This window comes from Prionailurus bengalensis, chromosome D4 (assembly GCF_016509475.1).
Source record: "Prionailurus bengalensis isolate Pbe53 chromosome D4, Fcat_Pben_1.1_paternal_pri, whole genome shotgun sequence".
Taxonomy (NCBI): domain Eukaryota; kingdom Metazoa; phylum Chordata; class Mammalia; order Carnivora; family Felidae; genus Prionailurus; species Prionailurus bengalensis.
This window is the reverse complement of record NC_057359.1, coordinates 2,113,720-2,174,875: the sequence shown is the minus strand read 5'-3', so window position 1 is coordinate 2,174,875 and position 61,156 is coordinate 2,113,720. Positions and strand designations below refer to the sequence as shown.

The window sequence follows — 61,156 nt, the reverse complement described above, 5'->3', positions numbered from 1 at the left end:
TATTTAATTTTTTAAATGTTTATTTACTTTTGAGAGAGAGACAGAGACAGAGACAAAGAGACAGAGCACGAGTGGGGTAGGGGCAGAAAGATGGAGACACAGAATCCCAAGCAGACTCCAGGTTCTGAGCTGTCAGCACAGAGCCCAACCCGGGGCCGAACCCACGAACCGCGAGATCATGGCCTGAGCCGAAGTCAGACACCTAACCGACTGAACCACCCAGGTGCCCCTGACTAATGGCCTTTTAGATCTGGGATCTTTAGCCATTTGATAGGTGGAAAATTGCAGATTATTTCGCATTTATTTTATCGTGGTGAGATCGCGCATCTTTTCCGAAGTTTAACTTCGCAACTTGTGTTTTTTGTCAAAATCCTTTGTATACACTTCTTTAAAATCGCTCACTGCAATTTCCTCCTAATGTTTCCTCATGAGAAGCCTTAGACTTGGGCTTCCTGGTCAGAGTTCGAACTTTTTAAAAGGTCCCAGCTGACCGTCCAGAAGGGAGGCCCCGTTGATGCTCCTTCCACAACTTGGTCCTGAACCGGGCTCCCTTCCTTACTGACTCCTGAGTAAGCTTGAAGCTGGCATCTCCAGCTACAGATGGGGAACCCTGGACGGCTGGGAGGAGTTGGCCCCGCCCAGTCACCAGGAGTCCCCGCCCCCGACGCGTAGCCCCGCCCCGGCCCCGCCCCCTCTGCGTCCCTGGCGTCGCACGTCACGTGACGTCCAGAAGCTGCGGGCAGGGGAAGCTGTCCGCCATTGTTTCCCCGTCCCGGCGCTGGCGCCCTCCGCGCACAATGGCTTCCCCCGAATGAAGCGCGCTGCGGCCGGACCGCGGGGAACCGGCGAAGGCGCAGACGACGCCCGGACACCGTCCCCAGCTCCGGTCGGCCGCCCGGCCCGGCTCCCGGAAGCAGCCCGTTGCTAGGCAACCGCGTCACTCCAGCGGGGAGGGGCGGGGCGTGCGGAGGGTCTGCATGGACCAGTACTGCATCCTGGGCCGCATCGGGGAGGGCGCGCACGGCATCGTCTTCAAGGCCAAGCACGTGGAGGTGAGCGGGGCCGTGGGATCTCCGCCTGCAGCCGTTCCTGGCCGAGGGACGCTCCCCCCCACCCCCCGCCACCGTTTCCCCTGCCCGCGTGTGCACCGCTGCGCCTGTCTCCTCGCCCCGCTTCGTGGTGTGCGCCCACCACTTTGGCCCCCATCAGTGGGGGCTGTCCGGGTTGCAAGCTTCCCACCCACCCGCGAGGCCACAGCAGCTATGCCTAGAGTGCCCGAGGAGCGTGGCCTGAAAGCCTCTTAGCTGTTTGCGCGGCGCTGGGACAGCTGGTCCCGGGCTGTACCTGATTTCCCTCCCTTCCCACCCCACGAGGCCCCTGGGCCTCTGCGTCCCACCCAGGTGGCGCCTTTCCTGTCCCCGCGGCCCCTTTCCCACCTGGGCTGGGATGGGTGGCAGTGTCTGCGTTCTGTTCTGCACAGACTGGGGAGATCGTGGCCCTCAAGAAAGTGGCCCTGCGGCGTCTGGAGGATGGCATCCCCAACCAGGCCTTGCGGGAGATCAAAGCCCTGCAGGAGATCGAGGACAATCAGCACGTGAGTGGGGCTGGGGTTGGAGGGCCTCTCCTTCCCTTGTCCACCTCATCCACCCATCAACTTCACTCCTCACTCATCCCTCTTACCCACTGATTTTCTTCCCTTACTCATTCTCTTCTTCACTGACTTCTTTCCATAAAGCATTTAGTGATTTTTAATGATAATGATCACTGCCACCCATTGAGCTTCTGTTCTGGTCACAGGCTGGGTTAACTGTTTCAGGTATTTGTCATTCTGAGTTCTCCGCTGCTCAGCCAGGCCCATTTCAGGATCTCCCCTCTGCCAGCTTGTGGGCGCTCGGCTGGTCCCGGGAGGCTTTGGTCAGGGTCTGATCGAGGACGTTCTAACCTTGGGTCCTCTCATGGGCCCTACCCTGTGCTGGGCGTTGGCCCCGAGTGGACTTCTGATGATTTAAGTGCTGCAGGGGAGATGGACAGAGGCTGCAGGGCCCACGTGGCTTGCTCCATGGGGCTGGGAGGCGCTGTGGGCACGCGAGGAGGGGCACTTCCCCCCAGCCCCGTTGCTCTTCACGGTGCTCTCTCTCATCCCTGGCAGGTGACTGGTGTATCCTGTCCTGCTCTGACTTGCTTGTTATCCTCTGGAGATGTCCATGACATGTTGGTTATGTAACAGAAGCACTTTGTAAACTGCTTGTAAAACACATAAACTCTGCGCCCTAGTTTTGTACAAACATGTGTACCTATATGTGAGTGTGGGATTGTACGTACCCTGTCTGTTGTAAAGTCGGCTAGAATGTGCTGTAAGTTTGATTGTAGGTGATAGGGTTTTTCTTCTGTTGTTTTTTCTTTATAATTCTGTGTGTTTGAGTATATGTGTGTGACCTGGGGAATGATTGGGTGCTATCTTCAAATTCTGAAAACCAGCAACAAAAGTCCACGGGCTCAGGGCACCTGGGTGGCTCAGTCGGTTGAGTGTCTGACTTCGCTCAGGTTGTGATCTCACGGTTTGTGAGTTCAAGCCCCACGTACGGGCTTGCTGCTCTCAGCTTAGAGCCTACTTCAGACCCTCTGTCTCCATCTCTCTGCTCCTCCCCCTCCCCTCAAAAGTAAACAAACATTAAGAAAATTAAACAAAAAAAAGGTCCACGGGCTTGCACACACAGCCCATACATGGGAGGGTGACACGGGCCCTCCATCTGTGAGTCAGCAGCCCTGGAGGTCCCACCTTCAGATGCCCCAGCGTGGAGCCCAGGCTGCCCTCATCTCCGACCCGAATGACCGCGCCGTTTCCTTGCTGGTGCTCCCCCCCCACCGTCCAAAAGTGTGGATGAAACCCTTCACTTCCCAGCTTGAAAAGCCCACTGGCTTTTCTTCACACCGAGAGCTGCAGCCCCTCTTCATCCTACATGACCTCTGAAGCGTCCCCTGTGACGGGTACCGTCCGGGCCTCAGCACAGGGCCAACGTCCTTCCCGTAAAGGACCCTACATGCCCGTGTCCCTCCTGCCGCCTCACTGTCCCCTCTGCCCCCAGGGCTTTGTGCTTGGTGCTCCTCTGTCTGTGCTCCTTCCCGCATCCCTGCCTTACCGACTCCCCTCGCCCTATTTACTCTGTCTGTCCTCGTCAGAACCGGGACACCCCAGCCGTTGGCTCGCTCAATTGTCTGTCTCCCTGTGCCGTGAGCACAGCACAGGCCCTGCCAGGCCTTGCTCCTGCTCCGTGTTGTGCAGCCTGGCCCCTCTGACCCGTGGTCCCTTAGGAAGTGTATGTGACGTGTGTCCAGCTCTCCTGGTGCTGGGGTTTCATGGCCCTAGAGGAGCCCAGAGGAGACCTGTGCGCTGTGTGTATTGTGTGTGTGAGTGTGAGTGAGGGGCGGGGGGTGGGAGGGGGGGACACTGCAGGTGGTTTTCCAGTTCCTGGGCTGGGGGGATGCCCAGTCACTGCCCTGGGTGACCTTCCCACCTCCTCTTCCGTGAGTGAGTGAGTGGAGTGTTAGATGGGGACCATCTTCTCTCTGGAGAGGGGAACAACTGGGGGTTCCACATCCCTGGTTCTGAGCTCAGGTCTCACATCACCCACCCGCCTGGTCCTCTGTCTGGGGCGGGGCTGGGGTCCCCCAGCGGGTCTGAGTGATGTGGGTCCCAGGGCTGACGGGATGCCTGCCCGCAGGTGGTGCAGCTGAAGGCCGTGTTCCCGCACGGCGCAGGCTTTGTGCTGGCCTTCGAGTTCATGCTGTCGGATCTGGCCGAGGTGGTGCGCCACGCCCAGAGGCCCCTGGGCCAGGCACAGGTCAAGAGCTACCTGCAGATGCTGCTCAAGGGTGTGGCATTCTGCCACGCCAACAACATCGTGCATCGGGTCAGTGTCAGCACGGGCTGCCGCGGGACCTGCGGGCCAGCCCTTGAAGAGGGGTCAGAGGGGCAGGACCCGTGGTGTGGCCACACCACAGACTCAGTGGCCCTGGAGAGGGTGGGGCCTGGGCTGACCCGGGTGCTTAGCCTGCCACATCCTCCTGCCCCAAGGTCCTCCAGGGGTGTGGAGGAACTGATGCCCCCTTTGGTGTCTTCAGGACCTGAAACCGGCCAACCTGCTCATCAGTGCCTCAGGCCAGCTCAAGATAGCAGACTTTGGCCTGGCCCGGGTCTTCTCCCCAGATGGCAGCCGCCTCTACACACACCAGGTGGCCACCAGGTAGGGAGGGCCAGTTCCCAGGCAGGAGTTGGCAGAGGACAGGCCCCAACCTTCTCACCGGGATGAGATGCTTCTGGACCTTCTGTTCAGACATTGCTTGTGGGGCTGATGTGGGGCGGGGGTGACCTTTCTGGGCAGCCTCCGTCAGACGAGCGAGCTGGCTGTACCCACCCCCTCCTCCCAGGTGGTATCGAGCCCCGGAGCTCCTGTATGGTGCCCGCCAGTATGACCAGGGCGTCGACCTGTGGTGAGACTTCTGTGGGCTGGGCACGGGGGAATGTGGGGTTGCTAAGCCATTTGGGGGCGTCTTCGTGCTGTGAGCTCTAGGTTGCCTTGGGGGTGTGTTCCCTCGTTGGGGAGTCTCTGAGGAGTTTGGGGTCAGTTTTCACTTGGGTGGGGGTCAGGTGTGATGGGAGCGGGAAGCATCTGGGCTGGAGTCAGGGAGGTAGTTGAGGCTCAAGGCATGGATCCTCTAATCTGGTAGGCAGGGGGTGGTTATATGCCTGGGTGTGAAGGCTCTGAGCCTTTATTTGGGTAGGATGGTTTGTCCATGCCTAGGCACTTGAGATTTAGGGGCTATTTTGGAGGTCTGTCCCAGAAAGTGAGGAGTGGGAGACGGTGGCTGCGTGTCCCAGAAACTGAGGCTCTGAGAAGTCTCAGAACCACTGAGGGGGTTGCTATGTTTTCTAGGGTTGAGGCCAGTGTTGGCGAGGGGGACGTGGTCTGTGTTCTAGGCTTGTGGGTTTTGTGTACGAGTCTGTAGCCTCAGGTACGCAGCCGCTGTGCTATTCTGTGGTTCCTTGGCCCTAGTATGGGGTGTGGGTGCAGTGTGGGGAGATCTGTGTCATAGCGTGAGGCGATCGAACTGGTGTGGGATCTCTGAGCTGTCTGGGTCTGTGTCTGCAGGGCTGTGGGCTGCATCCTGGGGGAATTGTTGAACGGATCCCCTCTCTTCCCTGGGGAGAATGACATCGAGCAGCTTTGCTGTGTGCTTCGAATCCTGGGCACCCCCAGTCCTCAAGTCTGGCCGGTTTGCAGGGGTTCCCAGCGGGGAACGGGTGGGGGCAGGTGTCTTTCCTTCCCCCCAACAGCTAGGACCACCCTCTGTGCCTTTTCCCTTGTGGCTCCACACCTCCCTGGCCCCCTCCCCTCCCCCCAGACCACTGTTCTGGCCTCTCTTGGCGGCTCCTCCCATCCTGCCCTGCTGGATGCAGGAAGCCGGGTCCTGTCCCTCCCCTCCTGCCGGCACACTGGCACTTTGTGCACATGCCTGAGACGTGGGGGGGTGGGGGGTGGGATGACCGGTGAGCAGGTGGGCCACGGCCGCACGGACTGATGACCATGGTCCTAGGAGATCACGGAGCTGCCCGACTACAACAAGATCTCCTTCAAGGAGCAGGCGCCTGTGCCCCTGGAGGAGGTGCTGCCCGACGCGTCTCCCCAGGCCCTGGACCTGCTGGGGCTGTTCCTCCTCTACCCTCCGCGCCAGCGCATCTCAGCCTCCCAGGTAGGGTGACCCCGTTTCCCTGACCCTCCTCACTCGGGGCCCTGTGACAGGCTGGCATCAGAACCCGGGGGGCCACGGGCAGGCGGGGACCCCAGTAGAAGGCATGGCCACCTTGCCGGAGAGCGCGCCTGGGTTGTGGGTGACCGGCTGCCTCATCCCTCCAGTGGATATTTACTCTGCGTCTGCACACGCCTGGCATCTTCCTGGGCCCTGGGGGTGGGCAGGTGGGACTGACTCTGGCGGGGGGGGGGTGCCAGTTTAAGCTTGGGGAGGCATTTTGCAGGGAGAAATGGTGAGCAGAGGTCTGGCGAGGGGGACCTGGAAGGGGGTTGTGTGGCTGGGAAGGAGAGGCAGGACCAAGGGGGTTGTGTGGCTGGGAAGGAGAGGCAGGACGTGGGAGCCTCTCTCGGGTGTACCCGTGGCCGCAGCCTCACCGTCCCCGTGCCCTGCCCGCCCCAGTACTAGCAGGCCCCTGGTGAGCCGTCTCAGCGGACCAAGGCTGCTGGACCAAGGCCACCTGCCCGCCTCCCTGTCTACACCACTGCCTCTCAGATCCTGCTTGTGTCTCTTCGGGGCACCCTCCCCTGGCAGGCCAGCTCAGACCCCAGCAGGGCTCTCCTGTGGCTCCCTCTCCGAGCAATCACATGCTGGGGGACATCACCTCTGTGACCCTCCTGGCCACTCTCCCCCCGCCCCCGGGCCCCGGGCCTGCTGTGTGTCCTCAGGCCTTAACTGTGCGCCTCTGGGATCTCTGCTCCAGCACCCCTCCCTGGAGCTCGCCCGCACTGCTCTGCAGGCCCGCAGCCTCTCTGGTCCCCTCAATCTCCGCTGTCGCTCTGACACAGCACTAGTCATCTGACGCTCCCTGTCCCTTTCTCCTCTGTCTTGTCTGTCACCCATACCCCTGACTTGGGGAAGACTCACGGGGAGGCTCTGTGTTCTGCCCCCTGCTGGCTCCCGAGAACCTGTAACGGTGTTCAGGTGCTGAGCACGTGGAGATGCTGTGGAGCAGGTGTGGGAACGAGCCTTGGCAGGGCAGTGCTCCATCCTCCCTCAGAGGCAGGTGAGCTGAGGTTGGGACGGGGAGGTGACTCATTGCCTTCTGTCCCCTGCTTGCCGCCCGCAGGCCCTCCTGCATCAGTACTTCTTCACGGCTCCCCTGCCTGCCCACCCCTCGGAGCTGCCGATTCCCCAGCGCCCAGGGGGACCCACCCCCAAGGCCCACCCGGGCCCTCCCCACGTCCATGACTTCCACGTGGACCGGCCTCTCGAAGAGTCACTGTTGAACCCGGAGCTGATTCGGCCCTTCATCCCGGAGGGCTGACGCTGGGCCCGCCCTGCCGTCCTGTCCCCCAGAGCCCCCTCGGCTTCTTGTTTCTCTGCTGAGCCTGACCCGACCTCCTGTGGCCTCCACACGGCCTCACTAGGTCCACCCCTCACCTGGTCTGCTCCCAGGCTGGGGATGAGGACATCCGGCTCCAGCAGAGGGGACCTACAGCCGGTGCCATTGGCCTCCCATGTGCGTGCTGCCAACTGACCCATCAGAGGGAGACCGTGAGCTCCGTGGCTGTGGCTGCCGTGGTGCTGGTTGCAGGCCCTGCCTTCCCGGTCAGGGATGGCCCTGGTGGAGCCATCTAGGGGAGCAGAGAGTGTAAGGTGTCCTCACGTGGGAACACGAGTGGGAGGGCAAACTGATTTTGTTTTCAGAGGCATTGAAAGCTAGTTCACTTTGGAGGTTTATTGTAAAAAGCCCAGGTAGTTCTGCCTGGTGTCAGCCCCCCTCCATTCCTACCGAGGGAAGTGGCCAAGGTGGCAGGCATCGTTTCCTGGCCCTTGTTTCTCTGTGGCCACCAGGAATGCGGCTCCACTCACGGCTCCTCCGGTCCTGGGGGCTTCACGCAGTGGGGCTCCCATTTGGAGGTGCCGTGGCAGAATTCAAGCCCCAGGACCGATCGGGGTCAAGCCACTTACCAGCATTTCTACCCTGAGGACAAGGGTGAGCCAGGACCAGACGTGCCACCTCCTTACTCAGGTACAGAGCAAGTGAGGAGATAGGCATTCTTGGAAGTCATTTGTTAATTCAGTAAATCCGAATACTTAAGCCCAGTTGGCTCTTGTTTGCTTGCTTAATAAATTTTGATCAGCTGATTCTATAATCTACACAGAAATGAAAGGGTTAAGAGAAGGCAGAAGAGAAAAACCAGGGAAGGACTCACTGTTAGACCTAAGACTTTTCATAGGGCCTGTTGAGACAGTGCAGTCCTGGTTCAGGAAGAGTTAAAAACGGACCAGAGAGACAAACATATCCTTAGCAATCTCTTACTCTTAAAATGTGCATTTTGTTCTTCATGTGGCTAAACCCGTGTCAGCCCTGAGCACAGGTGACACTGCCAGGCATTGCCTCCAAGCTTCTGGGGAAATACAAAACAATAGACACAGCGTTGCTTTCAGGGAGAGGTCTGATGTTTTAGGGATCTGTCCTCTGCCTGTTTGTCCAGCCACATCTTCTGTCGATGCCAAGCTCCAGTCTAGCTAATTTCTGGGAGCTCTCAGCTCCGTTTAAATTTGAGCCTGTACCCACGTCTGGATCACTGACCCTCCACAAACTCCATCCACAGGATACTCTAAACTTGCCCTTGAACCTGACCTCACCTTGAATGTCAAGGTCAGAGTGAGGCTGAGGGTCACTGTGAAAGCAAAGGTGAGGCCAGGGTGAAGATCCCAGTGATGGTCACAGTGAGTGTCAGGGTCGAGGGTAGGGATTCAGGATAGCGTGGATGGCAAGGTTGAGGGTTGTGAGCAGGGCGAGGTTGGAGGAGGGTCAGGGTCAAGGGTGAGTGCCAGGACCAGGGGCAGGCCCGAATCTGGTAAATGAGTGGCCCATGTCAAAGGCCAGGTTGAGAGCGGCAAGGGTCCGAAATGGAGGACAGGTCAAAAGTGAAGTCAAAGGCCAGAGCAAGGGCTTGGGAGGGGCTGGGTTCAAGACCACCACAATGTCCAACGTGAGGGTCAGTGCAGGGGTGAAGGTCAGAGCGAGAGCCAAGGGTGGTCAGAGGCAAGTGGAAGGTCAGGGAGGAGCGGGGCCGACTGGCTCCAGCTTAAGGCGGAGGGCTGGCGGGCTGGCGGGCTGGCAGGCTGGCAGAGGATTGACCCAACAGAACGGAAGCATTGAGCACTGGGTGGGTGTAGTCTGCGGGGCGGAAGTGGGGTGGGATGGGCGGGGTTTGGCCGTCCTGAGCGGAAGGAAGCATCTTGGCGTGCTCCTCGGCCTGCGGGCCAGAAGCACGGCGTGATGGGCGGGGTTTGGCCCTCGGGGCGGAAGCGTGGAGGGATGGGCGGGGTTTGGCCGGAAGGCCAGAAGCGCGTGGAAGGCGTGGCCGGAGGGCGGAGGCTGGGCGGTGCGGGCGAGATGGAGCCGAAACTTGGGTTCCATGAGCTCCTGCACGTTTTCTCCTTCCTGGAGGCCCGAGACCTGCTCTGCGCCGCCCAGGTGGACAAGGTAGCGCGCCCTGTCCGGGAGGCAGGGCTGGCTTTATGGTTCCTGCGTGTCCAAGGCTGGCCCTTTTCTGGGCCTCAGTTTCCCCGTTTGGGGGGCGGCGTCCGGCGGCCAATTCCGTGGTGGGCCGAGCGCGCTGAGGCCGCGGTGGTGACCCGGAGGCTTGTGTGGGTGCTGTGAACCGCCGCCCCGGGGACCCCCAGAGCCCTGTTCGCTGGTCTGCTGCGGCCCCCCTGCCATCAGCTTTCACTGCCTGGATGGGCTTGGGGGGCCTGTTTCCTTGCCCCTCCCACCTCTTCTGGAACATTCTATAATTTCCCTCTGGGTCTTGTCTGGGAAGCCAAGAGTTTCCTGTGAGTGGTGAGTCCCCTGGGGTCAGGGCGCCCGCACCCCTGGGTCCTGGCTGTCATCTGCCCCGTGTGCACCTGCGCCGGCTCCTCCTAGGGCTCCGCACAGCTTAACTGCTGGTATAGTGTATGTAGTTCATGTCCGCTTTCCCCCCGCTGGATTCGTGCCTGACAGCCAGCATCCTGTCTCTGGCACCCAGCGTGCCCTTTGTAAATACTTGTCGAGTCAGGGAATTTCATAAAGGAACCTAAAATACATTTGTTAACGTTAGATAGAAAACTGCCAGTTATCTTACCGGCAAAAATGGGTTTGTTTGGGAATAACGGAGAATTGCAATTTAAGACCATCGGGGCCTGGCAAAACAATAGTCCAGAGAAGAAAGCTGAAGAGGCTCTTTTACAGAGGAAGGCGAGGCTGGGAGGGCTGTTGTGAACTAAAAGTCCATTGCAGTCAACTGGGGACTGGAAGTGTGGTGGCTTCTCCCTGGCTGGGCTGTGACAGTCTCCTTTGCTGGGCTGTTGGGAGGTGGGGTGGGGAGAAATCTTACTCCCTCTGAGGCAGTGAAGGAGTAGCTAAACTAGCATTGGTTTGCAAGGGGCCGGGTCTGCAACTGACCAGGGCTGTGCCCTGAGAGCCCCCCTGCTGGCCTCCAGAGGATTTTCTTTTTCTTTTTTCGTTTTTAAGGTTTATGTATATTTTGAGAGAGAGCGTGAGGGGGAAGGGGCAGACAGAGACGGAAAGGATCTGAAGCGGGCTCTGTGCTGACAGTAGAGTGCCCGGTGTGGGGTTGAACTCCCAAACCATGAGATCATGACCTGAGCCCGAGGCAGACATTTAACTGCCTGAGCCACCGAGGCGGCCCTCCTGAAGATTTTCCTTATTAATTGTCGCACATTATCATATCGTTTTACAGAAAGATCAATAGACAGATTCGTGTTTGAATTCCATAACTATATTTAAAATGTGTCAGGTAAAATACCGGGTTTTCATCCCCCTTTTTTTTTTTTTACCAATAAAGAGACAGTCCCACCCAGCTAGTCCCATACAGGGCTGGGACTGGAACCCTGCAGCAGGCGAGGGATGGCGCAGGGGCAGAGTTAGGAAGGAGGGCGACTTGTACCCTTGGGCAGCACAGGCTTCTCTGGGACATGGTTTCCCTGCCGGGTAAGATGAAGTCAGTTATCCTTGCGTCACTGTGTTGTCGTGAAGGCCAGCATCTAACAGAGGGGTCCTCTGGGTGGGTAGTATTCATTTTTCAGATTATATTGCACATCATACTCTGTGTTTGGGAACTAAGGTCTCAATTAGGCTTTGAACTGGGAACTCCATAAAAGGAAAATGCGTAAATCCTCTTGACTGTCTTGGCTTGATTTCTGCAAATTATAAACTTTACATTCCTGCCAAAAAGACCGAGGCACTTTGATCCGGCAGGTGAGCAAGGGCTGTGTGAGCGGGGGCCCGGGCTGCGAGGATGGTGTTTGCTTCTGCCAGGGACTGGCCAGCCAGGTTCTGGGATGGGGCCTTCAGTGCGTCTGGACCACACGCAACTCTCCAGAGTGGTTCCCTCGGAATCTGTGTGGGCTCCGGGATCCAGGCTGGCCTGGCTGGAGAGGCCAGGGCGTCCCAGGACGCAGCTGTGGGTCGGGGTGAGGGCAGGCATGACACTCTGGTTCCCTCAGATCAGGACTGACTGATCCCGAGCCTCTCTCAAATACTTCTGCAGGGGGCGGTTTATGGGAGCAGGGCTGACCGTCTCCCAAGACGGCTGTTCTACCATCTTGGCGTCTCTGGGACACCCTCCAGGCCAGTGCCTCTAGTTACTCCGCTGCGGCAGCCTTTCTGGAGCCTGTTGCCCTGCCCGCATTTCCAATTCTTCCTTCTCGAAGGAGCCAGTGATCTAACTGAACAGGCTACCCCGCCACTCCTCATTCACAATTGCCAAGTGGCTTCTCACTGGTTTTGCCATTACGACTTTGCGAATTGGCTCTAAGCAGATTTCCAGCTCCTTTCCCCAGAACCCTTTACTCCACTTAAGGCAGAATGCTCACTGGTTTCTTCTCACTTCACAGTCTTTGCTCCAGTAGTTTTCTCTCTCCCTGGAATGCTTCAGCTATTGGGGATTTTGTCAGTAATCACTTCTGAGCCCCTCAGCCCCACCGACATTGTTATACTCTCCTTTCTCACTCTTGATTGTTTTTATTGGGTCGTCCACATATGTCTGATTCCCCAGGGTGAGTTTTCTTGCCCACAGGCACTGAGTCTGATCTAGCTCTCTGTCCCGTCTACGGTGCCTGGCAGGTTAGGTGCCAACTGCATACAGACTGACCAGACTTCTCTGTCCTCTTGTTCTAGGTCTGGAATGAGGTTTCAGGGACCAAGGAACTGTGGAGGTAAGTGAAGGAAGAGCCAAACGTGGGCAGGAGAGGGTCCTGCGAAGGTGAGGGGTGTAGCGTGTAAGTGTTTTGAGCACCGTGTGTCTGGCTCTACTGAGTACATCAGAAAGGACAATCCGTAGCACCTGTCAGTGGGGAACTACTCCTGTCATGCATGTAGTGAATACTTTTTTTTTTATAGTATATTGAAATATAAGAGATTTTATTAATTGAATGGGAGATTGACATGCATCAGGAGTACCAAACTTGGGCAGATATGTACAGCAGATGCATGTGGCCAGCTGATAGAAGACAAATCAACAAACCACTTTTATTTTTTTATTTTTAAATTTTCTTAAATGTTTGTTTATTTTTGAGAGAGACACACACAGAGTGTGAGCAGGGGAGGGGCGGAGAGAGAGGGAGACACAGAATATGAAGCACGCTCCAGGCTCCAAGCTGTCAGCACAGAGCCCGATGCGGGGCTCGAACTCAGGAACTGTGAGATCATGACCTGAGCCAAAGTCAGACGCTCAACCGACTGAGGCACCCAGGCGCCTCCACATCACTTTTATTTTACCTCATCTTTGGTGTAACAACATAGCTGTGTATGAACGCATATGGTATTAGAATTTTTCAAAATTTAAAAAATTAAAGTTGAAAATAAAAAATATCTTAATCATTAATTAAGTTTTTTTCTTATTCTTTTTTCCTTTGGAACCTGACTCCTTTTGGCCCAAGAGAGGAGTCTTACATCTTCTCTCTCTTGCTGAACATAAGACAGGCTGTGACCTTGGCCGTCCACTAGGAGCTGTGTTTAGTTTTAGCCACTTATGATGGGAAACAGCTGTTCACACACAAAGAATCTTCCACGCTTGGATGGAATCTCTGCTTGATGGGTTTTGCTTTCAGGGTAATGTTGCAGTTGTGGTCCTTGAGGATTCTGGATGCCAGGCCTGCCACTGCCGTGTTCGGTGTTCTGTGGCATCTGTTGCTTCTCGTCCACTTCTTATTGCTAATATTTGTTAGAAAAATGATGCTGATCTCTTCAGTTAGTCTTGAAGAGAGCTTTTATCGGATTCCAGTCTTCATCTCTGCACTTTGGGGAATGTCTCTGGAGAGAACATTCAGTTCTGGACGATGATTTCTCTGTAGGGGAGTGGACAAGATTTTTTGTCTTCCCAAATGTGATTCTCAATGACATTGGGAAATAAATGGATTGACTCCTGAGAAGCCAGGAAGGAATTTGAGTGACGGGAGTGAGTTCCTTCCCACAGCTCAGAAACTGTCTTCTGTGGCTTGTCACCTGACCTCTGCGCGTACGTGTGTGTTACCGCGTTGTGCCTCCAGGTGCTTTGGGTAGATGGTTTGGCGTTTGCAAACCAAGTCACAGAGTGGTTTCAGTTCATCACTGTTTCATAATTGGTGCTGAACTTTTAGCATAAAGTCATTCCTCAAGATTGTATCCTTGGACTGCGTTCTAAAAACCCTGGGTTTAGGGGCATCTGCGTGGCTCAGTCGATTAAGCATCTGACTCTTGGTTTTGGCTGAGGTCATGATCTCACAGTTCTTGAATTCAAGCTCCACATCAGGCTTCGGATTCTCTCACTCTGCACCTCCCCTACTCATGTGCGCGCTCTCTCTCTCTCTCTCTCTCTCTCTCTCTCAAACTTAAACACACACACACACACACACACACACACAAAACAAAAAACACTGAGTTTATGTTTCTGGAGCTGGATCAACAGCATTTCAGGAGCATTGTCATCTGTGGTCACATGCATGTCATTTCTGATGCTGTGTCTTATCATGAGGACCGGGCCCCAAAGTTCTCCAGGCCTGTTAGAAATTCTCATGGACACAGTAAATTAATGTAGTTAACTGGTCATGTATTTTTAATATGTATTGTATAATTTTATTTTGTTTCTTTTATTTTTTAATTTTTTAAAGTTTATTTATTTTGTGAGTGAGAGAACAAGACTGCGAGCTAGGGAGCGGCAGAGAGAGGGAGGGAGAGAATCCCAAGCAGGCTCCGTGCTGTCGGCACAGGGTCCACGTGGGGCTCGATCTCATGAGCCATGAGAACATGACCTGAGCTGAAATTAAGAGTTGGCCCCTTAACCAACTGAGCCACCCAGATGCCCCTGTATTGTGTAATTTTAGTTGGAAATGCTGCAAGGTCCTTTTTTTAATGCCTCAGGACCTTTTAAATTCTGTTTCTTCAATACAGTAAGCGTTATGTTTTGGTTCGAAATAAAATCGCAAATATTTGCTTTTGTTTAAGGTACGTAATTTCTATTGTGTACAATAGATTATTTTGTCATTAGTTGCTATCTGAAAAGTTTTGGTATCAGTATTTTTTTCACTTGATATATTGCAGTTCAGAAGCATATCACATAATTTATTCATCTTCATACTTCAACCTTTTTGATGGTCTGCCTTCATTTTTGTCAAATCACTTTTTCATTTCTCAGTATTGCTCATAGGTCCTACTTAAGTTTTGAGTGTGTAATATGTAGAAATAGACTTAACTTCCACAAAGAAATGTGCCTTCTCCTCTTTTGCTTAAGCCACATTATTTTCTTGGTCTAGCTTTTGTTTTCCCACTCTTCAGATTGAGGTGCGGGTGCAAGAAATTTCCCTGTCTTCTTATTTCAACTCAAAGCCAACAACAGGGGTGGTGGTTTGAGGTGTCTCGGTCTCACCACCCAGAAGAGAAAAGAGACGGTGAAGCCGAGGGCTCGTTCTTGTGTGAAGGGCTCAGCTTCATGTGGCTCCAGATCCCTTTTGTCCGATGGGAATTTAGGTTCAGCATAACCAGACCCCCTGCCTTTTCCTGATTTTTATGTGAAAACTCAAGAGTTTTAAGTGTCGGCAGCTAGTTCACTGGGCTAATCCTGTCAAGCCAAACAGAATAATCTGGGGGGCCATTCTGCCCACAGGCTGCCAATATGGTGCTTCTGATAGAAGGACTAGAGTTCCAGCAAACACAGTAAAACCCGTTTGGAGCACGGGTGGTGGATCCTTCTCCGTGTGTTAGAAGGTCCCTAGTGCCTAGCACAGGCCTTGCGTGGAGGTACTCAGTGAGTGGAGACGCCATGAGGACTGGGTGTGGTACTTGTTGAGGCCACGGACCGTGAGCCCCGCGTTTCCCACCTGACCTTGTGTTCTCCGTGAGGTAGGAGTGCTGGGCTGGAGCCACATGATGCCACCTCAGCTGTGGGGACTGTAAATGCTGGAAGCCTCTGCCCGCGAAGCCTCCCCAGCCCCCTCCCGGCCGGACATCCGCTCTTGGTGCTCAGTTCCCATAGCTCCACATGTTGCCCCTCCTGAAACGCCACATTTCTCCCCCGCACTTTTGTTCTGCTCATCCTCCTCCCAATCACTGGCTGAGAGTGCCCTCGGCAGAAGCCATGTCTCACTTGCTCTGGTGCCCACAGACCGGGTGGGGATTCTATAGTTCTCTACAGTGTGGCTGAGCTAACATTTCTCTCCTGAAAAGTCTCATGAGAGAGGTGCTGTCAGAGAATTGACAGTAGTCGCACGGAAGCGCAGAATGCAGGCTCTTGGGAAATGGTGGATTTGAAGTTTTTCTCCTCCCTAAAAGCAACGAGGAAACTGGCACAGATTGTCAAAATCAACTTTTTCAGGGCTCTGGAAATTAACAAGAGACTTGTAGTAGCTTAGGAAGTGTTTGTTCAAGAAGAAATATTTGAATCTTAGAACACCAGGTTTTCTTGCCCTGTTCCCATAAAGCCCTCCAGTTCTGTGTTAGCCTTGAATGTCATCAGCGCACAACCACAGTGAGACCAGGAGCCTGGCAGTCACTGGAGGGAGAAGGATGGGATTGGATTTTCGTTCCTGGAAAATTGTCATTATTTGACCTGTCTGGTATTTCTTGGAAGACCCCATGGGCAGACTGTTTTTATTTGGTCTGACTTCGAGTTCACACAGTATGAAAAGCCTTTTCTTTGGGACCTTTGTCCAAATAATAACAGACAATTGACGAGCTTTGTGATTGTCAGAGCTGATGGACAGCAATTGAGTAAACAAGTAGGCTAACCAAAAAGCTTAAAAGGAAAAGCCGAGGACGTGACATCTTTAGGGACTTGGACCTTGAAAAGCTGTCACATTCCTAAAAAGCCCAGGCACGTGTAACAGGGTTGTGCACAAACTCAGGGAAGACCTAAGAAGGCTCTACACTCACATGTTTGGCTAACCCTGAGGTTCTGTGCAAGTAGGAAGTTAAGTCTAGGGCAGAGTGGCCAGCTACCTTACTGGGTGTTGAGTGCATGCCCCAACATGCACAGAAGCCCTTTGGTGATGACTGGGAGAGTTGGTGGTTCTAGGTGTTTGGGAAATCCCTGTCCAATCATTAGTGAGCACTAATTTAACTGGGCGAGAGCTCAGTGGCCACAGGTAACAAAGAATGCAGGCTTTTCAGAATCTATTCAGAAACATCACTAAACAAACAATAATAACAGTGAGGAGGTAGAACAACAAATTTAGGGGTGGGGTCAGATTTCCAGAGTTCCACATTATTTAAAATGTTCAGTTTTCAACAAAAGTAATGAGTCATGCAAAGTAACAAGGTGTAGCTTCTACACAGGAAACAAAGCAAACAACAGAAACTGTCTTTGAGAAAGACCAGGCCTTGGACCTACTAGATGAAGACTTTAAATCAGCTATTTTCATTATGTTCAAAGAACTAGAAGAAACCATGTACAAAGAACTACAAGTAGGACAACGTCTCATCCAATAGAGCATATCAGTGAAGAATCATTATAAAAATAACTAAATAGAAATTATAGAGTAGAAAAGTATGCTGTTGACCTTTTTAAGTTTTTTAAGTGTTGTATTTATTTTTGAGATAGAGACAGAGTATGAGCAGGGGAGGGACAGAGAGAGGGAGACACAGAATCCAAAGCAGGCTCCAGGCTTTGAGCTGTCAGCACAGAGCCCGATGCAAGGCCTGAACTTGTGAACCACGAGATCATGACCTGAGCTGAAGTTGGACTCCTAACCAACTGAGCCACCCAGACACCCCAACCTTTTTAATTTTAAAAACTCAGGATTTGAGCCGATAGAAGATAGAATCAGTGAATTTGAAGATAGGTCGGTGGAGATTATCTGAAGAATAGAATGAGTATGAAGAAGGAAGAAAAGTCACCAGTGCCTAAGAAACCTGTGGGCCACCATCAAGCATGCCAACATTGTATAACAAGAGTCCCAGAATGAGAGGAGAAAGGGAGAAGGAATAAAATATTTAAAGAAATAAGGTGTGGAAACTTCCCAAATTTGATGAAAAATGTTAATTTATACATGCAAAAGCTCAATTAGCTGCAAGTAGGATAAACTCAAAGAGTTACACATCAAGACACATTTGAGGGACATCTAGATGGCTCGATCAGTAGAGCGTGCAACTCTTGATCTTGGAGTGATGAGTTCAAGCCCCACATTTGGTGTACAGATTGCTTTTAAAAATAAAATATTTAAAAGGAGCCATTATAATCAAAGGAGAGCTGAAGACCTAGAATCTTGAAAGCAGCAAGAGAGAGGCAACTCCTCATGTAGAAGGGAACCCCAATGAGATGACCAGTTAAAAACCATGAAGCCCGGAAGGTAATGGGATGACATATTGAAGGTGTAGGAAGAAAAGCTTGTTACTAAGAATTGTATGTCTAGAAAAATGAAGGAGAAAATGAGGACCTTTTCAGATTAGCAAAAAGCTCAGAGGGTTTGTTGCTATATGCTTGTCCTACAAGAAATCCTAAAGGGAATCTTTCATATTGAAATGAAAGAACATTAGGCAGGAAGTTGAATCCACATTAAAAAATAAAGAAACACTAGTGAAGTAACTCTATAGGTATATAGAAAAAGCAGTATAAATATATTTCTTATTTGTAAGTCTTTTTTTTTCCTGTATTATTTAAAAGACAACTGCATAAAACAACTGTAAGTCTCTATTCATGTATATTTAACATGTAAAATGTAATTTGTAGATGTAGTGGCACAGTTGAGAGGAGCAGGAAATGACGCTACAAAAGAGCAAAGTTTTTGAATAATGTTGAAATTAAGTTGCTGTTGGGGCACCTGGGTGGTTCAGTAGGTTAAGCATCTGACTCCTGATTTCAGCTCAGGTCATGATCTCATGACTTGTGGGTTCAAGCCCAGTGTTGGGCTCTGCACTGACATCATGGAGCCTGCCTGCTTGGGATTCCTCTCTGCCCCTCCCCTGCTCGGGAAAAAAAAAAAAAAAAAGAAAAAAATTAAATCGATATTAATTAAAACTAGATTAGTCCTCAAGGCAACCACTAAGAACTCAAAAAACATGATAGAAGAAATGACAAGGGAATTAAAATAGTATATCAGAAAATATTTAAGGGGTGCCTGGGTGGCTCAGTTGGTTAAGCATCGGACTCTCAATGTCAGCTCAGGTCATGATCTCACAGTCCTGAGATTGAGCCCTGCATCAGGCTCTGGGCTAAGTGTGGAGCCTGCTTGGGATTCTGTTCCTCCCTTTCCCCACCTCTCTCACTTGTACCTGTTCTCTCACTCTTTCACAAAAATAAAAATAATTAAAAAAGAAAATATTTAACACAAAAGACTAAGGCAATAATAGAGAAAATGCATCAAACTTACAGAAATAAGTAGCCAAATAACACATAAATTGTGTCTTATCATTGATTACATTAAGTGTATTTAATGTACACTCCAATAGAAAGAGGTTGTTAGAAAGGATAAACAATATTCAACTTTATGCTGTCTACAAGAGACATACTTCAGATTCAAGGACATAGATAAATTGAAATTAAAAGAATGGAAACAGATATGCCATGCAACAGTAACCAAGGGAAAGCTGGAATGGCCATGCTAATATCAGACAAAATAGACTTTAAGACAAAAAAGCATTACTAGAGAAAGAATGCCATTTCATGATAAGTCTATCCACGAAGATCAAAAAATTATAAACATATACGCACCTAATAACAGCAACAAAATACACGAAGGGCTGACAGAACTGAGAGGAGAAATAGGCAATTCAGCAGTAAGAGTTGGAGACTTCAAGAAATACTCTTGAATGGCAGTTGCATGACCAAAGCTGCATGCCCTTGGCCTTGGGTCAATTGTTAAAGTTCCCTGTCATGTACAAGGGGATCAGGTAGACTTCATGGGGGTGTCAGGAAAACTGGCTAATACACAAGAAACACTGACACCTGATGGTGGCGAGCGCTTACTCATTGTCACTTCCTTGCTTTCCCCATTTTACGGTGGGGACAGTTAAGGCATAGGTAGGCAGAGTGAGTTGTCTAAGCTACTAGATGGTGAAGCCAGGAATCAAAGCTAGACCTGTCGACACCACAGTACCTTCTTCTAACGTGTGTCATGTCCTGCCTGGGATCATGGGTCTGTTTTCCAGGCAGCTGTGTCTGAGACGCTGGTCATCATGTAAAACCTCCCAGATGACCTTGGGCACACAAACATGGAAAGAGTACTATCTCTGCCGATCCGAGCTGGAGTTCCGAATGGAATGTGGGCGGCCAGAGAAGGACTTCATCTGCAAAGCCATTGCCGGGCACACAGGTATGGTGGGGAATGTAGTCCTGTGTGCTTTCCCACTGCTCACTCCTCCTGGTCGAGTGTCGTGGGACTTGGTGTTCAGCCATTGAGCAGGAAGGCGACACTTGATGAGTACGTGCCCTGCTGCGTTCTGTATTTGCGTCGTGTCACTTGGTGCCTGCGGTAATCCTGTGAAGAAGGAATTGTTACATTTATTTCAGAGTAGAAAGAAAGAAAGTCAGATATTAGGCACTTGTTTGTGTCTTTGTGGGTGGTGGACAGGGGCAGTCCAGGGTGTGAAGCCCTAGTTCTTTCTGTCCACTGCTCACCCCTAACGAGCACCTGTGTGCTTCTGAGAATGCAAGAGGAAGGTGTGTCCTGCCTGTCTTTCCCCAGTCTGAGTGTCCATATCCCAGGCATCTGTGTATGCATTCAAGGCCAGTCTGTGTTCTCTTCCAGGAGAGATAGACGAGCTGGCTTACATCTCAACCAAGGAGTGCCGGTTTGATGGGCAAGAGAAGTCCATGGTGTGCACCGTGTCCTCGGACAGCACCGTCCGTGCCTGGGATGTGCAGGAGGTGAGCCTGCGGAGGGGCCAGGGTGTGACCCGCTGGGTCTTTGTGAGGTCTTTCCCTTTTGCCAGCTATTTAAGCCTCCTGGCCAGCTTGGAGGTGGTGGGATCCCCGTGGTACGGACGAGAACTCTGAGCTGCAGGAGACCTGGTCACACTCGGAACTCAGGTCTGATCGCAGATGGAGCCTGATCTGCCTTTGACTCTGTGCTGCCTGCCTCGGAGAGGTGGCCACCTGCCTCAGTGCCAGTCCCGGACCTGCGGCGTCTACTTTGGAGCCAGTGCCCAATCTGGGTGGTTTTTCCCAGACAATTGGCCACTTTTAGTTACCCTCGTATACCAATTAAGTGTTGAGACCTTGATAACACGATCGGTGTTTTCACGCTTGGTTGTCACAGTTAAAAAGCTTCCTGGTCTTATTTTCTCACGTGGTTCTCACAGCAGCGAAGCAATATGTGCATTGTTATCATCATGATTTTATCGACCGTCAGTCCGAGACCAAGAGGGAAGGTGTCTCAGAGTCTTGAATCATGTGGTTCCCTGTAAATCCATGGGTTCTGTGCATGTAGACAGAACCCAACCTCCTATAAAGGACTTTTTCCTGGATAACTACAGATCAACTCAAGATTTTCCAGGTCCTTGCTACACTAGGTAGGGAGCCTGCTCGTGTCCCCGTCGGTCAGGTCTGCTGGAAGTGCCCGGTCCTGCTCATGGGAGCCTCGTGCACAGAGAGCAGAGGGGCTCCCCTGACCCCCCTGGCCCCTGTGAACAGGGCATCCTGACTCAGTAAACTTCCTTGTCAGTGTGCGAGGGAAGCAGACCACTGGGAGCTGCGTCTTTGCGCCCCCATGCTAGCCGTGGGGTCACTGCTCTGCCCAGATGTCACGTTAGAGTCTGGTAAGTGTGGGTGTGCACCACATTTGGCCACATGGGGACGCTTGAGAGGCCACCCGAGGCTCCTGGTGGTGAGTGAGCCTCAAAAGCCTTAGCTGGGCTCTCGCCAGATCCTGAGGGCCAGGGGGCTGGGGCAGGGTCTGGGGACAGAGGCGGGTGGTGCTGGGTGGGGGGACTTTGGGGATGGGCTGTGGTTAGTTACAATTTATTTTGCTTTTGAATCATGAAAGTGAAACAGTTGAGGGTTTGGGAAGGTCAGGACTAGGAGATATTTCATGAGTGAAATAGTTCTCCCTGCCTGTTCTCAGCAGCTCTTCCCAGAGGTGACCACTGCTCAAGTGCTGTCTGAACCGGTTCCCGGTTCAATTCACCAGTGTTTGTGTTAGTAGACTCGGTTTCTTGATCTGCATGCTTCGGAGGACATGTTGTCTGCCTACTTTACAGAAACTTCTCTAGTTTCCAGGTCCCCATTCTTATCCCCTATTGTTCTGTTTTGTTTAAAGGGTCCAGAGTCATTTGTGTCCTTTCTCTCTGCTCCGTGGTCAGGTTTTCGGTTGTTGGTGGGTTCCTCTTTCTTGTGCTTGGTTTCTAGGGTCATTTCGTGGGAGGGCCCTGCGTGTGCCGATGTGGGGGGCTGCCCGCCTCCCTGTGCCTTCTCTGAGGACCCGCCTCAGCTGCAGACCCCTAGCCGAGGTGTGTGGCTCCGGGTGGGGACCCGGCAGGAGACCCGGTGGCTGGGAGGGCCCAGCGCTGCCCAGATACATGGTTCTCAACTTGAAAGGGGTGGGTGCCTGGGTGGCTCAGTCAGTTAAGCATCCGACTTCAGCTCAGGTCATGATCTCGTGGTTTGTGAGTTTGAGCCCCACGTTGGGCTCTGTGCTAACAGCTCAGAGCCTGGAGCCTGCTTCGGATTCTGTGTCTCCCTCTCTCTCTTCCCCTCCCTGTTCATTTTCTGTCTCTCTTTCTCTCCCAAAAATAAATAAACATTAAAAAAATTTTTTTTAGGGGCACCTGGGTGGCTCAGTCAGTTAAGCGTCCGACTTCGGCTCAGGTCATGATCTCACAGTCTGTGAGTTCGAGCTCTGCGTCAGGCTCTGTGCTGACAGCTCAGAGCCTGGAACCTGCTTTGGATTCTGTGTCTGCCCTTCCCCTGCGCATGTTTTGTCTCTCTCTGTCTCAAAAAGGAATAAAAACATTAAAAAAAAAAAAGGGGAGAGTGCTTTGGTGCAGGCTTGGCCGACATTTTCTGGAAAGAGCCCTGTGGTCCCGTTGCAACCACTCAGCTCTGCCCTGCAGGAGCGGAGAGCAAAGAGAGATATGCTGTGTTCTGGCTGAGCTCGTGATGCGGCTGATGGACAGGTGCACGTGTTTCCATGTGTCATGAAGTATTCCTTTGATTTTTTTTTTTTCCACCAAAATACAAATATGGGCAGTGGGCCAAATTGTACTTGCGTGTGGTCTGTGTTTCCATCATGGGCCTGTTCCAGAGTGGTCTGTGCACACTCTGCCTGGTTGCACAACCTCAGTACTCTGCACGAGCAAATCTCTTGTAGAAGACGACCCCTCTTTCCTCCTCCAACATCCACACAGGATAACCTTCCCGTCCCCACATAATAACGTGTATTCTTAGTATTACAATCATTGTGTAAAAGCTGTTCATACCAAGCCAAGAGGCGAACTAACATTTTGCTTTTCCGGAAGTGAATAAATATTCCTAATCTGTTGAGACCACATTTTTGACTGGTGATACTGGTGTCTGATCCGGCTGTCCATCCGGTTGTATCCACTGCCCCCGGAGAATTCTAGGGTTTGAGTTTGTCTTTTTCTGGCATCAGTCTTGGTGCCACCAGCAGAGCCCCCTTCCTTCCTGTGGCAGGTGTGTGGCCTGTGGTCCCTGGCGCGTTCCTGCGCTCTGTCCCCCGACCTCCTGCAACCAGGAGTCTCGTGCCTTCTTTACTGACGCTGTGTTCCTCAACACTCCCTGCCCTTCCCCCATCACTGGTGCCCAGCTCCTGCTCGCCGAGCTCTTGCTGGTTGATGATGGTCATCACCTTGCTGCTTGAGCAACAGAAATCAGCTGAGAAAGCAACCCATAGAGGAGTCAGACATCTGGTTGGAAAGAGATACAGATCGTGGTGCAATGAACATGTGCTAGAACAAGGTCGTAATGACCCGGCACTGGAAAGGAAGCCCAGGGGGCAGCCCTGGGACCCTGGGACAGTGGTTAGTGGATGGTTCTCTGCCCCTCTTCAAGTACCCTGGGCCTACTGGCACTGACTCTTTACCACCGATTCCAGTTGTACAGTCCTGGGAGAGGCTGTGGAATCACCCAGCTCAGGCCTCGGCCAGGGCACGCCATAGGAAAGGGGGTGTTCTGCACAGGGCAGACTGTGAATATAACCTGCGAGCCTGAGTTAGCTGATCTAAACGGGGCTGCCTGAGGACAGGCAAGAAGTTCTCTCTATGCAGCCATAGTGGCCCAGGCTGCGCTCCCTGGCCGGCCTTCCTCAGTGGAGCTGGGTAACCACCGTGTGCACGCCTGGCCCCCCGCCCCCCAGTGCCGGTGGTGCCTCTCAGCCCTGGGGAATTTCCCCACAGCCTCAGTTTAGCCACTGCTCTCCAACGTCTGTGTTGTACTCTTTGCTGCGTGGATCCCGTGAGGGTGGGGACCCTGCTCTTTCCCCCTGTGCATCCCCTGTGCGCACTAGGGAGTGATTGTTGAACTAACAAAAACAGTACGTTTGTGAAACGAACAGCCCCCAAGTAAGTTGTTGTGTTCCTTTTGTTGTTGCCCAGGGCACAGAGATCTGGTCAAGCCCTCTGCAGCCCGCTGCTCTGGTGAACGTGGTGACCTTCCCTCGGCTCCAGCTGGCCATCACCGTGGATGAGCAGGGCCTCATCAAGGTTTGGGGAGCGGAGAACGGATGGGAGCAGGCCTCCTTCCGCCTGCCTACATTCTCGTCTGCATTGCAGGCCTGCGACCATCCAGAGGGCCCTTTCCTGCTGGTGAGTGACTGGCTCTCAGGAGCCTCTGCGTGTCCTAGCCGTCCCCCAGGGTCGTGGACACTGTGATGGGGGGGCGCCTGGAGCTGGGCACTCGCTGTGGCAGACCAGGCAATGATTCTGCTGTCCGCATAGCCGGTCTCCCTGGCCCCCCTCTGCCAGTCCCCAGGCGTCAGCGAGACCAGGTCGTGGGCTGCCTGTGCCCTTGCTTTCTGCCTCCTGACCTTGCTTGTATTCTTTCTTCTCCCTGCAGTTCCTTCTCTCTTCTGCATTCTTACCCTTCCTTCCCTTGTTTCAAGTCCCAGCTATGGTCCAACTCAGGAGAAGCTGAGGCACGTTTGACAAAACATGAGCGTTTGCCCAGGACACCAAAGGCTACTGTTACCAGGATGTCCATTTAGAAGTGACTCAGGCATCGGGAGGGTTTGGCGAGAAGAAACCAGGAAAGTGGGTTTACGGTGGCAGGTGGACGAAGTGGCTCTTGGCTGGAGGCAGTGTCCCCACCTGTGGGGAGGAGGCCCTGGAAAGGACGGGCAGGCTGGTGTCCCAAATATCAGGAGGAGCGGGTATCCTGGAGCAGCTTTACGTGCGCACAGAATCAAATGGAAAGGGACTAAGCTCAGCAAACAAAACAAGTAATGTCTAGTGAAACAGATTTCTCATAAACCACTCTGCAGTTGTTGAAGACTTTAGAGTAAATGTGATTGGTATCCCCAGATGCGTTTGAGAATCTGTCACGCAAATGAGGAGGCCATGGGCTGTCCCTGGGAGTGGTAGACGGTGTGATGCCCAGTAACTTGTCTGCGAAGGGCAGTTGGAGAAGTTAGAGCGCACACAGTAGTGGAGAGCAGAGAGCTAGGTGCAACAAAAGGGTCTGGACCGAGGTTCAGGAGATGCGGCGGAGACCAAGTGCTGAGCCCAATGCTGCGGCTGCTTTGCCCTGGAGACGCTTTCCCCAGGCAGCCAAGAGGCCACAGACCTTTGAGAGCTGAGGGGACGAGTTGGGGTGCGGGGCCACTGAGGGTCAGGCCCCGTGCCTCCCCTTTTACTTGGGGGTTGTCAAGTGGTACGGGCCAAGAGGAGGGTGTGAAGGTTGGCAGTTGCCCGCCCTGGCTGCAGCCTGGCACCCCGGCCACCTGGGAGGAGTTTGCGAAAATCCCTTCTGAGCCAGGATAACACCACCGAGACCTCACGTTATTTCCGTTTGCAAATGTAGCATTCAGCACACACTTAGAGCTAAGGGGACCACGAGAGAGGAACTAGTACCAGCCACAGTGGCTGGGTGAACCGCGGGTGACGTCGGGAGAGCCACAGGGTTTCAGACGCTGCAGTTGCTGCACACTGAGACAGCTGTGGCCTCTGTGTCCAGGGAGGTGACTTTGAACAGAGAGCTCAGAACTATGAAAAATGGCGCAACAGATTTAGAAAAGAGCCAAGTAGAAATTCCAGAACAGAGAAATGGGGCACAAAGGTTAGCTCGGGGGCTGGGGGTCACAGCAGGGTGGACAGTGGAATCACTCTAGGATGGGGGACATAGGGGAGCTTGTGGGCCTCTGGCAACATCCTGTTTCTTACTTGCATGGTGACGTGAATATTTGCTTTGTAACAATGTATGGAGTGCTATATTTGTGTTTTGTGCACTTTTCCATCTATGTGTTTTCTGCATCAGTGAAAAGTTCATAAGAGAGGTTACCTGGAGTGACATGGGGATGTCAAGTGAGGTGAATGGGAAGAGAGGGGAGGAGATGTAGACAGTGCTCCTCAGGCTTTGGTGGGTTGTGAACCACCGAGATGTTGTTTAAATGCAGATTCCGATTCGGTGAGTCCCTGGGGGTGACTAAATTCTGACTTTTTAACAAGCTTCCTGGTAGTATTGGTATTGCCAGTCCGCAGACGACACTTTGAGTAGCAAGGCCATAGAGGAAGACCCATGACAAATTCTGGTATTTGGTAGCAGGAGCAGGTGAGGGAGCGCATGGGTCAAAGGCAACATTTGAAGAGGTGACGGCAGACGTTTTCCTAAAGTAGACTAAGGACGTTAATCTCTGGAATCAAGAAGGCCTGTGAACCCCAAGGGGGATAAACCAAAATAGATCTGCACACGGGCCTGTCAGAGTGAACTGAGATTATCCAAGGACCAACAAAGCACACGGGCCCAACAGAGTGAAGATTATCCAAGGACCAGGAAAGCAGCCTGGGGACGTAGACTGCCTTCAGCCTCTGACTTGTTAACAGCAAGTATGGGACCTCAGAGACAGTAGAATGGTATCTTGGAAGAAATAATTGCCGGCCAGGAATTCTAGAAGAGAAAGTGTCCTTCAGGAATGAAGGGGAATGAAGGCATGTCAGATCAAATGGAGAATTAGCACCAGCCACACCGCCAGTGAGAAGGACACGCGTGGGACCTGAAGCAGAAGGAAGATGAGCAAAGCTGGTATCCCAGGGTGTCGGGAGACGTTGGTGAACAGCACTGGTGGAGGCAAGGAGATCTGAGGGTACCGACTGTAGAACAGCAGTGACCATGTCTTGTGGATTTTAAACTTAGGTGCAGAAAAGAAATTTGTGATGTCAGCATTTACATTAGGAGAAGGTTAGGAAGCACTAAACAGCCCAAGATCCTTGAATTGGGCGGGCTGAGTCATGTACTGATGGGCAGGGACGTCTGTAAGGCAAGGCCGCATGTAGCAGAGAGAAATGGAGGAGCGTGTAACCTTTAAATCGTGAGAGGAAAAGGGGTAGGATCAACTCTGGCACCAAATTCGGCTTATCAAGCCTGATGAAGCCACATGAGCCCCAAGAGGATATGAAGAGGTAACTGCCATATAACAATCTGCTTTTGGGGACAGTGGCTCCCAGGAGGCTGGTCTGAATGGCTGGAGGCCAGCAAGTGACTGGCTTACTCTTCCTGTGGGTGGAGTAGGCGGTGGGAGGGCTAGGCGCAGGGGCCGGGTTTCTGTGGGTCGAATTCTCGGCAGGTGCTCTTTATCTGCTCGGCCTGGTTGGGAACAGAGCCGGGGGACCAGCAGGCCTAAAAGCTGTCAGCAACCAAACATCAAAGGTGGAGTCGGACTCCAATATGCTTCCCTTCTGATGACTGTAATTCTGTCTTCGGGCTGATGGCTGAAATGTGCAGATTTTATCTCCTTGAACCAGGGCTTGTGTGAGCCAGCCATTTGTGCGGTGCCCCATGAGGCTCATAAGGTTCGTTTGGGAGCTCGAGTGTTGTGTATTTGAGAAGTGAAGTGAGTACCTTGGTCGCTGTTGGTATGTCTGGGTCTCCAGAGGGGAGGCGGTGTCTGCTATGTGCGGAGACATGTGTGATGGCCATTTATGTCTTGGGGGGGGGCGGGGAGTCCAGGGTTCCTGAGGTCTTCACCAAGAGGGAGAATTTTGGACGAGATGCTTTGTTTCTGGCCACATGGCTGCAGCGCTGGCAATGGCCTGAGAGCGTAAATGTGCATCTGTGGCTGGTCCTTACCTGGGGCTTCCCGGGCTAAGGTGACCGCCCGAAGTTAGGTCCACATTTATCAGGGATGTTCCCGTTAGCAGGTGGGCTGCGGTGGTGGGCCCTTCGCGTGCGATGGCAGCAGTGCGGCCTGTGCACTGCGGGATCGCTCTTTCCTGTGTATCTAGAGGGTGGCCTTCTCCAGGGTCCTTGCATGTGACACGGATCTGAGGACAACAGGAAGCTCCTTCCTTGTGTAGAGGGAAAGCCCAACATGACCCAGGCCTGCCTGGGTCCTGAGGATGCCATTTTTAGGTCAACAGGGAGGCTTCTGTGGCTGTGCTGAGCCTGCAAGGTGCTGCCCCCACATCCCCAAGACATAACGCCTCCCTGGGAAGTCGGGGGCTCAGGCCCTCTGAGCACCAGCCGCACCACAGGGCCCAGATGCGGCCGGCAGCATTCGCTGGATGGGTTGTAGTGTGGACAGCAGGCTTTGGCCACAAGCACTTGTGTTTTTTTGGGTTGCCCTGTAGGAGGATGGGGCAGGGTCAATTCCCTACCGAGATTTGGCTCAGATTTGGAGATTGCTAATTCTGTACATGTACCGGGAGAGGATGGTAAAGGGTATCCCCACTCACCACCCCCCCAAATTCATGTCTACACAGAGCCTTAGAATGTGACCTTATTTGGAAATGGTGTCTGGTTAAGGATCTCAGGTATAATCATCCTGGATTTAGGTTGGGCTGTCATAAAGGGAGGAGAAGACACAGACACACAGAGAAAGCCCTGTGCACACTGAGGCAGACAAGTCAAGGAAAGCCCTAGAGTCTTTAGAAGGAAAGGGCCCTGCCAGCACCTTGATTTTGGGCTTCTAGCCTCTAAAACCATGAGAGAATTAAATATATATATATGTTTTTTGTGTTTTTTTTTTTTTTTTTTTTTAAGCCACCTGATTTGTTATTGCAGCCCTAAGAAGTTAATATAAGACTCTAAAATGGAACACTTTGGGGCCCCTGGCTGGCTCATTTGGTAGAGCGTGCGACTCTTGATATCAGGGTTGTAGGTTCAAGCCCCATATTGGGTGTGGAGATTTATTAAAAATAAAATCTTTTAAAAAACCCAAAAAACAAAAAACACTTAAGGACGTTTGGAATGAAAAGGATGAGAAGAGGACACGCACTGGAGATGCCAACCAAAAGCAGGCTGATAAGCTATTAATGTTAGGCCAGAAGACTTCAAGATAAAAGTCATTGCTAGATATTTGGGACGCTTTGCAATAATAATTAGATCAGCCTCCTAGGAAGACACAGCAAAGCTAATTTTGGATGCACCTCAAAATTGGCCTGAACTATATAGAACAAAATTTGTGGGATTTCAAGGAGACTGGTCAAATCTACAGGCATTATGAGAAGTTTGTTACACAGCTAAAGGAAAATGATCTGGGTGGGCCCACTGAAATCCCATGAGTGCTTTGAAGGCAGAGAGTTTTCTCTGGCTGGACACAGAAGTCAGAGGCTGGAGCCCTGGGGGGCAACTCACGTGAACTGGTCATTGGCTGCCATGTTGGGGGGGGCCTGGGAACCTGGAACGCCCCACCCCTCACCACCAGGGAGACTTCGGTTCTGCCTGCAGCCACAAGGGACTGAGCTGCCAACAACCCTAGTGGGCCCCCAGGTGAAACCCTGGCACCTAGACTCAGCTTTGTGTGACTTTTCTTACCCAAGGATTACTTGGAAGTGCAACATGTAGATCGTTTAAAGTTAAATTATTTGTGTGTGCAAGGTCAGCATCGAGGTTCATTTTTATTTACAAATGGATATCCGGAACATGTAGGAAAGGCCATCCTTTCTTCACTGAATTACATCAGCACTTTTGTTTGTCAGTATACCAACATCATGTGTGAATCGATTTCACTGCTCTGTGTGTCTGTCTTTGAGAAAGACACAGGCTCTCGTTAAAGTAAGTCATGATCTCTAGCAGCTTCTTTCTTTCTTTCTTTCTTTTTTAATGTTTATTTTTCGGAGAATGAGAGGGACAGAGCATGAGCAGGGGAGGGGCAGAGAGAGAGGGGGACACAGTATCCAAAGCAGGCTCCAGGTTCTGAACTGTTACCACAGAGCCTGACACGGGGCTTGAACTCATGGCCTGAGCTGAAGTCTGGTGCCCAACTGACTGAGCCACCCAGGCACCCCCTCTAGCATTTTCTTATTTCAAAATTAGATTTCTGTAAAAATTTTCAAGTCAGCTTGTCAATTTCTATTAAACTGCTTACTGAGATTTTCATGACATTGAATCTATAGATTGATTTGGGGACAGCTGACATCTAAATATGTAATCTAAGTCATAAATAAGGCATATATGTCTCTATTTACTTATAAAGTTTTTTTTTAATGTTTATTTTTGAGAGAGAGAGCAAGAGAGAGACAGAGCACAAGTGGGGGAGGGGCAGAGAGAGAGGGAGACACAGAATCCGAAGCAGGCTCCAGGCTCTGAGCTGTCAGCACAGGCCTGACACGGGGCTTGAACCTACGAGCTGTGAGATCATGACCCAAGTTGAAGTCAGACACTTAACGGACTGGGGCACCCAGGCGCCCCAAAACATATCCATTTAGAGGGGACTTTACTTATGTCTCTCAACAAAGTTTTGTAGTTTTAAGTGAAGAGGGCTTGCATATATTTTATTAAAATTACTTATTTGTATTTTATACTATTTTAAATGTTATTGTTTAAAAAAATAATTTTCCAATTTGTCCTTGCTAGAATATAGCATATATAGAAATATATGGAAATGTGTAAATAATTTATAAATGCAAGGTTTTGCATTTATAAATTGCTTTACATACTATAGCACACATAAAAATTATTTCTATATAAACATACATGGGAATACATTTGAATTTTGTGTATTTTGTATCTAGCAGCCTTACTAAGCTTGTTTTTTAATTTTAATAGGTTTTTTTTTTTTGGTGGACTAGAAAATTTTCCTAGGAAACAAAAAGCACTGACTGTATAAGAAAAAAATAAATTGCACTTCATCAAGTTGAGAAATTTTGCTCTTTGAAAACATTGTTCAGCAAAAGGCAAAACTTAGGAGAAAAAATTTATAATAATGCAAACTGTCTCAGGACTTTGTCTAGAATATATAAAGAGCTGTTATCACTCAGTAGGTAGGAGACAGCCCCACTTTTAAACTAGGCAGAAGATTTGAACACTTCACAAAAGAATATAAACAGCCATTAGCACATGGAGAGAGAGGCTCCATCAGTCATCAGTGAGATGCAACTTAGAACCATGGTGAGATCCAGCACCATATTGTCCTAAAGAGCTGAAATTAAACACGTGTTTACAAAGATGTGGCACAACACTTTGGAGAATTGTTTGACAATTATTTTAGTATTAAAAAATGCTTACCATATTTTCCAGTAGTTTTCTCTTTTAGGTATTTACCCATGAGATACAAAAATCTTTACACAAAAAGACTTGTACACAAGTATTTGTAGGAGTTTTAGTAATAATAGCCAAATTGGATGCACCCCAAGTACTTATCAACAGGTGAATGGATTTATAAAAATGGTATATGTGTACAGTGGAATATTACTCAGCATGGAAAAAGAACAAGGTTGTGGATCTGTGCAGCAGCATGGATGAAACTCAGAAACGTGCCAAGTGAAAGAAGCCAGCTACAACAGAGTATGGATATACTGTAGGATTCTATTTCTGGAAAGTCCAGTCCCAAGAGAATAATCTGTACTGTCAGCAGACTGGTGGTCCTTAGGTATGGAAGGGACTGGTAAAGGACACAACTTTTTAGATGATGGAGATATTGCAGAACTGGATTATGGTTGTGATATCTCATAAGTCTGCTTCCCCTTTTATTTTTTCAAGGTTTCCTTAGCTACTTTCATGTTTATTTTTCATATGAACTTTCTATCTCCTAAAAAGAAAATGATGTTTTCATTGATTCCAAGTTCAGTTTAAATACCAACATGGAGAAAATGGACATCTTTATGATGCAAAGTCTGTCCAAGAATAAACGATGTATTTCCATGAATTCAGGTTTGCTTTTTTGTTCTTCAGAAGTGATTTATATTTTTCCTCAGATTAGTTTAGCACATTTCTTGTTGTTAACTTTATTCCAAAGTATTTTATTGTTTTTGTTCCACTGATATGTGAGAGTATTTTCTGTCCTATTGTTTTCTAACCAGGTGGTGTTTGTTTAAATGAAGGCTGCTGTTGTTCTTTTTTTTTTTTTTTAATTTTATTTTTTTATTTTTAAAAATTTACATCCAAATTAGTTAGCATATGTGCAACAATGATTTCAGGAGTAGATTCCTTAGTGTCCCTTACCCATTTAGCCCATCCCCCCTCCCACAACCCCTCCAGTAACCCTCAGTTTGTTCTCCATATTTATGAGTCTCTTCTGTTTTGTCCCCCTCCCTGTTTTTATATTATTTGTTTCCCTTCCCTTATGTTCATGTTTTTGTCCCTTAAAGTCCTCATATGAGTGAGGTCATATGATTTTTGTCTTTCTCTGACTAATTTCACTTAGCATAATACCCTCCAGTTCCATCCACATAGCTGCAAATGGCAAGATTTCATTCTTTTTGATTGCCGAGTAATACTCCATTGTATATATATATACCACATCTTCTTTATCCATTCATCCATTGATGGACATTTGGGCTTTTTCCATACTTTGGCTATTAATAGTGCTGCTATAAACATGGGGGTGCAAGTGTCTCTTCGAAACAGCACACCTGTATCCTGTGGATAAATGCCTAGTAGTGCAATTGCTGGGTCATAAGGGTAGTTCTATTTTTAGTTTTTTGAGGAACCTCCATACTGTTTTCCAGAGTGGCTGCACCAGCTCGCATTCCCATGTTGTTGTTCGTTTTATATTCTGTCATCTTATTGAATTCTCCTACTTGCATTTATTTTATAATTGATTCTCTTAATTTATAACATTTATTCATTCTTGAGAGACAGAGAGAGACAGAGCATGAGTGGGGAAGGGGCAGAGAGAGAGGGAGACACAGAATCTGAAGCAGACTCCAGTCTCCAACCTGTCAGCACAGAGCCCGACGCGGGGCTTGAACTCAGGAGCTGCAGGCCTGATCTGAAGTCGAGACCACGACCTGGTCTGAAGTCGGACACTCAACTGACTGAGACACCCAGGCACCCCCCTTTTTTTTTTCCAATTTTTTTTTTAACATTTATTCATTCTTGAGAGACAGAGAGTGACAGAGCATGAGTGGATTCTCTTCATTTTTTTAGGTAAATACTTTATCATCCAAAAGTAGAGATACTTATTTTTTCCAAGCCTTCGGCATCCAGCTTTCTTTTCTCTGACTGCTCTGGCTAATACTTCCAGGAAATGTTAATTAGTGCTGGCACTGGTGGCCATTTCTCCATGTAGCTGAGCATAGTGGGCCGACCTGGAGAGCTTTGCTCTGGGGGAGGGGGATGCTGGCTTCAGGAATGATGTTAATGAAAAAGCCATCAATGACTATTTGACTATTAGTTTTTTCTCAAAAAGAGTCCATGAGTTTTATTAGATGTGCATGTGAGTGGAAGAGAGAAGCGACAGTTTCTGGTTTGAAAACTCTCCAGATATTTACACCTTTTAGATAATAGAAATAACCATTACAAATTAATTACCAGGCAGCAAGTATCAAATAAAACAGTCTTTCAGAGTTTTTTAAAGATTTTTTTAAAACTATATAAAACTATATAAAAGTGTATTTTTAAAAATAATTCATTGTCAAGTTAGCTAACATACGGTATATACAGTGTAGTCTTGGCTTTGGGAATAGATTCCCATGATTCATCACTTACATGCAACACCCAGTGCTCCTCCCAACAAGTGACCTCCTCAATGCCCATCACCCATTTCCCCCACCCCCATCAACCCTCAGTTTGTTCTCTGTATTTAAGGGTCTCTTATGGTTTGCCTCCCTCTCTGTAAGTTATTTTTCCTTCCCTTCCCCTGTGGTCTTCTGTTAAGTTTCTCTAATTCCACATTTGAATGAAAACATAATATCTGTCCTTTTCTGACTAATTTCACTTAGCATAATACCCTCCAATTCCATCCCTGTTGTTGCTAATGGCAAGATTTCATTCTTTCTCATTGCCAAGTAGTATCCCATTATATACAAACCACATCTTCTTTATCCTTTCATCAGTTGATGAATTTGGCCTCTTGCCATGATTTAGCTATTGCTGATAGTGCTGCTATAAACATTGGGGTACGTGTATCTCTATGAGGCAGCACTCTTGTATCCTTTGGATAAGTTCCTAGTAGTGCTATTGCTGGGTTGTGGGGTAATTCTATTTTTTTTTTAATTTTTTTTTTAACGTTTATTTATCTTTGAGACAGAGAGAGACAGAGCATGAACAGGGGAGGGGCAGAGTGAGAGGGAGACACAGAATCCGAAACAGGCTCCAGGCTCTGAGCTGTCAGCCCAGAGCCCGACGCGGGGCTCAAACTCACGGACCGTGAGATCATGACCTGAGCCGAAGTCGGCCGCCCAACCGACCAAGCCACCCAGGTGCCCCTGGGGTAATTCTATTTTTAATTTTTTGAGGAACCTCCATACTGTTTTCTAGAGCGGCTGCACCAGTTTGCATTCCCACCAACTTCACTATTAGTTTTTAAAAATCATGATAAGGTGTAGAATTTTGTGAAAGCCTTTTTCAGCATGCAGATATAATTACAGGACTTTTATTCTTAGGTTTATTATGGTGATGTTTTTAGATTTTAAAGTATTAAATCACATATTTCCTTTTTTAAATTTTTTTTTTTTTTTTTTTTTTGAGAGAGAGCACGAGTGGGAGAGGGACAAAGAGAGAGGGAGACACAGAATCTAAAGCAGGCTCCAGGCTCTGAGCTGCCAGCACAGAGCCCATCACTGGGCTCAAGCTCACTAACTGCGAGATCATGACCCAAACCAAAGTTGGAGACTTAACCGATTGAGCCACCCACGCCCCCCATATATCTTTTTAAAGTGCTTTTTAAATGCTAGTATTTTAGTTGGATTTTGGATCTATGTGAAGTAGGTCTTTAGTTTTTTGTAGCTTCCTTTATCAGGTTTACATATAAATGCTATACTTCATTTGAGGAATCTGCACGTTTTTATTCTTTTTTAATGCCCTGGAACAATTTAAGTTACATTGGGATTATATGGTTTTTCAGTTTGGTAGAATTTATTTTTGACATTATTTGGTGCTGGGTGCTTTTTTTTGTGGGGAAGTTTTAAAATAGTTTTCTCAGTGTCTTCTATGGAAATTGGTCTGTTCAAGCTTTTCTTTCTCTGCTAAGATCAAATTTTAATATATTGTATTAAACTACCCACTGTATCTAGGCTTTCAACTTTTTTATGCATACAGTTGTCTAGAATGCTCTTTAGAGATTCTTCCCTTAAGTTTCCTCTGTTTGAACATTTGTTTCCCCTTGTCATTTCTTTCTGTATATATGTGATTTTTCCCATTTTTTTGTGCTTATTTTAGCTGGCACCTTGTCTATTTTATTTAATATTTCCATTAATTTCTAGTTTCATTTCATTTCATTGTGATCAGGGACTGTTGTATTACTTTACCATATAGAATTTACTGAGATTTCTTTGTGACGATATATTCAAGTTCTGTGAAAGTTTGTGTGTGCTTGCAGGGAAGGGGTAGTCTCCATTATTATGACGCAAAGATCCAAATTCTGTCATTAATTATATTGTTAGGTCTTATATTTATTTACTGTTTGTCTACTTGGCCTGCCTTAGACTGAGAGCATTGTTACTATTTATTTTTATATAATAATATATTTAATTCTGGGGCACCTGGGTGGCTCAGTCAGTTAAACAACTGACTCTTGATTTCAGTTCAGGTCATTATCTCACAGTTGTGGGATCAAGCCCCATGTGGGGCTTTGTGCTGGGCATGGAGCCTGCTTGGGGTTTTCCTTCTCTCTCCCTTCCTCTCTCTCTCTCTCTCTCTCTTTTCTTCCCCCCTCTCAAAAAGTCATAATATATTCATAAATATTTATTTATTTATTTATTATTTTTTAATGTTTATTTATTTTTGAGAGAGAGAGAGACAGAGACAGAACTCGAGAGGGGAAGGGCTAGAGAGAGAGGGAGACACAGAATCTGAAGCAGGCTCCAGCCTCCGAGCTGTCAGCACAGAGCCCGATGCAGGGCTCGAACTCACGAACTGTGAGATCATGACCTGAGCTGAAGTCGGATGCTTAACCGACCTAGCCACCCAGGCACCCCATAAATATTTAAGTATTATTGTGTTTCACTCTGTTTCTCCTTGTATCTGCTTCATAAAGATTATTGGGGGTGTTTCTTTAATAGGTGTAATAGGTTTTATTTCTTTGTTGTGAATTACAGCCTTTAATATTGTTAACTTTGAAAATAAAACTTCCAGTTATTTTATTAGCAAAAATGGGTTTATTTGGGAATACCAGGGAATTGCAATTTAAGACAAGCTGGTCATGGCAAAACTATAGCTGAGTCCAGAAAATAAAGGAGAGAGAGGCTCTTTATGAAGGGGGAATAGGGAGGAGCTGTTGTAAACTAAAAGTCTGTTGGAGTAAACTGGGAGCCGGAAGTTGAGTGGCTTCTCATTGGCTGAGCTATGCCTGCCTCTCATTGGCTAGGCTGTACTGGTGAGGAAGGAACCTTCCTCCCTCCTGCTGGGGTAGTACAGTAGCATCCACCTGTGAGCTCCTTCTCTTCTTGTTGGGTCTACAAGTAACAACCAGTGTTTGGCATGGGCACTCCCAATGCCCACCTCCTGACTCCCATCTTATTTTATTTTATTTTTTTTAAGTTTATTTTTTTTGAGAGAGAGGGAGCACGAGTCGGGGAGGGGCAGAGAGCTAGAGGGAGGGGAGAGAACCCCAAGCAGGCTCCATGTTGTCAGCACAGAGCCCAGTGCAGGGCTCGAACTCAAAAACTATAAGATCATGACCCAAACTGAAACCAAGAGTTGACACTCAACCAACTGAGCTACCCAGGTGCCCTGGACTCCATTCCAAATGAGGTTTCCTTTTGTTTATTTTCACAGTGTGGGGAAGTGTCTATTGTTGCATTTCCTGCTTTGGGCCTGAGTCCTCCCTTTTCTGGTATCAGGCCCACTTCACCTGCTTTCCAAGGATTTGTGTGTGCCTGGCACACCATTACCCTTCCATCATGGTTAAACTTTCTGTTTTGATTGAGCCTCTTGAATATTCAGCCATGTTTTCTTTTGTTCATCAATCTGATCATCTTTTTATTCTAACAAAGTGAGTTAAGCCATTTATATTGAACAGTGTAACTTACGTGCCTGATCTCAACTTTTGTTTTATGTCACATTTAGGGTGTGATGTGGCCCATCACTGAGCTCCTTTCTCTGAATATGTTTTCCCATTTTTACATGTTTTTAGGTAGTGGTGATATCTTATGTTATTTAGAAAGGTTTGTATTTTTGTGGGGGTGGTTACCTTTGTCTTAATACTTTCTGTCTCCATTTTCTCTGTTCAATCCTATGTATTATTTTGTTGGCTTTAAATGATACCACTTACCTCCCATGGCAATCGGTGAACTTATTCTACTTTGATACTTCGCCTTTGTCTTCCCACTTTTGAAGATCCATTATTCCCACCTTTTTGAGAACATGCAACATTTACACACCTTTTCCTTGTCTCCTTTTTTTTTTTTTTCTTTTTTTAATTCTTTGACCCATAGTGTACTATACGTAGTAGCCACACCAGTTCTGGTGACATTTTCCCTGTATCTTGTGATCTGGTGGGACCCATTCTCTAGTAGATCCCCAAGGAAGTCTCGTGGATGCATCCTTGTGCAGATCCCAGTGGGCCTGACACTGCTTTTCTGTAGCCTGGAGGCTTGAAGGATGGCCTGGATGGGCCTTAAATCCCTGGCTCATACTTGTCTTGAATTTTGTGAAAATATTATTTCACTGTGTATGTGTCTGTTGAAAAGTCTACTCCGACCTTGATTTTTCCTTGTTAGACACTTGGGACTTTTAAATCAAAGACCCATACGATTTTTGAAATATTTAAAGGGTAGTAGTTTTGTTGTGAGATGTCTATGGTGACTGGAGTTGAATTTTCCAGGAACATATGTACTCTTTCAGTATATGGATTCAGGTTTTATTTGCAGAAAGTTTCATTGTACATGAGTTTTAAGTATTCGTCTGTTAATTGTTTGCTTTTCCTGCAGGAGCTTCACTTGTCTTTTTACTAGGTCGTCTTTGCCTGTCTTCTTGGACACCTGCTCTTGGATGCATCTTAACTCTTTATTCCGTCTTTGTTCTCCTGCCCATTTTCCTTCTTCCCTTTAGTGTCCTTATGGGTCCAGTAGAATGTATTCTCCCTTAGGCATATTGCGATTCTTAAGATAATTTTTTCTTCATAATCTTTCCTGAATTAATTTAACTCTTATTTCACATCTTGGCTTTTTGTCCATTTCGGTCTGAGTGTAAAATGTCTGATTCAGGGTGTTCTTTCATGTCTGCACATGCTTATTTTATGATAATTTGATTCATGTTGGGGTGTGGCTACCGGTATCTTGGTTCCTAGTTGTTCTTTGGGGAATCAGCCAAAAAGTTTTGCTTCTCACTTACTTTCTCTTCCTTCTAATGACTTTGAATGTTGCCTGCTATTTTCTGCACATTGTGAAGTTTTTGTGTTTTCTTGGCCAGTAGGAATAGGTATCTTTATGTAAGTTGAACAGAATACAAAGTCCGGAGAGGGTTCCATGTGTAAATGCCTGTGGAAAGATGTCCTTTTATTTTTAAAAAAAAATTTTTTTTTTCAACGTTTATTTATTTTTGGGACAGAGAGAGACAGAGCATGAACGGGGGAGGGGCAGAGAGAGAGGGAGACACAGAATCGGAAGCAGGCTCCAGGCTCTGAGCCATCAGCACAGAGCCTGACGCTGGGCTCGAACTCACGGACCGCGAGATCGTGACCTGGCTGAAGTCGGACGCTCAACCGACTGCGCCACCCAGGCGCCCCAAGATGTCCTTTTAAAACAGTAGGTGAAGGCTTTTTTCCAAGATGGCGGAGCAGCATAGACGTTCTCAGCTTGTCTCATCCCGGAAATGCAGCCAGATCAACACCAAACCATTTTGCACACCTAGGAAATTTTATCTGAGGATTAACACAACAATCTGCATGACTTGAGCCACAGAACTTGGCAGGTATGTGAGGTGGAGAGGTGAACTGGTAGAGAAAAATCCTTGGAGGGTAAGGAGCTGTTTTTGCAAAGAGAGGGCAGAGAAAGGGAAAGGGGGAGAGTGCGGCACACCAGGATCGTGCAGGAAAAGCACTCCCCTGAAAGTAGCTGGCGAGAAAGAGAAAGAGTGGAAACTCTTACAAAGGATTGAACAATAAATCTGTTCCCCAAAGACATTCATGGGAAGAAAGGAGAGGGTCTCACTACCATTAGGATTCTATAAACGGTGGAGCATAGAGTTGGAAATTCTGGGGCTCAATATCTGGCAGTGCTCTGGTGAGGAATGAATCTCCAGGAGCAGGCAGTGAGGTCCAAGGGGTCTGTGGGCCACATGAGAAGCTGTTCCCCTGCTTGGAGTGCATTTGGTAGAGGCCATACAGCCTCCCCACAGGCAAAAGTCCCAGCCGACCCTAGAGAGCAGCCATGTTTGCTGGTATTGGGACAAAGGTGCCACAGTGTGGTGAAACCTGATGCTGGCTGTGTGTTGTGATCTGTCACAATCTCTCAACCTCTTGCTGCAGTGTGATTGCTGAACATTTTCTGGGGCAAGCTGGCACCCGGCCATTGCTCAGCGAGACCCTCCCCCAGAGTGTCAGGGGGCATCCAAGCCTTAGGGTTCTCTGAAGTGAGGGGTTTGGAGATACAGCCCCATCTGAGCTAAAACTTGGAAGGGAGGGGCACCTGGCAGGCTGACAGCTTGAACACGGACAGGATAGAAGTGGGGAGCGGACAGAAGCCTGAGACAAAGCAGGGGGCTTGATTACCAGTCGGTGAGAGCACAAAGTTCTTGTGCCAGAGGCTAGGAAGCTAGGTGAAGCCATTTCCACCCCACCCCACCCCACTCACATGCACGCACACACACATACACATGTACATCACGCTGATCCACCTCAGTAAGCTAAGCAGTGACATCTAATGGAGCATGGAGCCATTACACCAAACCCCGCCCAACTGTACCCTCCAGGCACATCCCCCTAGAAGACCAGCACAAGTCACTCTGCCTGCTTAGTGTACAGACTATAGAGTGCTTCATAGTTTTATTTCTAGGGAAACTGGATGGAACTTCATTTGGGTTTCAATCTGTTTGCTGGTTCATCTTTTGTTTCTTTTGTTTCTTTTTGCTCCTGTCTTTGTTTAAATTTTTTTTCTCCTTTTTCTTGGATACAGAAAGAGAAAATTTTATTTTTCTTTTCTTTTTTTCTTTTTTAAAGTTCTTTTTACTGTGTTTTTTATTTTTTCTAAATTTTAAAATTCTATTTCACTTTCTTCATTTTATTCTATTTTATTATATATATTTTTTAATTTTTAAACTTTTTCTTACCTTTTCTTTTAATTTTCTTTTTTTTATTTCCCTTTTTTTCTCTATTACATCAAGCTCCTTTCAACAACCAGACTAAAACACACCTAGGATCTAGCTTCCATTATTTGATTTTTTGTGTTGTTTTTAATTTTTAGTTTTTAATTTTTATTTATTTTATTAACTTTTTTTCTTCTTCCAAAATGACAAAATGAAGGAATTCGCCCAAAAAATAGAACAGGAAGAAATGACAATCAACACAAATATAAGATGTCTGAACTAGAATTTAGAATCACGATAATAAGAATACTAGGTGGGGTTGAAAAAAGCATAGAATCGCTTACTGCAGAGGTAAAAGAAGTAAAATCTAGTCAGGACAAAATTTAAAATGCTGTAACTGAGATACAATCTCAAATAGATGCCATGGTGGCAAGGATGGACAAATCAGGGCAGAGAATCAGCAATATAGAAGACAAAATTCTGGAGAATAATGAAGCAGAAAAAAAAGGGAAACTAAGGCAAAAGAGCACAATATAAGAATTAGAGAACTCAGTGACTCATTAAAAAGGAGTAACATCTGAATCATAGGAGTCCCAGAAGATGGAGAGAGAAAAAGGATAGAAGGTTTATGTTAGAATTATAGCAGAAAACTTTCCTAATCTGGTGAAAGACACAGACATCAAAATCCAAGAAGCACAGAGAACTTCCACTAGATTCAACAAACATTGACCATCAACAAGGCATATCATAGTCAAATTCACAAAAAACACAGACAAGGAAAGAATTATGAAAGCAGCAAGGGGAAAAAATCCTTAACCTATAAGGGAAGACAGATCAGGTTCACAGCAGACCTACACACAGAAACTTAGAAGGTCAAAAAGGAGTGGCAGGATATATTCAGTGTGCTTAATCGGAGAAATATGCAGTCAAGAATTCTTTATCCAGCAAGGCTGGATTCATTCAAAATAGAAGGAGAAATAAAGAGTTTCCCAGACAAAAACTAAAGGAGTTTATGGCCACTAAACCAGCCCTGCAAGAAATTTTAAAAGGGACTCTGAGTGGAGAAAGATGAAACAAAACTAAAAAGACCAAAAGCAACAAAGACTAGAAAGGACCAGAGAACATCACCAAAAACTCTAACTCTACAGGCAACATAATGGCACTAAATTCATCTCTTTCAGTTCTCACTCTAAATGTCAGTGGACTAAGCGCTCCAATGAAAAGACACAGGGTAACAGAATGGGTAAGAAAACAAGATCCATCTATATGCTGTTTCCAAGAGACCCATTTTAGACCTGAAGATAACCTTCAGGTTGAAAGTAGGGGGTGGAGAACCATCTATCATTCTAATGGTCGACAAAAGAAAGCTGGAGTAGCCATGCTTCTATCAGACAATTTAGATTTTAAAATAAAGACTGTAACAAGAGATGAAGAAGGGCATTATATCATAATTAAGGGGTCTATCCACGAAGATCTAATAATTGTAAACATTTATGCCCCCAAGTGGAGGCATCCAACTATATAAATCCATTAATCACAAACATAAAGAAACTCATTGATAGTGATACCATAATAATAGGAGACTTCAACACCCCACTTACAGCAAAGGACAGATCCTGTAAGCAGAAAATCAATAAGGAAACAATGACTTTGAGTGGCACACTGGACCGGATGCACTTAATAGATAATAGAACATTTCATCCTAAAAGCACATTCTTCTCAAGTACACATGGAACATTCTTCACAGTAGATCACATACTGAGACACAAAACAGCCCTCAACAAGTACAGAAAGATCGAGATCATACCATCCGTATTTTCAGACCATAATATTATGAAACTCGAAATAAACCACAAGAAAAAGTTTGGAAAACCACGAATACCTGGAGATTCAAGAACATCCTGCTAAAGAATGAATGAGTTAACCAAGAAATTAAAGAGGAAATCAAAAACCTCTGGGATGTAGCAAAGGCAGCCATAAGAGGGAAGTATAGAGCAATCTAGGCCTTCCTAAAGAAGGAAGAAAGGTCTCAGACACACAGCCTAACCTTACACCTTAAAGGACTGGAAAAAGAATAGCAAGTAAAGCCCAAAGGCAGCAGAAGTCAGGAAATAATAAAGATTAGAGTAGAAATCAATGGTATTGAAACCAGAAAAAAAAAAAAAAAACAGATGAATGAAACCAGGAGCTGGTTCTTTGGTTCTTTGAAAGAATTAACAAAATTGATAAACCCCTATCCAGTTTGATCACAAAGAAAAAGGAAAAGACCCAAATAAATAAAATCAAGAATGAAAGAGGAGAGATCACAACCAACACAGCAGAAATACAAACAGTAATAAGAGAATATTATGAGCAATTATATGCCAATAAAATGGGCAATCTGGAAGAAATGGGAAAATTCCTAGAAACATATAAACTATCAAAACTGAAACAGGAAGGAATAGAAAATTTGAACAGACCCATAACCAGCAAAGAAATTGAATTAGTGGGGCACCTGGGTGGCTCAGTTGGTTAAGTGTCCGACTTCGGCTCAGGTCACGATCTCACAGTTTGTGGGTTCGAGCCCCATGTCAGGCTCTGTGCTGACAGCTCAGAGCCTGGAGCCTGTTTTGGGTGCTGTGTCTTCCTCTCTCTCTGCCCCTCCCCTGTTCATGCTCTGTCTCTATCTCAAAAATAAATAAACATTTAAAAAAAGTAAGAAATCAAATTAGTAATCAAAAATCTCCCAAAAAAAATGAGTCCAGGGCCAGATGTCTTTCCAGGGGAATTCTACCAAACGTTTATTTTTTTTTTTTAAGTTTTATTTTATTTATGTTGAGAGAGAAAGAGTGAGGTAGGGGCAGAGAGAAGGAGAGAAAGAATCCCAAACAGGCTCTGCACTGATGTGGGGCTTGAACTCACAAACCTTGAGATCATGACCTGAGTCAAAATCAAGAGTTGGATGCTTAACCAACTGAGCCACCCAGGTGCCCCCAAACACTTAAAGAAGAGTTAACACCTACTCTTTTGAAGCTGTTCCAAAAAACAGTAATGGAAGGAAAACTTCCAAACTCATTCTACAAGGCCAGCATTACCTTATTTCCAAAACCAGACAAAGACCCCACTAAAAAGGAGAACTACAGACCAATTCCCTCATGAACATGGATGCAAAACATCTCAACAAGATACTAGCCAGTTGGATCCATCAATACATTTAAAGGGTTATTCACCATGATCAAGTGGAATTTATTCCTGGGATGCAAGGCAATATCTGCAAATCAATCCATGAGATACATCACATTAAGGAAAGAATAAGAACCACATGATCCTCTAAATAGATGAAGAGAAAGCATTTGACAAAATACCCCATCCTTTCTTGATTAAAACCTTTAAGACAGTAGGGATAGAAGGATCATACCTCAAGATCATAAAAGCCATATGTGAAAGATTCACCGCTAATGTCATCCTCAATGGGGAGAAACTGAGAGCTTCCGCATAAAGTCACAACACTGTCCACTCTTGCCATTCTTATTCAACATAGTGTTGGAAATCCTAGCCTCAGCAATCAGACAACAACAACAAAAAATAAAAGGCATGCAAATTGGCAAGGAGGGAGTCAAAACGTTCACTCTTTGCAGAAGACATGATACTCTATGTGGAAAACCCAAAATATTCCACCAAAAAAACTGCTAGAAGTGATCCATGAATTCAGCAAAGTCGCAGGATATAAAATCAATGTACAGAAATTGGTTGCATTTCTATACACCAATAATGATGCAACAGAAAGAGATATCAAGGAACTGATTCCATTTACAATTGCACCAAAACTATAAAATACCTAGGAATGAACCTAACCAAAGAGGTGAAAAATCTGTACACTTAAAACTATAGAAAGCTTCTGAAATATATTGAAGAAGGCACCAAAAAAAAAAAAATACATTCCATGTTCATGGATTGAAAGAACAAATATTGTTAAAATGTCAAAACTACCCAAAGCAATCTACATATTCAATGCAATCCCTACCAAAATAACACCAGCATTTGTCACAGAGCTAGAACAAACAATCCTAAAATTTGTAGGGAACCAGAAAAGTCTCTGAATAAGCCAAAGCAATCCTGAAAAAGAAAACCAAAGCTGGAGGCATCATAATTCCAGATTTGAAGCTGTATTACAAAGCTGTAGTCATCAAGACAATATGGTACTGGCACAAAAACAGACACATAGATCTAAGGAACAGAATAGAGAACCCAGAATTGGATCCACAAACATATGACCAACTAATCTTTGACAAAGCAGGAAAGAATATCCAGTGGAATAAAGACAGTCTCCTCAGCAAGTGGTGCTGGGAAAACTCGACAGCCACATGCAGAAGAATGAACCTGGACCACTTTTTTACACCATACAGAAAATAAATTCAAAATGGATGAAAGACCTCAATGTAAGACCAGAAGCCATCAAAATCCTCGAGGAGAAAGCAGGCAACAACCTCTTTGACCTTGGCTGCAGCAGCTTCTTACCTGACATGTCTTTGGAGGCAAGGGAAACAAAAGCAAAAATGAACTATTTGGACCTCATCAAGATAAAAAGCTTCTGTACGGCAAAGGAAACAATCAGCAAAACTAAGAGGCAACCAATGGAATGGTTTGCAAAAACTGAGAAGATATTTGCAAATGACATATCAGATTAAGGGTTAGTATCCAAAATCTATAAAGAACGTACCAAACTCAACACCCAAAAAACAAATAATCCAGTGAAGAAATGGGCAAAAGACATGAATAGGCACTTCTCCAAAGAAGACATCCAGATGGCCAGCTGACAAAATGCTCAACATCATTCATCATCAGGGAAATACAAATCAAAACCACAATGAGATACCAGCTCACACCTGTCAGAATGGTTAAAATTAACAACTCAGGCAACAACAGATGTTGGTAAGGATGTGGAGAAATAGAAACCCTTTTGCACTGCTGGTGGGATTGCAAACTGGTACAGCCACTCTGGAAAACAGTATGGAGGTTCCTCAAAAAATGAAAAATAGAACTACCCTACGACCCAGCATTTGCACTGCTAGGTATTTATCCAGAGGATACAGGAGTGCTGTTTTGAAGGGGCACATGCACCCCAAAGCTTATAGCGGTGCTATCAACAATAACAAAGTATGGAAAAATCCCAAATGCCCATTGACAGATGAATGGATAAAGATGTGGTATATGTATGACAATGGAATATCACTCGGCAATCAAAAAGAATGAGATCTTGCCATTTGCAACAATGTGAATGGGACTAGAGTGTATTATGCTAAGCACAATTAGAGAAAGACAAATATGCCTTCACTCATGTAGAATTTAAGATACAACACAAATGAACATAAGGGAAGGGAAGCAAAAATAATATAAAAACAGAGAGGGGGAAATCCATAAGAGACTCTTAAATGCAGAGAACAAACAGGGCTGCTGGAGGGTTTGTGGGTGGGAGGATGGGCTAAATGGGCAAGGGGCAATAAGGAGGACACTTGCAGGGAGGAGCACTGGGTGTTATGTGTCGGCGATGAATCACTGGATTCTGCTCCTGAAACCATTGTTGCACCTAATGCTAATTAAAAAAAAATAAATTAAAAAAAAATAAGACATAGGTGAAGGAGAAGCTATTTGAGAAACTGAAGACTTGGTCAGGAAGAGAAAACAAGTTATTCCCATGTCATTCAGTAGAAATATATTTAGAATAATTAAAAACTAATGCAGAAGGCAAGAGTATAAAGGTATCTGGAAATACACAAATGGTTTTGAGTCAAGAAAAATTACACAGGTTTGATTTACCTAAAAGTCTGTTCAGATTACCAAAACATCTGAACCAGAGAATAATATTAAGATCCATGAAAAGTCGTGAGTAAACACTGTATCTTCTTTAACAAAGCACCGATAGCAGATGATATGAAGCATAGAGTGTAGGTGAAAAAAACAGCACAAATGGTCAATAATACGTAATTACTAACTGGTAAGTGACATTAGGATGAGGCTTTTCAAAAATTTGAGGAAAGAAAGTTAAAAATAGGAAAAAAAGGTTGAGGCTTTTTTTTTTCACTTATTAGGTGAGCAAACATTTTCAAAGATTAGCATTGTAATGAGTTGGATGAGAAAAAGGTATTTTTTGTACATGCATAAGAACATAGATTGAGCTCTTTTCAAAAAATTTTTTAAGTTTATCTTGTGAAAAGAGAGAGCGAGAGCACACATGTGAGCAGGGTGAGGGGCAGAGAGAGAGGAGAGAGAGAATTCCAAGCAGGCTTTGTGCACTGTCGGCCCAATGTGGACTTGAACCCACAAACCGTGAGATCATGACCTGAGCTGAAATCAAGAGTCGGATGTTTAACCAACTGAGCCACCCAGGTGCCCCAGATTGAGCTTTAAAAAACAAATGTTTATTTACTTTGAAAGAGAGAAAGCATGAGTGGGGAAGGGGCAGAGGGAGAGAGAGAGAGAAAGAGCCTAATCAGGCTCCACACTGAGTGTGGCTCAATCCCACCACCCTGGCATCATGACCTGAACTGAAATCAAGAGTCACATGCTCAACCGACTGAACCATCCAGGCACCCCAGGTTGATCTTTTTTGAAAAGCTTGTTGGTTTTCTTCTGCTAAAAGTCTTCAGTCTGATGCTCTTTGACCTAATAAAGCCACTCTCGGGATCTCTCAGGAGGAAATCCTCGTGTCGGTGCACAAAGCTTATGCACAGGAGTGCTCGGTGCTGCAGTGGCCAGAATTGTGAACAGCTCACATTTCCACCGCAGTGAGAGAAAGTGGAAGGTCATGGGAAGTCTCCTCTGACAAGAAATAGTTCCGGGGAGTATTACAGGCAGAAAGGCCGTCTGCAGACAGCGCCTGAGTCTCACACAGAGAAGAATCACTGAAGGTCCTGCCCGGAGGCTGCAAAGAGCGGGCGGAGGGTTCCCTCTGGAGGCTTACCTCCTGCTCGGACGTTCCTGTTTCTGGTGTGAGGAGGTGGCATTGCCTCAGCCGGGAGGCGGGCAGGCAGCTGACCTCTGCCCTGGGGTGAGGCCACGTGCTGACCGTGGCCCTTGCCTTGCAGGTGGCCTGTGCCGAGGGCTTCCTGTATGCGCTCACGGTGCCCCAGCTGCAGCTGCGGTCCAGGACTCGCGTGTTCCCGAGCAGCCCCACCAGTCTCCTCTGCTCTCCTGACTGCCAGTGGGTGTTTGCTTCAACCCAGAACTCAGACCTGGGCCCGAAGGTCAGTGGTGGGCTATGTCCCTTGCTCGGGGGGCCTGGCTTTGTGCGCATAAGGCGGTGGGTCCTGTGCCCAGGCTTGTGGATGTGTCTAGGAGGGTGGCTTCCGGTGCAGGACCAAGCCCGCCAACAGCACCGGCACCTTGACGGGATGGTCCAGGGACAGAGGAGGCATCTGAAGCAGACTGCAAGCAGATAGGAGAGGAAAGCAGAGGCATGTCAGGGACAGGCGCTGCCCCAAACCACCAGAGTCATTGATTCGGTTGTCCTGGTACACTGACCGACGCGGGACTGGTGGGCAAGGCATTTCCCGCCAGACCAGACGGGTTGGTCCCAGCGTCTGGGGGTGCACAGGTGGTTCCGGCAACCCCGTAAGACAGAGTGAGGTCACTGGGTGTGGGTCTGCGGTGCTCTTGGGTGGTTGTCAGCGGCATGGGCCATGTGATGGTGTTTCCCCAGGTGTTCCACACTCGCTCCCTGCTGTGTCTGGTGGAGGATGAGCCTCCCGTCTCCACCACTCTACCCATCTGGCTGACCTCCAGAGCCTGCTGGGCCCCTGACGAGACAGCCAGGCTGATGGTGACGCACAGAAATGACAACGGCATGCAGCTGGTCATCACCACCTACGAGCTCAGGACCAAGCAGTCACGGGAAGGGGTAGACGTCGTGGGTAAGGATCCCCGTACCAGGACTGTCACCGTTGTGCTGTGGTGCTTCAAGCACAGATTGCTCAGGTTTCCTTCGGGCCACTTTTCTTCCCTCTCAGTGAATACAGTGGCCCAACAATTGTTTTGTTGTTTGTGATCGTAGGTCCTGGCCGAGTGGCTGAGCACTTGCTGTGGGCAGGGCCCTCTCTGTGGCCCTGGAAGCCAGACAGTAACCGCTGGCCACGTAGTCTCGCCTCCTCGCTGTCTTGTCACAACTCTGACAAATGCACTCAGTCCTCAGTGTGCACAGAGGTGACTAAAAGCCACAACCATTTCTTCCTCAAGGAGCTCCTAGGCCAGCAGGCAAATAAGACCGACAGTCATCTCCTTTTCTGCCTTCTCTGTCTCCCAAACCACATGTCACTGTGCCTGGCCAGCCCTGTGGCCCTTAGCATTTTTTCTCTTATATTATGTTCATTTGTTTTCATATCATCATTTGACAATAAACTTTACTCTGAGCTTCCTAGCACCTCAGGAAAAAAGGGAAATGGGATGTGTAATATAATCCCTTGTCTGATACAAGCATGCATTCTTCAAGAGAGGTAATTTTTGGGATGCCTGGGTGGCTCGGTTGGTTGAGCGTCCAGCTTTGGCTCAGGTCGTGATCTCACAGTTCATGGGTTTGAGCCCTGCATCGGGCTCTGTGCTGACAGCTCAGAGCCTGGAGCCTGTTTCAGATTCTGTGTCTCCCTCTCTCTCTGCTCCTCCCCTGCTCATGCTCGCTCACCCTCTCTCCCTCTCTCTCTCTCAAAAATACATAAACGTTAAAAAAAAAAAAGAGAGGTAATTTTTTTTCCTGGTGCTAAACACCATAAGGAAATGATCCAATTAATTGTTTTTAAATGAGGAACGCCATACAATATAAAAGATAGTATTGTCAACAGCAGTTTTTCGCAGATGTTGTGAATGTCATAGTTCTCATGTAGCCACTTCTTACCTCACCCTGCCGTAGATGGGGAAGCACGGGGGACCCCATTCCCAGGAGGGTATGTGTGCAGATATTGTCACTTCCACATGCATATTGCCTCAAATCTTTGTAGTGCCCGTAACTAGGGTGTTGGCATCGGTGTTGGAGAGCTGGTGAACGGGAGGCTCCAGGGGGTGAACGCTTGGGTTGGGATTGAACGTAGGCGTGACCACAAAAGTGCTGCTCTTTTCAGTGCCACGCACGGCATATTCGGTGAGGCCCGTGTGCTCCGGACCCCCAGCTGCTATCACAAGATGACAGTCTGTGTGTTTTTCTTTCACAAAGTACAACAGATGGCAAGTTTCCTCCTGCCCAGCTCCATGATACCTCCTCACCTCATGAAGGGCCACGGCTCTCAGGTGATCCTGCTGGTGTCCGGGTCGGAGCTGGCGCTCTTCACCATCCACGGGGTGCAGCTGGCAGCCTTCCAGGACCACCAGAGGCCCATCACGTCCATGTGGGTGGTGAGTGTGGGCTTGCCTGTGTTGCACCCCCACCTGAAGAGCCCGTGGCCCCACCTCACCTGGCTTTTCATTTCAAGGACCAGAGCCGAGTCATCACCGCTTCCTTTGACCTCTCCCTGCGAGTCTATGTGTGGAATAAAGAAACGAAGCCTCCCGTCCTCAAGAGCTGCTATCACCTGCTTGGGGGCTCCCACAGATGGGCCAGGTAACTGCTCCCACTTTCCTTCACAGTGGCCTCACCCAGCCTGCCAGCGGCATCTGTAAGATGGCCACTGGAAAGGGTGAGACTGCGGCTTGGGTCGTAGCTCCGCCATTCCCTCACTGTCTGGGCACCCGAGGCAGGTCACCGCTCAGATGCTATTTCCTACTCTGCTAAGCATCGTGTACATTATCTCCTCTAATGTACAAAGCCACCACCTGAAGTTGGTGTTACCCACTTTTCCAGATGAAACAGAGGCTCTGGGATGTGGATACTTTGCTCACAGTCCCCCAGGGACGCGTAGTGATGCCCAGGGGGGCCCAGCACCGCCCTGCAGTCCAGCTCTCACGTGATTCCGAAACCATATACCACGTACAGGTGGTGGTGGAGTCAGTGGGACTGAGATGGTGAAAGTCCCGAAGAAGCCAGTTTTGCTTTGGGTTCTAAAAGTAGTGTTTGGAATCACTTATGTTTCTTCTTGCCACAGTGAGTTCTACAAAGTAGACAGGCCGTGAATCTTACTCCCCCGGACTGCTCATGACAAGAGCGCTGACAGCCATCAGTTACTTGGTATGAGGTCTGGGGTAAATTCGACCTCCTGGGGCAAACATCTTACCTTCGTAAATGAAAAAACACTAAGCCCAAAACCAAATATTTTAAAAACTAGATTTCTATAACCTACTTCGTTTCTGAGTTTTCACTTAGTTGTCATTCGAAGATAATTATTAAAGCAAACTCCTAATTAACACAGAAGAATCTTCATTTTTAGTAAACAACTCAACTTTCTGATAAGGTAAAGAATTAACTAGAGAGTCAACTTAAATCTTAACAACAACTGGCCTGTAAATCGGTTTTAACCCTCTCTCTTAAATTTCTAAACAAACTGTACTGGACAGCCTGATGCTCTCTGTCTTATTGTTTTTTAAAGTTGATTTATTTATTTTGAGAAAGAGAGTATGAATGAGTGGAGGAGGGGCAGTGAGAGAGAGAGAGAATCCCAAGCAGGCTCCGTGCTGTCAGCACAGAGCCTGATGCAGGACTCCATCCCATGAAATCATGAGATCATGACCTGAGGTGAAAGCAAGAGTTGGACACTCAACCGACTGAGCCACCCAGGCCCACTGCGCCCCCCGCCCCCCCCTCCACCAGACGCTCTCATTCTGAGGACTTGGCATCTTCACAGTTGCTTCTTCACTCAGGATTCCTCCTTAAATTCCTTTGAAGTTCGAGGCCACGTTCACATCTGTAGGTGCTGTATTTTTGCTAGTTAATGCCCCAGTGCTGTTACCCCTTCAGGCCCCTGCCCTCAGCGTGGGGGTCTTGCGGCCTTGTGGTGCTGAGTCTGCGAGTGACCAGAGGCCTTTGCGACAAGCCTCTCAGGTTGGGGAGGTCCCGATTTATAGGCCGCAAACACTCGGACTGTCTGTGATGGCTTCCTTCTGCAGCGGCAGGAAAGCCTCTGTCTTCTGAGGGACACACAGCACACACACTTGTCCTCATGGTCGCTGAAAGGAGGCTGGGTGGGGAGGCTGCCTGCCAGGGATTGTGCTCCCATGTCAGCCTCAAAATACACTTTTTGTCCTCCCTTTTCTGTACGCGTCTTTAAAGAATTCTCTACATCATTACTGAGTGGTTAGAACAGCCTCTCACTGAAATAACACTGTTCTCAGCTTAGCAGGCAAGTGGCACTTTTAGAAATTTCTTTTTTGCGGGGCGCCTGGGTGGCGCAGTCGGTTAAGCGTCCGACTTCAGCCAGGTCACGATCTCGCGGTCCGTGAGTTCGAGCCCCGCGTCAGGCTCTGGGCTGATGGCTCAGAGCCTGGAGCCTGTTTCCGATTCTGTGTCTCCCTCTCTCTCTGCCCCTCCCCCGTTCATGCTCTGTCTCTCTCTGTCCCAAAAATAAATAAATGTTGAAAAAAAAATTTTTTTTTAAAAATAAAAAAAAAAGAAATTTCTTTTTTGCATGTCTTTTAAAACACATACCCATGCATTACACAACACATCCATTCACTGACATGACCCTGTTCTTTCATGCTGAGCACGTAGCACTCTTAGAATCTTCTTTTTCATATGTGTTTTTACACACTGAATTACATGGATGTAGAATGGTGAATACATCCTTCACTGAAATGACACCATTCTCAATGTGACAAGTAAGTAGGACACTAAGAAATATCTTTTTAAAAATGTGCTTTAGGGGTACCTGGGTGGCTCAGTTGGTTGAGCATCTGACTTTGGCTCAGGCCACGATCTCGCAGTTGGTGGGTTTGAGCCCTGCACCAGCTGACAGCTCAGAGCCTCGAGGCTGCTTCAGATTCTGTGTCTCCCTCTGTCTCTCTGCCCCTTCCCCACTTGTGCTCTGTCTCTCTCTCTCAAAAATAAATAAATGTTGGGGCACCTGGGTGGCTCAGTGGTAAGTGTCCAATTTCGGCTCAGGTCATGATCTCACGGCTTGTGGGTTCGAGCCCCATGTTGGGCTCTGTGCTGACAGCTCGGATCCTGGAGCCTGCTTTGGATTCTGTATCTCCCTCTCTCTCTGCCCCTCCCCCACTCATGCTCCATCTCTCTCTCTCTCCCCTTCAAAATAAATAAACATTAAAAAAAAATTAAAAATAAGTAAATATTAAAAAAATTAGAAAATAAATATAAATTAAAAAATAAAAATAAAAAATGTGCTTTAATCAGGACCCTGGAATGAATCATGATAATGAATTATGCCCCATTCCTAATTGAAAACAGATTCCTCAGGAAATCCTTAGTTGAGTGGTAATTTCTCTTGGGGAGCTTCATTTGACAACAAGAAATCCTGCCATCTTGTTTCATGCTGTTCCCCATAAATTTTTTCCAGCATCTTTTGAATGCTGCAAGACATAACCAGTACTTTCTGAGAGCTTTTCAGTTTCCCAAAATGTTATCATCTGTGAATACCTACTGATTCTCTAAAGAAAACAGGGAAGACAAGTATGTTAAATATAAATTTACCAGCAACCTAGCTGCATACTCCCAGGTATCTACCCAAGAGAAATAAAACTTATGTCTACACAGAGATTTGTACATGAATGTTCTTAGCTTTATTCAACATACCCCCAAAGTGCAAATACTGTGAGTGCCCACCTGCTGGTAAATGGATAGATTCAGTCGGGAATCTGACTCCACAGTGACAGGGAACAGCTTTTTGACACGGACACTGTGGGTGAACCACAAAAACGTGCTACATGAAAGAAGCCAGATGTGTGAGACCACGTTGTGTGATTCCATTTACATGACCCTTCTAGAAAAGACGAGTCTGTAGAAACAAGGCAGACTGTAGAAACAAGGCTGCCTGGGGCTGGGCGTGGGAGGGGATTCACTGCCGACGCGCCCCACGGATCCTCTGGAGTGATGGAAATCCAAACTGGATAGTGGTGATGGTTGCACAACTCTGCACACTTACTAAAAATCAATGGACGAAAAAAGACTAAGGAATTCTCTAAAGAGAATAAGAAAGGAAGCAGATGCTGATTCAACTTTTCTTGCCAACAAACCGTGAGGACCACTGGCTGACTGACTATGCTGCCTGCTTCCTGCCCAGCCCCAGTGTAGACTATCCAACGCTGCAGTTTTCTGAGTCTGGAGATGCCACCTTGCATTCTTGATACTAATTTCTAAGTTAAGTAGAACTTCAGTTGCTACTTAAACTCAGTAAGTCAGTGTGGAATTTACTCCAAGCTAAAAGGTATTTCATAAAAGTCAGAGTGCCAGTGTTTTTAGAAGCAATCTATAGCCAGAAACAGCTTCTGCAGGAAACTCCAATCCCTTCTGTGGTTCGGTTGGTTTGGTTCTCTCACCGGCTCATTCTCTGTCATGCTCAGAGCAGCACTGTCTGGTCTTTCTAGGTGAAGAGAACACTGTAGAAAATGATGGCCCCATTAGCTCCTGCATTTATCTTTCACTGAGACTGGTCAGGAGTTGATGGGCTGATTCTCACTTCCAGGGAAATGACTCTACCCCGCCAAGATTGGATTAGATACCAGTTCTTCTCTATCAGGAGATGTTTCTAGACCAGCTGGAATCGTTGTGATTCAGGCAGCTACTGTCAGGAGGGCCCCAAGCTGTTATCCCCACTCCAGAATATGATCATCTTGCTATCTGTTAGAGTGAACACAGGTCTCAACACAGATGGGGTGCGCTGGCTGGAGACGGTCAGGACGTTGCACTCCATTCTCTGTGTAAAGGCTTAGCTACTTAACCACATGTCTCTTCCTCAAGTTAACGTGCAACCTGTCCCTTCCTTTCGCAGTGGATTCACCCATGTGGAAGGCGACAGTATGAGCATTGTAGGTGTGGAAGCCAGAAACATTGGGACGAGTATTCTGAGGTCCTATTGCTTCAAAGTGCAGCGTGGCTCAGATGACTGCATCAATTGAAGATAATCTCACTTTGGTGAAGAGCTTGTCTACATACAGACTAAATGATGACTTATCACCATTGAGACAGAAATGAGCAATTCTCAGATACCTGTTATGGACCAGGCACTGTGCTATGTGACTTTTTTTTAATCCTCACAAACCAGTTAAAGAGGTATGATGTCTCTGTTTTTCACATGAGGAACAGGACCAGTAATGGGAGAGTAACCCATTATTGGCCTGTTGTCCAGCTGCCACGCCACCTGCCTAAGCTTGTTCAGATAGTAAGTGGTAGAGAGGAGTGGATGCCAGAAGGCCCAAGTACAAGGGGCTGGGCTTGTACCATGATTATTTTGTTGTTAGATACGTAACGAAGTAAGGAAATGTTTTCCCCCCCATTCTGTTATGTGCTTTAGGCACACGTTAATAAATGGTTGTGTGGCACCATGCTGCCCAGCTCTAGGGATGCCATTCTGTGTCTTGTACAGATGGCATCCCTGGAGTTGGTCCACAGGGAGGCCCTGACTGCTTTGGTGGGTGGGTCACTGGGGTTCTCAGCTACAGGCAGCAGGGACAGAAAGCTAGCTAACTAACACCAAGAAAGCAATTTACTGGAAGGAGATAGAGAAGTGTGCCGGGTCAGTGGGGAGGCTGGAGAAACAGATCTGGAACCATAGGAAGCAGGGCCTGTTCCAGCAGCGTCTGGCCTACCGTCCCTGTTTTCCCCAACACTTCCACGCTGCTGCCACTGCATCTGTGGCACTGACACCGTCTGAAAACTTACCAGCTGCTTCTGGGGAAGGGTGACTTCAAGGCTAGGAACACCAGGATGTGAGTGTGATTTTCTGACTTTGCCGCAAGCCCCCACCATCCAGGCCGGGATGGGAGAGTCTGACCCTTTAAGCTTCAATAGAGCAGCTCCCAGTCCAGACTCACACTGTGAGAAATTCTTCAAAAGTAGGAAAAGTTCCTGAGAAACAGACAATGAGGATGAAGAGCTCGCTACCGCAGCCTGCCACTTCAGCTGTCCAGTACCGATACCCCCTTGCCCAGTACTTGCACTTCACACCCAACATAGCACCCGTGTCCCATAGAAGCCCAGACGCAGTTATTTACCCAAGAGGAGAAGATCTGTGTCCTCCCCCTTTTAAAATCTAAGGTTTGTTTTGGGATAATTCTACATTTACAGAAAAGTTGCAAAAACAGGGCAGTGGATCCCCATATATCTTTTGCTCAGCCTCCCCTCGTGTGAATACCTTACATAAGGTGGGCATTTGGAAACCCAGAGTCTTTGTCAGCTTGAAGTCAGAACTCTCTGTTTGTCCCATCACAGTCCTACCGGGTGTTCAGCGGTCCTAGTGCATCCTGCTTACAGCCATGGGGGAAGGGAGAGGAGGCAAAAAATTCGCTGAAAAACACACACACATGACACAGCAAGAAAGGAAATAGCTGTTCAGAAGATAAAGGGAAGATTCAGGTAAGTTGAGATAGAGGAGTTTTTGCTGAAGACATGGGAAAGGGGTTGGAATGTTGGCAAAAGAGGGGAGGTCCGATAAGCGAATGGTGAGGGTACAAGCCACCCGAGAGGCGTGGACATGTGATAGCTGGGGAAGCAGTGTGGTCAGTTCTTAGGGAAGGCAGCCCACCAGGGCCTCATGTGTGCTGGCAGCAGCATTAAATGGTGTCACGTCTGGGTGTGGTGGCCCTGCCCAAGGACAGCTCTGTGGTGCGGGAGGCTTAGCGAGAGAGTTGCCCTAACTCGAGCACAGGAGACTCTTGCAGAAACCATGTGTTGAGTCTGGCAGATGGGCTCCTTAGGGAAAAGCAACATCTATGAGGTGTGATGCCACAGCCTGGGGGAAACACAGGAAGTGCCTCCTGCTCCCAGGTACTGTAAATCCAAGTTCTGAGGCTTCTTTCCCTTTGAGGGCTGATGCTGCCAGGGAGCATGAAGGCCTTAGCAGCACCTCTGATTCCTGCCAGCAGGTAAATCTCAACCTTCCTCAGAGCCTCTGTTACTGCAGGTGCAACGCCCAAGATATTCTGTATAAGTACAGAAAATACTGAAAAAATTTCCCTAGTTCTTGGCCACAGGTGACATCTTAACAATTTCTAAAATATTAATTACTAACTATAATAATGCCTTTTTAAAAAGACAGTTACCACAAAGACAGTCACTCTTAAAATTCACTTTTATTTTTTAAAGTTTATTTTTATTTATTTTGAGAGAGAGAGGAAGAGAGAGAGAATCGCAAGCCGGCTCCATGCTGTCAGTGCAGAGTCTGACACAAGGCTTGGACACACAAACTGTGAGATCATGACCTGAGCTGAAACCAAGAGTCAGGTGCTTAACTGATTGAGCCACCCAGGCACCCCTAAAATTCACTTTTAAGTAATTGATGGGTTAAGTAGAAAGTACAAAATAACAAAATAAGAATGGAAGATAGTTTTCTTAACTGGATAAAGGGGATACAAAAGAGCAAATATGCTTAATGATGAGTAGTCAGAAATGTTTCCACTGATGCTAGAAACAAGGTAAGTGTGACATTGATCACCACCATAATTAAGTATTGCCCTACAGGGGGAGGAGTCAACATGGTGGAGAAGTAGGGGGACCCAAAGTTCCCTTGTCCCTCAAACATAGCAGTATTGAGGCCAGAAGACTTGGAATTCCAGGCTACAGAGTGACAAAAACATCTCCAGGGGCCCATGAGGATAGCTTGGCAGGCCATAGGTGCATGACTGTGAATTGGGAGAGAGAAAATGGACAGTGTAGGCATGGAGGGGAGGAATCCCCTTCGGTGGAGAGACAAAAGGAAGAGACTGTGTAGGATTGTATTTGGACAAAAGAAAAACGTCCAGACCATAGACTAGGGAACAGAAAAAAACAGAGAAGGAACAAATTCCTAACACAATCCAGGGTTGCAGGGCTTTCTCTGGACTGGGGTCTGCTGCCCTACATACGTGCCCTGGGGGAAGGGGGAGGCAGAGCCCAGCCCTGGGCTCAGTAGCCAGCTCAGAGGTACAGTCAGAGAGAGGAGTCCTGTCCCTTGAGTGCTGTGGGAAGAAGGTATATAGCCTCCAAGGACAAAAGACCCTGCAGGTGCCCACCAGCCAGAAGCCCTTTGTCATCTGGCTGGGTGGAGTGGCACGACCTCAGAACTGGGGCTTGTGGAGTGGGATCCCTTAAGACATCAGGGTTTGAATCCCAGCCGAGTGCGTGGGAGGTGTGGGAGACTGTGGAGTGGGACAAACTGGCCTGTTTGTGCCCCCGCAGCACTGTGAGAACAACCTGAACAGAGTGGTCTGGGACACCCAGTCCGGGAAGGAGAGACTGGGGTTTCACCATTTTTCTCCCCATCCAACAAGGTGGGGCTTCAGGGAAGGGACAGCAGGCCCACAGTGGAGGCGGGACTCACCTCTACAAATTGTGCCCCTCCATGCCTGGTAACTGCGTATCTACAAGAGCAGGATTGATGCTGACAAATCAGACAGCCTCTCCTCCAGACCAGCACAGCCACCGACTCCAAGGCACTGTCATATATTGGTCCAGTGGTTTTGCATTTTCTGATATTATTGGTCAATTCTTATTATAGATTATATACATATATATTATTATTATATGTATACACATATATGTATGTGTGTGTGTACATATATATGTGTATATATGTATATGTATGTGTATATATACACACGCACACATTTTTTCCTCATTTCTTTCTTCCTCATTTCTTCCCTTCTCTTTTCTGGTTGTCCGTTTGTTTAAGCAGAACACTTCTAATCTAGTCTTTTTACACGTATTCTGTATCTCCTTTATTTTCCTCTCTCTCTCTGGATTAAACCATGTAGTTTCTCTGATTCTCTGCCTGGTCAATTTTTTTTTCTTTTCTTTTCCTCACCACCATCATTTCTCTCTTTCTATGGGATAAGGCTTCTTCCACCACCACCCCCCCTTTAAAAATTTTTTTTTTAATTTTTTTTTCAACGTTTATTTATTTTTGGGACAGAGAGAGACAGAGCATGAACGGGGGAGGGGCAGAGAGAGAGGGAGACACAGAATCGGAAACAGGCTCCAGGCTCTGAGCCATCAGCCCAGAGCCTGACGTGGGGCTCGAACTCATGGACAGCGAGATCGTGACCTGGCTGAAGTCGGACGCTTAACCGACTGCGCCACCCAGGCGCCCCACACCCCCCCTTTTAAAATTTTTCCAGGGTTACTTCAATGAACAAGTCAAACCACAACTGGTGGAAGATCCAAACTGCCACTATGAGTAAGAAGAGAAAGCAACCAGAGTCACAACAACAGAGAGCACGCAACACATTCCAAAAACACCTCCTGAAGGGTCAGGCCCTGGACAGTGTATGACCCCTTTTTAATATAGTAGTGCTTGTAGGTGCAGGACACATAACAAGCTATTAAAACACATGAAGGATAGAAAACTAGCCCAAATGACAAAACGTAACTCTCACTAAAAATTCCAGGAAGAAATGGCAGCTAGAGAATTGCTCAAAACAGATAAAAACAATATAACTGATCAAGAATTTAGAATAATAGTCATAAGATTAATAGCTGGGCTTGAAAAAGCATAGAAGACAGCAGAAAATCTATTGCTGCAGAGATCAAGGAGCTAAGGCATAGTCATGACAAATTAAGAAATGTTGTAAATGAGGTGCAAAATAAACAATGCAATGACAGCAAGGATGGAGGAATCAGAGGGGAGAATAAGTGAAATAGAAGATGAAGTATGGAAAATGATGAAGCTGAGAAAAAGATAAGAAAATGCTAGACCATGAAGGGAGAATTAGAGAACTAACTGATTCAGTGAAATGTAATAATACCCATATCATAGGAGTTCAGAAGAAGAAGGAGAGAGAGAAAGGGGCAAAAGGTTTACTTGAACAAATTATAGTTGGGAACTAACCTAATCTGGGTAAGGGAGCATCAATCCAAATCCAGGAGGCACAGAGAATTCTTCAGAATCAACAAAAATAGGTCTTCAACATGGCATAACATAGCTAAACTGGCAAAAACAAAGATAAAGAGAATTCTGGAAGCACTTGGGGAAAAACAGGCCTTAACCTATAAGGATAGACACATAAAGGTAGTAGCAGACCTGTCCACTGAAACTTGGCAAGCCAGAAGGGACTGCCAGGAAATATTCAATGTGCTGAATAGGAAAAATATACAGCCAAGAATCCTTTATCCAGCAAGGCCATCATTTAGAATAGAAGGAGAGATTAAGGCTTTCCCAGACAAGAACTGAAGGAGTTCATGACCACTAAACCAGCCTTGCAAGAGATCCTAAAGGACACTCTGAGTGGAATGCTGTAAAGACTACAAAGGACCAGAGACATCACCACAAACATGAAACCCACAGATAACACAGTGACATTAAGTCCCTATCGTTCAGTAATAACTTTGAATGTGCATGGACTCAATGCTCCAATCAAAAAACATAGGGTATCAGAATGGATTAAAAAAAAAATCCATCTATATGCTGTCTACAAGAGACTCATTTTAGACCTGAGGACACCTTCAGACTGAAGTAAGGGGATGAAACACCATCTATCATTCTATTAGAAGTCAAAAGAATGCTGGAGTAGGCATACTTATATCAGACAAACTAGGTTTTAAACTGAAGACTGTAACAAGAGATGAAGAAGGGCATTATATCATAGTTACGGGGTCTATCCATCAAGAAGAGCTAACAACTGTAAATGTTTATGCCCCCAACTTGAGAGCACCCAAATATATAAATCAATTAATCACAAACAAGTAATCTTATTGATAAGAATACAGTAATTGTAGGTGACTTTAATACTCCACTTACAACAATGGACAGATCCTGTAGGCAGGAAATCAATAAAGAAACAATGGCCTTGAATGGTACACTGGACCAGATGGACTTGATAGATATATTCAGAACCTTTCATCCAAGAGCAGCCAAATACACATTCTTGAGTGCACATGGAACATTCTCCAAGATAGATCACATACTGGGTCACAAAAAATGAAAATGAAAACATGACAGTCCAAACCCTTTGGGATGCAGCAAAGGCAGTGCTAAGAGGTAAATACGTTGCAATCCAGGCCTATCTCAAGAAATAAGAAAAATCCCAAATACAAACCTAGCCTCACACCTAAGGGAATTAGTAGCAGAGCAGCAAAGAAAGCCCAAGGCCAACAGGAGAAGAGAAATAATAAAGATTAGAGCAGAAATAATATAGAATTAAAAAAAAGTATAACAGAGCAATGAATCTAAGAGGTTTTTTTTGAAAGAATAAACAAACTGGATAAACCCCTAGCTAGACTTCTCAAAGAGAAAAGAGAGAGAACCCAAATAGATAAAATCATGAATGAAAGAAGAGAGATCACAACTAATGCCACAGAAATGCAAACAATTATTGAATATGAAAAATTATATGCCAACAAACTGGACAACCTGGAAGAAATGGACAAATTCCTAGGTGCACACACACTACCAAAACTCAAACGGGAAGAAATAGAAAATTTGAACTAAATCAGTTATCAAAAATCTCCCAACAAATAAGAGTCCTGGTCCAGATGACTTTCCAGGGGAATTCTACCAGACATTTACAGCAGAGTTAATACATTCTTCTCAAGCTGTTCCAAAAACTAGAACTGGAAGGAAAGTTTCTGGACTCATTCTATGAAGCCAGTATTACCTTGATTCCCAAACCAGACAGAGATACCACTAAAAAGAATTATCCCTGATGAATATGGATGTGAAAATTCCCAACAAGATACTAGCAACTCAAATTCAACAGCACATAAAAAGAATTATTAACCGTGATCAAGTGAGATTCATTCCTGGGCTGCAGAGCTGGTTCAACATTCACAAATCAATCAGTGTGATACATCACATTAACAGAAGAAAGGATAAGAACCATGTGATCCTGTCAACAGATGCAGAAAAAGCATTTGACAAAATACAGCATCCTTTTTAAGTAAAAACCCTCAAGAAAGTCGGGATAGAAGGAACATACCTTAACATCATAAAAGCCACATATGAAAAGGCCACAGCCAATATCATCCTTAATGGGGAAAAACTGGGACCTCTCCCCCTGAGATCAGGAACATGACAGGGATGTCCACTCTCACTGCTGTTGTTTAACATAGTGTTGGAAGTCCTAGCCTCAACAGTCAAAAAATGAAATAAAAGGCATCCAAATTGCCAAAGAAGTTAAACTTTCACTTTTCACAGATGACACGATACTCT

The 61,156-nt window shown here is 47.2% G+C and overlaps 2 protein-coding genes across 4 annotated transcripts; both read left to right on the top strand.

The window, feature by feature from the left end:
- Positions 1–700: 700 nt before the first annotated feature.
- CDK20 (cyclin dependent kinase 20) lies at positions 701–7,857 on the top strand. Of its 2 annotated transcripts, none has more exons than XM_043566712.1 (8): positions 701–1,052; positions 1,481–1,594; positions 3,723–3,911; positions 4,123–4,244; positions 4,429–4,491; positions 5,151–5,274; positions 5,596–5,751; positions 6,878–7,857. In XM_043566712.1, exons 1-8 carry the CDS (start codon positions 978–980, stop codon positions 7,073–7,075), a joined length of 1,041 nt encoding a protein of 346 aa, XP_043422647.1. In that variant the 5' UTR covers positions 701–977; the 3' UTR covers positions 7,076–7,857. The 2 variants fall into 2 exon arrangements, with proteins under 2 accessions (XP_043422647.1, XP_043422649.1); XM_043566714.1 differs by lacking the exon at positions 6,878–7,857 and adding an exon at positions 6,211–6,869 and having other exon boundaries at positions 713–1,052.
- Positions 7,686–54,359, top strand: LOC122475061 (F-box/WD repeat-containing protein 12-like). Of its 2 annotated transcripts, none has more exons than XM_043566711.1 (10): positions 7,686–7,783; positions 11,948–11,985; positions 19,388–19,551; positions 19,987–20,105; positions 23,789–23,998; positions 47,036–47,194; positions 47,650–47,860; positions 49,150–49,328; positions 49,406–49,533; positions 53,807–54,359. In XM_043566711.1, the coding sequence occupies exons 3-10, from the start codon at positions 19,431–19,433 to the stop codon at positions 53,931–53,933; spliced, it is 1,254 nt and encodes a 417-aa protein (XP_043422646.1). In that variant the 5' UTR covers positions 7,686–7,783; positions 11,948–11,985; positions 19,388–19,430; the 3' UTR covers positions 53,934–54,359. The 2 variants fall into 2 exon arrangements, with proteins under 2 accessions (XP_043422646.1, XP_043422645.1); XM_043566710.1 differs by lacking the exon at positions 7,686–7,783 and adding an exon at positions 9,027–9,250.
- The last annotated feature ends 6,797 nt before the right edge of the window (positions 54,360–61,156 follow it).

Bases quoted from the DNA above. Each gene is read 5' to 3' on its own strand.
- CDK20 (XM_043566712.1), top strand. From the start codon at position 978: ATGGACCAGTACTGCATCCTGGGCCGCATCGGGGAGGGCGCGCACGGC. The intron at 3,912-4,122 runs GTCAGTGTCAGC...TGGTGTCTTCAG, and splicing joins CCAACAACATCGTGCATCGG to GACCTGAAACCGGCCAACCT. The intron at 4,492-5,150 runs GTGAGACTTCTG...CTGTGTCTGCAG, and splicing joins GACCAGGGCGTCGACCTGTG to GGCTGTGGGCTGCATCCTGG.
- LOC122475061 (XM_043566710.1), top strand. From the start codon at position 9,044: ATGGGCGGGGTTTGGCCCTCGGGGCGGAAGCGTGGAGGGATGGGCGGG. The intron at 23,999-47,035 runs GTGAGTGACTGG...CTTGCCTTGCAG, and splicing joins CAGAGGGCCCTTTCCTGCTG to GTGGCCTGTGCCGAGGGCTT. The intron at 49,534-53,806 runs GTAACTGCTCCC...TTCCTTTCGCAG, and splicing joins GGCTCCCACAGATGGGCCAG to TGGATTCACCCATGTGGAAG.